The sequence below is a fragment of the Apium graveolens genome, chromosome 8, assembly GCF_009905375.1.
Source record: "Apium graveolens cultivar Ventura chromosome 8, ASM990537v1, whole genome shotgun sequence".
NCBI classification, from domain to species: domain Eukaryota; kingdom Viridiplantae; phylum Streptophyta; class Magnoliopsida; order Apiales; family Apiaceae; genus Apium; species Apium graveolens.
Genome location: NC_133654.1, coordinates 19,892,290 through 19,964,378, shown reverse-complemented (window position 1 = coordinate 19,964,378; position 72,089 = coordinate 19,892,290). Strand labels below are relative to the sequence as shown.

The following is a 72,089-nucleotide window of genomic DNA, read 5'->3' as shown; positions in this document are numbered from 1 at the left end:
TAAAAGTTTTATTTAAAAGCTGATCGTTTTATCGACATCTGTAAATTGAGTTTATTTTTTAAGTTAGGGATCGAGGGGATAATTTTATCTGCGTCAAAGTTATATTTGGTTTTTATTCAAGATCGCCCTGATAGGGGATGAATTGAGAAAATATTTAAAAATAATATTTTACAGCTATTTTTTTACGTGTTAAATGAATTATTATGTGTTTAATATTATTTAAAAATGTGTCTTGCCATGATTTAACATTCGATAGATTTATGTGTGGTCCCGTAAGGACCAGAGTATTTTCAGATACACGCTACAGTGTTTAAAATACATTTATAAGAGATTATACGCAATCTCGATGCGTGTCAAAGTGAGTTTTTATTGAGGTACTTGTTTTATCTCGTCTTGTGTAAATTTGCATACATTATATGTGTTTCTGGGGTTTTCTGTTAATTTAGGAAATGTTTCGGATTTCTCAAAAATCAACGGACCTGGTCCCCTACCGGGACGTCAAAACCCAAAAAAATCGTATTTTTATTTTTATAAAATCGTGGGACTTTCAAATATTTTATATTTTCATATTTTTGGAATATTCATAATTTTGGGCAAATTGTTTCTTTTGAATTTATTTTAGCGTTAAAAAAATAAAACATAATAAATGAAAAAGAATCTACCTACCCCGTTTACCACCCATCACCTATTCCTACTATGCGCCACCCCCATATCCTTTCCTGTTTCCCTCATCTCTCTCTCTCTCTCTCTCTCTCTCTCTCTCTCTCTCCTACATCTATCTATATGCTTTTAACTTTAAAAAATTCATATTTTACAAACCGTTCATCCAAATTTCAATCACTATATATAGAAATGATCAGCGCCTCGATATCTACGCATAGGTATATACATTACAAGATTTTGAGAAGAAAATATTCGGGTCATATATCCGTTTTAATTTATTTTCGGGGCGTATAAACAGAGTTTGGTGATGTTGATTACTCTACATGTCATTTCAGCGTATATATGTCTATTACTATTAATTTCAGATTTTTCTGAAGATATTTTCCGGACATCAAATAACCTCTTGGAGTGATCAGAATTTAATTTAAGGTAAGAATTTCGAGATTCCACTTTTGTAATTGGGTATATTATAGCATGTTAGTGTATATATATTTATTTCATAGTTTTTAGAAGTTGTTGAATAAGTAACTTTTGACCCGAATTTTGGTTCAGGAGCCCGTGTTTTTCATATCTGGCATGTTTATACGAGAAAATATAAATTATTGTGTGATTTAAATTTATTAATTTTATTAGAGTATAGTTAGATGATATTGTTTGAGATTGATTTTGTGGGGTTCTGACTCTGGAGAAAAGTCCGTTTTACAAAGACGTCATTTCAATTTTTTTTGTAAAATATTCATTTTATTTTCAAATTGGTATCTTTTATTATTTTTGAAAATCATTATTTGATTTAATTATTTATAATATATTTTGAGTAATTATTTATGATTTAATTAATTGATTAATTATTTTATCAATTAATTTTATTCATAAATATTTAAATGAAACGTAATTATTTATAACTAAGCCAAATAAGATTCTAAAATTATTTTGAGCTTTTAAAAATATATAGAGGTATTGAATATTCAATTAATATTATTATTAATCGAATTATTCTTATTTTATTCAGAATAAATAGACCGTTTGCCATTTAATATGAAACGGATGCGTCTAGACTCAAAAAATATTCTAATTTTATTAAAAATACTTTAGAGACAGATATTTTTTCGTTTCGAAAGGTCGCTTGTTTTGCAAACAGTCTGAGTCGCGTATTTATCAAAAAGTCATATTTCGACTCGATTTCAGTTTTAAACATAATGAGTCGAATGTTATGACGAATTGAGTCATATATTATATGAATTATGTGATACGTGAATTATGTGTTTATTGCAAGTCAAGACAGTTTTCTTATAAGTTTGCTGCAAGTCAAGGCAGATTTTCTTACGTGTTTAAAGCAAGTCAAGGCTGATTTTTACTATATAATTTGATTGTTGATTGAGATTGGAAACAGGTGGATAATCCGATAAATAGAGGAAATGTTGCCGAATTTTTGGTAGATATCCTATCCATTTATTGGAAATGAATGGGTTTATTATAGAAAAATTGTTAGTTTACATATCATTGAAACATGTCTACGTGCATACGTGGGTCAAGAGTCTTATGTCTGACTGTTTTCTTTATTTGTGGGTTATCATTCGGGTAGAAGATAAAGTTTTGATGCACAGTTCGTCGAGTAATTATCGTGTAGATAATTAAGGTTGTATCTTTTAATTATAGATGTGAATCATTCAAGACGATCAAGTACTTTGGGATCCAGATTAAAGTTGAACAGTAATGCATATCAGGCTTCTAGCAATCGTTGGAGCAGCATATCAGTGAATTGTCGAAATAGAAAGACGGTGATGTTTTAAGACAGAATGTCAGAATAGCCGTGTTATTGCGAGTGTTCCTAACTGCTAAAAATCAAAGGCAAGTTTTCTACACTATTCTAATTTCAAAATAGTTTAATATTTTACATATCAAACTGCTTAGCTATAATTAAGCGAGTATTCATGCACTATTCTAAATTCAGAATAATTAAAAGTTTTACATATCAAAGTGATTGATTCTGTTTATGCAAGTACTCATCTGTTATTCTATGTACAAAATAGTTAAGTGTTTTTACTTATACAATTACTGGATTTATAAATGTTTTAGATTTTGAGAAAGACGATTTAGTTGCGAGTATTCCTGCCCAAGTGAATGGGGGAATAAAAATTTATATGGGTGTCGATTTTTATGACCCCTTTCAATAAAATGTTTTAAGATTGGATGGTTGCGTAAGAGCCTATGGCGGTGATCCAGTGTGAGCTATGTATTATACTTGATTATAATACCTTGCTAGGTCAATGTGTGCCTTGGGTACCCCTTTGTTTAGTTAGCTATGCTTCGGCATACCGGTGTTGCTCTGCGGCTGATCACCGGCGGCAACACACCGTCGTTCGAGGATTCTAATCTAAATTGTTTATATTATTTTTGATAATCATATAATAAATGATTTATCAAGTGTTTCTATTTTGAATAAAATGCAAATTACAATTTTGATTCAATTTATAATTGATGTGAATATTTATTTTGCTATTAATATCAAAAATTGGTATTGATATATATGATTGATGTTGACTTCAATACTACAGTACAGGTATGTTATGAGCATCTAAGTTAGTATTGATATGTAATTTGATGTAACATAAAAATGAGTATTGACATCATGAGTGGAGTTTTGAGTAAAATGGATATATAGTTTATCATTTAGTCCATAATCACTATTTCATATTATTATTTACAATAATTCTGTAAACACTGTTTTTCGAGTTTTATTCTTGTCAAGATTCAAAGTATTGTTGAAGCATTTTCGCTAAAAAATATAAAAAGGGTTATGAACACATTTAAGGAACCAATTCTGGGATTCCTTAACAAATTTTCTGATTCAGCAATTATGATTTTAAATGTTCTACTCTACTACAGTTATGTAAAGCTATGTATATATATATATATTAGTTATGTTATAGTATAGTTTGGGCCTAGTATACTTTGTTATAGCCAAAATTTGGTACAAAAATATCCGGGTCAAATTCGGGTCAACATAATTCAATTTGGGCGAACGTCAAGAAAATGGGTTTTTGCGGACAGCCAAGAACGGACAGCCTATGGCGAACAGCCAAGGACAGACAACCAAGGATGGACGACCAAGGAAATGGATTTTCGTGGAAGGGTTTGTGCAAGCCAAAACCTTTGAACAGGTTGGCACACACCAAAACCCTTGGGCAGGTCAGACCAAGCCCTTACCTTTGGACAAGTTAGGGCGAGCCCTAAATGTTTGATTGACAGATTCCTTAGACGGATTCCTTGATCATGATTACTTTGAGAGATTTATACATTGGATTTTCATGGAGGTGGTTAAGGCGAGCCCTACCCGTTGAATAAGTTAGGGTGCGCCCTATAATTTAGGATGATAAAAGAAAAGATCAAAGGCTAATGACACGAGGTGGCGCCAACTTACAAAAATGTTTGGGCGCGCCCTTAAATTCTACTTGGCACAAAATACAACTCTGTCGTGCTACTTGGACGAACTCTTTGGATACTTCGGGAAGAAGGTGGAATGATTATTACTAACGTATTTGATGCAGGTACTCTATTGAAGAACTCCATCCTGTAATGCAACCACAAGAAGGCGGTGTCCGTGGTCAGATACCTTCAGGGATATGCCCGGACAGAAGGCCTCTTCCTATAGTCAATGAGTGTCCTCATTGGGGATGTGGGGTGAACTCTGGTGTGTGCTTTGGGAGCTCTGTCTCTGTAGTCCACGGGTGTCCACGTTGGGAGACTTCAGAGTATCATGCACTTTGTACCCTAAAGCTTGGGATCACTTGTCCTGCAATATGGTAGGGGCTCCTTATCAGAGGGACAAGGATGTGTCCAACATCTGGGGTGAACCACGACTATAACTGCGTCCATGGATTAGAGCAGCCGGTAGCGGAGGGTTATCCTTGGCCAGGGAGATGCCTTATCCGTGAAGTCTCGAAGCCGCGTACGAGCCTTTGGCCTTTGTGGTTGGGCCTCATCGGCGGACATTCCTAAAGAAAGTAGAAGATGATTTTCAGTGGGTTTTCTATTTGGCCTCGGGACAAGAGATCCAAGCCCGTTAGGTTTCTTGTTCCCCAAGAACTACGTTGGCTTGATTCCCTATAAATAGGGATACGTAGGCAAATTGCAAGGGGTCAGAAGTGAGAGCATAAAGGAGCCACCACTAACCCTAAGCGATCTCATCCACCAATAATCACAAACACCAAACACTGTTTATAAAACCGACAATTACTGTTCACGTTTTTTGATGAAGAACCACCATTACAGATCCTGTTTCTAGCTACTAACCTCAAGTTTGTTGCTCCCGAATTCCTCCATCAACAAGTTAGCGCTAGAAGGAGGGGCTAATCAAGATCTGCATCTAGGAGTGTTAGATATATTTGATAATGTCATGGCTAATATGTTTTATGTTTAGCTTTTAGATCTTATTTGAACAGGATAAATCAGTACTTAACTGTTGATCAGTACTTATACTGGAAGTCAGGACTTAAGGATATCAGTACATATGTTATCAGGAGATAATCATCAGAAGATAGATATCAGAACTTAAGTGCTGAAGGATGATCAGATAAGGACAGTAGCTGATTAAAGGAAAGAAGATCAAGATAAACATAAGAAGAGATATGCATGAAGAAGGAATTCTGTAAAGAATGGAATACTTGGAAGAAAAGATATCTGATTGATATATTTTAGGAAGCAGAATTATATTCCATATCAAGTAGCGATTATCTTGTAACTGTGTAGTATATAAACACAGACATAGGGTTTACACTATAAGTGTTATCATTATTAGAGAAGATTATTCATTGTAACCCTAGCAGCTCTCGTGATATTTGTTCATCACTGAGAGGTAACAGTTCCATACTGTAACAGAGTTTATTGTTTCAATAAAGTTTGTTTTCTGTTACTTAAGTTCTTAAAGTTCGATTTGAGTGTACTATACACTGTATTCACCCCCTCTACAGTGTGTGTGTGACCTAACAATTGGTATCAGAGCCTATCTGTTAACATACATACAGTTAAAGATCCAAACACAATCATGTCGGACACAGAAACTCCAACTAAGCCTACCAAAACTGAGGAACCACCAAAGACACAAATTCAGAGTCGGTATGAGACCATCAGAGTTCCCATACTGAGACCATCTGAAAATTTTGCATATGGAAGGTAAGGATGATCATGTTCCTGGAAGCAACAGATCCAGAATACCTTGATAGAATCAAGGAAGGCCCTCACAAACCAACCAAGCTCGCTGTTGCAGTTGCAGGTGAAGCAGCAAAGACCGTACCAAAAGAGAAGAGTGATTATACTGCTGAAGATATAGCATCAATTGCTAAGGATGCTAAGGTACGACACTTACTGCATAGTGCCATTGATAATGTAATGTCAAACAGGGTAATCAACTGCAAGACTGCTAAGGAGATATAGGATGCTCTGGAAACAAGGTGTCAGGGAACTGACACAATTAAGAAGAACAGGAAGACAATACTCACTCAAGAGTATGAACACTTTGACTCAAAGACTAATGAGTCATTGAATGATTTATATGATAGATTTGTCCAACTTTTGAATGATTTGTCATTGGTTGATAAAGAGTATGATCTTGAAGATTCAAACCTTAAGTTCCTGTTAGCTCTTCTTGAATGCTGGGATTTGAAGGCAACGACAATAAGAGACAACTACAATCTTGATGAAACAACTCTTGACGAAATCTATGGAATGCTCAAGACTCATGAGCTGGAGATGGAACAAAGAAGCAAGAGGAAAGGAGAAAAGTCAAGGACAGTTGCTCTTAAGGCTGAAGAAGAATTCCCAAAAGCAGCTTCCTCAAAGAAAGACAAGGGTAAAGCTCTTTTCATAAAGTCTGATACTGAGTCATCAAGTTCTGAGAGTGATGATGACTCAGATTCTGAAAGCTTGCCTGAGACTGATGCTGATGAGGAGATGATGAAGCTGTGTGCTCTTATGGTGAAAGGAATCACAAAGATTGTATACAGGAAGTTCAGGAAGGGAAAGAAGTTTTCCAGGAAAGGCATAAGTTCTGATAAAAAGAATTTCAGAAGATCTGAAGGTAGAGGAGGAAAGTCTGATAGAGGAGATTACACCAATGTTAAATACTATAACTGTGGTGAGAAAGGCCACATATCTCCTGACTGCAAGAAGGTAAAGGGTGACAAAGGCAAGGCTCTTGTCACAAAGCAGAAAAGCTGGACAGACACCTCAGACTCTGAAAGTGAGGAAAACTATGCATTGATGGCAAATGCTGATAAAGAAAGTGCTGAGAGCAGTTCTGAAGCTGCTGAAACAAAGGTACCTCAGACTACTTATGCTTTTCATACTGATGATATTAATGAGTTGAGAAGATATCTTAAAACCATGTTATTTAGCTATAGAGATCAAACTTTAACATGTGAAAGATTAACTTCTGAAAATCTTGCATTTAAGAAAAGAAATGATTTCTTAGAAAAAGAGTTAGACATGTTCCATCAAACTCAGAAGGATAGAGATGATGCTTTTTATGTTAGGAATGAAGTGCTAAAATTAAATGAATCTCTTAAAACTGAGTTAGAAAAGGAAAGAGAGATTATCAGGACTTGGACTAACTCTGGAAAAACAACTCAAAATTTGCTAAGTAGTGGAAACTGGAAAGAGGGCTTAGGTTATAGAGAAGATAAGAAAGATAAAGGAACTGAAGAAATTAAGTCTGTTGATAAACAAAAGCTAAAGTTAAAACCTGTTAAGTTTGTAACTATAAAGTCTGAAAATGAAAAATCAGAAGTTACAAAGAAATTAACTTCTGATAAACTAAAACAGGAAAAGACAGCTAAAGTGAACATAGGCTTAATGACAAAGAAGCAGCTTAAGCATAAGCTGAAAGATGTCAAGAATACAAACAAGGTAAAATCACCTAGGAAAAATAGGAATAGAAAGGAAGGTGTGAATAAAAGCAATGATTATAAACCTGTTCCTGATGCTCCTAGGAAAACATGTCATAACTGTGGAAGTTCTAACCATCTGGCTTCTTTTTGCAGGAAGAATAAGAATATTAACTCCTTACCTTCAAAATCAGGAGTTAAGAGTCAGTCTGTTAGATACAAACCACAAAATCCTTGTTTTCATTGTGGTAGTTTATGGCATTCCATTTATACTTGTAAGGAATATCATAGTTTGTACTATGATTATTATCAAATAAAACCTTCTTTGAAGAAAGTTTCCATTGTTCCTTCTAGTGTAAATTCTGATTCAAAGTCTGATAGTGTAAGTTCTGATAAGAAAAATGTTAACATAAACTCTGATGCTAAATCCGCTGCAAATGTTAACAAACTTAATAAGGCCAAAGGATCCAAGCAAGTCTGGGTCCTTAAAACTAATAATTAGTGGTCTTTGTGATTGCAGGGCAACAGGAAAAATATTCTAGTTCTGGACAGTGGATGTTCAGGACATATGACTAGAAATAAGGCCTTGCTATCAGACTTTGTGGAGAAAGCTGGCCCAAGTGTTTCTTATAGAGATGGCAACATTGGAAAAACATTGGGATATGACAATATCAATCTTGGAAATATCATAATTAAACAAGTAGCTCTAGTCTCAGGACTTAAACACAACCTACTGAGTATAAGTCAAATCTGTGACAGAGTATCATGTTGATTTCTTTAAAGAACACTGTGAAATTGTGAGTAAATCTAAAGGCAAAGTTGTTCTGAAAGGATACAGGCATGGTAACATTTATGAAGCTAAGCTTTCAACAAGTACTGATGGTTCTGCAATCTGTCTGATGAGTAGAGCATCAATTGAAGAAAGCTGGAATTGGCATAAGAAACTCTCTCATTTAAATTTCAACAATATAAATGAACTGGTCAAGAAAGATCTTGTGAGAGGATTGCCAAACACAGTATTTGCTCCTGATGGTCTTTGTGATTCATGTCAGAAAGCCAAACAAAGAAAATCTTCATTCAAGAGCAAGACTGAATCATCAATTCTTGAGCTTTATCATCTAATACATGTTGATCTATTTGGTCCAGTAAATGTCATGTCTATTGCAAAGAAGAAGTATGCGTTGGTCATAGTGGATGAGTTCACCAGATACACATGGGTGTATTTCTTGCATACAAAAAGTAAAACTGCATCAACCTTGATTGATCATATCAAACATCTGGATAAAATGGTCAAAGATTCTGTGAAAGTTTTAAGGAGTGATAATGGCACTGAGTTCAAGAATTTGATAATGGAAGAGTTCTGCAAAAGCCATGGAATAAAGCAAGAATTTTCTGCTCCTGGAACTCCACAGCAAAATGGAGTTGTTGAAAGGAAGAATAGAACTCTCATTGAAGATGCACGTATAATGCTTGAAGAAGCAAAGCTTCCAACTTATTTCTGGGCTGAAGCTGTGCAGACTGCTTGTTTTACTCAAAATGCAACACTCATTAACAAGCATGGAAAAACACCATATGAGATGGTGAAGAAAAAGAAGCCAAATCTGAAATATTTTCATGTATTTGGATGCAAGTGTTTTGTTCTCAAGACTCATCATGAACAGCTATCAAAGTTTGATCTAAAAGCTGATGAAGGAATCTTTGTTGGATATCCACTTTCCACAAAAGCCTTCAGAGTCTATAATTTGAGAACAAAAGTGGTCATGGAATCTATCAATGTCTCTTTTGATGACAAAAAGATTACTGGTCTTGAAGATTTCGTTGACCATGATCAGCTGAGATTTGAAAATGAAGACTCAAATTCTGATACTGAAAATCCTGAAAGTCTAAGTCCTGATACTGTAAACTCTGATGGAATAAACTCTGATGTTATTGAAACTGTGGTGGCTACGCCAAGGGAAGATGCACCGATGCAGGGGGAGCATACTCAAGATCCTACCACAGCTCAAGAAACATCAGAACATACATCTGGCTCTTCAAATTCTGATTCGTCAAGTTCTGATAAGCCAAGTTCTGATAGTGCTGAAAATTTAAATACTGAAGACTCCAACTCAGAGAGCATAATTTCAGGGGGAGCATTAGAAAATGAAAATGAAGATAGCATGGATCATGGGGGAGCATCCAGTTCTAAAGAAAACCTTCCATCTGCAAGGAAGTGGACAAAATCACATACACCTGATTTGATAATTGGAAATCCTGATGCAGGTGTCAGAACTAGAACAGGTACTTCAAATGAGTGTCTTTACAATTCTTTTCTCTCTCAGACTGAGCCAAAGAAAGTGGAAGAAGCTCTTCAAGATGCTGATTGGGTGCAAGCAATGCAGGAAGAGTTGAATGAATTTGAAAGAAACAAAGTCTGGACCCTAGTGCCAAGACCAAAGAATAGATCTGTTGTTGGTACAAAGTGGGTATTCAGAAACAAAACTGACAGTGATGGCATAATTACAAGGAATAAGGCAAGGCTGGTTGCAAAAGGATATTCTCAACAGGAGGGAATTGATTATGATGAAACATTTGCACCAGTTGCTAGGTTAGAAGCCATAAGGATATTCTTGGCTTATGCTGCTCACAAAAAGTTTACTGTCTTTCAAATGGATGTGAAAAGTGCTTTTCTCAATGGAGAATTGGAGGAGGAGGTATATGTTGAACAACCTCCAGGTTTTGTAGATACCAAACATCCAGATTATGTCTACAGGCTTGATAAAGCACTTTATGGACTTAAGCAAGCTCCTAGAGCATGGTATGAGACTTTAGCTCAGTTTCTTCTGGAAAGTGGATTCAACAGAGGGACAATAGACAAAACACTGTTCTACCTCAACCATGGAAAGGACTTACTTCTGGTCCAGATTTATGTTGATGATATCATTTTTGGATCTACAAATGACAAACTTTGCAAAAAGTTTGCCAAGCTAATGCAGTCAAGATATCAGATGAGTATGATGGGGGAACTTAGCTATTTTTTGGGCCTTCAAGTCAAGCAGAATGAGGAAGGCACTTTTATTTATCAAACCAAGTACACCAGAAACTTGCTGAAGAAATTTGGAATGCAAGATTGTTCAAGTGCATCCACTCCAATGGCCACTGCGACAAAACTGGATAAGGATATCGGTAAATCAGTAGATATTACTGACTACAGAGGTATGATTGGCTCTCTACTCTATCTAACTGCTAGTAGACCTGATATCATGTATGCTACCTGTCTTTGTGCAAGATTTCAAGCAGATCCAAGAGAACCTCACTTAACAGCTGTAAAAAGAATCTTTAAGTATCTTAAAGGAACAGCTGCTCTGGGATTATGGTATCCTAGAGAATCAGATTTTAAACTAATAGGTTACTCAGATGCAGATTTTGCAGGTTGCAAAATTGACAGGAAAAACACAAGTGGAAGCTGCCAATTTCTTGGAGGCAGATTGGTTTCTTGGTACAGCAAGAAACAAAAGTCAATTTCCACATCAACTGCAGAAGCAGAGTATATTGCTGCAGGAAGCTGTTGTGCACAGATTCTTTGGATGAAGAATCAGTTACTGGATTATGGGTTAACATATTTCAAAATCCCTATTTACTGTGATAATCAAAGTGCTATTGCTATGACAGGTAATCCAGTTCAACACTCAATGACAAAGCACAGCAGCATCAGGTACCACTTCATCAGGGAACATGTGGATGAAGGTACAGTGGAATTGCATTTTGTTCCCATAGATCAACAACTAGCAGATATCTTCACAAATACACTGTGTGAAGCTACTTTTACAAGATTGGTAAATGAACTTGGAATGGTTTCAGGTTCTTTCTCTAAATCTGCTTAGTCTTGTTCTGTGTTATCAGACTTTATGATCAGTATTTACAGAATTAATCTTATTGTGTATTTTGTGCTTAATTGATAAATGTCTTTAAGTACTGACTGTTGTCTGATATATGTTTCTAAACTTTGATAAGTGATATGTCTGTTCAAGTACCTATTCAATCCTATGAGGATAACTGTGCTAGATACTGACCTAGTAGTCTTCAATAAACAAATGATTCCATGTAAGAAGTAATTATTTCAGTGGAAACCCTATGACACTAGCAAATTCTGATAATTGAGCTTAGTTAAGTTTACTTTGTATATCTTATTACTAAGTCATAAATTAGAATAATGCTACTCATATGTTAAGTTCTGATACTAGTAAAACTGCTGAATGTACTAAGTGCTGATAAACCTCACTTATCAAAAGAAAAAAGCAAAAAGATCAAAGAATAAAATCAGGTACTCCTTTGAGATCTAGAGTAAAAATGTGGAAGGGACGACCCAAGTGCATTGCTGGTATTAAGTAGACATGCATTAGAAAAGCAAAATATTTTCTTGGTGACTTTTCACACTCTACGATTACTGGAGAAATACTCTGATAATAGCATAAATTCTGATAAACAGTCGTGACTCACTTACACTGAGAAGCCACTGTAAAATAGAATTTCAAAAGATGCATAAAATTAGCACAAAACAGTTGAGGTGGACTCAAGCATGAACTCATTCATCAGTAGGTTTCAGGACAATGACAGCTCTTTAGCAAAATTTTAGTTATGCCTTATTTCTAAGATGTACTGAAGTGAATCAGACTTTACTCTTTGTCTGTTATTTAGCTTAATGCACACACTTATCACTCCATCTGAATGATGAAAATTTCTGTGATGTTCTATGTTATTTTAGATAAACAGTCATTGTGTCATTATTGCACAAATTCTGAGGACAAGTTCTAGTTACACGTTCTGATGATTAAGTTCTGAAGTCTATAACTCAGAACTTGTATGAGGATTTACTAAGATGGGCATTCCTTTTTCGAGTTAAGAAATTATGTTCTGATGACTGTTAAGTTCTGGTATAGGTCTAAGTTCTAATTTCTCAGTCTAATCCGTTACTTGGCTTATCTGTGAATAAAATTTGATAACAGTCTCAGTTCGAACTAGAATATGTTGAAGTGGAAGATTAATAGTCACTATGATTAGGATTAATGGTATTCGTCCTTGAACAGTCCATTGTTTCTTGTTTCTTGTGCGGTTTAAACCATGATTCCTCTTTCCAATGAATGTTATTCTTTTTCAAAGTCTAGGGAGACGAGGTAGAATTAAGTCTACCTGTCAGCATTCAATTTCTTTGCATCTCCTGGCATTCTCTTGCCTATATAAGCAGCCACTTCACATCAGTCTTTCCATCAAATTCTTCTCACACACTTATCTTCATACTTCTTCTTTCAAAAACACAATGGTCAGATACAACATATTTTTGAACTACCAAAACTTCAATATGGAGCTAAGTTGTGCCGAGTGGCAGCAGGAATGGCATGTCACAGCCATTCCTGAGGAGATATGGGACTCTGTCCCACAGGAGGTACTGACACACCTTCTGTTCTTCTATATGGACTACCATCGCCATCTGGAGCGATTGGAGGAGGAAAGGCTGGAAGCTCTCCGCCAGCAAGAGCGAATCATCCGACTCGCCATTCTGTTTGTCGAGAGTAGGAAGAAGAAGATGACTTAATCTCGTCTTCTTCCTGTTTTTCTTCATCATCAGCTTTGTTAGGCTTCTTAGCTAGGACTAAGGCTGTTGATGTTAGGATTAGAATCTTAGGGAAAATCTTGTATAAGTATTGATGTAATTTCCATTTCATAAATGTATTGTCTTGATATATTAATGAAAGTTGTTTTTCCTTCAAGATTTTGTCTCTGAGTTATTTTATCTTGTGTTGATAAATCCTGATTGATATTCTGATGAACATATAAATTTTGTTTTATATTAAGTTCTGATTCATTTTCAGCACTTACTTATCTAATTTATCTTGGTCATTTTCATGTGATGTATTTTCAGAATATCAATGATGCAGTGAAAAATAATTCAATCAGTGCTAAGGTTTAAATTTTGAATTAAAACTGTTTCTCTTGATAAATGGAACGGTTTTTCCTTGAAACTAGGCAACTGGGTAAGTAATGATTCCTGTTTTCTCGAGCCCAGTAATTGTCCGTTATTACTGCATGTCTGACAGGTGTCCAACGGTAACATTTTTGTTCAGAGTATAAGTACAACAGAGAGAAGATTTCTTTAATCTTTTATTTTCTTCATATTTTATCTCTCTCCTTACTTTTACTCTCTTTCTCTTTATTTCTCACGTTGGTTTTTCATACAGACATTATCTCAAACACCTAACAGGCATACTTGAATCTCAATTTTTTTTTCACATGGCACCAAAGGATTTAATCTTTAATGGAGCTAAGTTTGTCCCCAACAACTATGCTGCAGTTCTTGATCACACTGAAGCTCCATCTGAATTGCACTTTGTGCAAGATCTTCTTGCACATAGTGAGGTTGGGTATGCATTAACACAGCCTGAATTCTTTTCAAGCCAACAAGTTCTGAGGTTTTGGAGGACTGGACTTTTTGATGATGGTAGTCAACGTGGAACTCCCAGTATTATCTTCCAAGTGGGTGATTCATCCTTTGTAGTCACTCCTGGTACAGTACGCAGGGCTTTACATCTTCCAGAAGATTGTACTTTCTCAATTCCAGAGGACTCAGCCCTTCGGGAGTTAATGGCTGAATTGGGCTATGAAAAGAGTCTGACGAAACTTGGACAGTTGAAACGGGCTAATATCAGAAGAGAATGAAGTTTCTTCTTTGATTGCATCACCAAAGCTTTTGGGAACAAATGTTCAAATTTTGATGTTATCCCAATTCTGAGTCAGCACATAGGATATGCTATTATTCATCAAACTCATTTTGATTTTGCAACTGGAATAATTGGTTTTATTGGGGATAGGATGACAGAGGATCGAGATGTTGTTTATTTTGCTAGATTCTGTCAACTTATTTACACTTACTGTACTGATGAACCTCATTTAGTCAGCACTCAAACCCCACCTTTTAAGGTTGCAAAACGATACTTTAATGACCTGGTAAATGCTGATACTAAGAAAAAAGTGGTTAGACCATTACAGATTCCTAAGTCTGTAAAACAGATCCTGGTACATGCTGATCCTGATACTTATAGATCTGTTTACTCTGATGTCCAACCAACTCCAAACACCCAAAAACCATCAACCTCAGTACCTACCTCTCATTCTACTCAACCTACCCTCAGAACATATCTCAAATCCTATCTCTCCACTTCACAGACTGCTCAACTTTCATCTTCAGCACCTACTGTGAAGCCTTCATCTTCCAAGCCAAAGAGGACAAAGAATGTTCCTCAAACATCTCAAAAGAGAAGGAGGATTGTATTGAGAGATGAATCTGATTCTGAGGAACAGGTTTCTTCTAGAGAACCTATTGTTTCTGAAGCTGAGAAAGAGGTTTCTCAGAAGGATTCTGAAATTGGGGGTTCTAGGCTTCTCAAGAGGCTTAGACGAATGATAGTTCCTGAAACTCCCAAGGAATCCAAATCAACAAGGAAGTACAAGAAACAGAGGGCACAAAGGCCAGTTTTAGATGATGAAGAGGAAGCAGCTAAGGAAGGGGATCAGGAATCTCTGATCTCACAAGACAAGGAATTTGCTCCAGTCACTTCTTCTCCATCAACTCCATCTCTGGAAGCTGTATCTGACAAGGCTAACTCACCATCTGTGTCTCTTGTTGATCCAGGCATAAGTGTTGATATTGATGTTCAACACTTGGTTGTGTCTGAAGTATTTCTCTTAGAAGCTCCAACAGCAAATAATCCTTCCACAACACCTGTTACTGATGCTGTTCAAACTCCAGAGTTATCAACAACACCTTCTCTGCATCAAGATGCTAATGATCAAACTTTAGGTGAGCATCAGGATATGGCTGTTGATCAGAACTTAGTATCAGATCAGCAATTAGAGGATGCTGAAGCCTCCATTGCTACTCACACTGTTGTCTTATCAGAAGATACTGATTCTTTAAGTTCTGATGCTGCAAATGCTGGAGATACTGGTGATGCTGCTCCAACTGTAGATGCTGATGAAGCAGGTCCTTCAGGACATACTACTCAACAGACTCTTCCTAAGTCTGAACTGGTAAAGGAGTTTGTTATCGGGGATGCACCAGTACCTTGGAGTGAAACTCCTGCAGGTCAGGAGTGGACTAAGGAATGGAACTCAGTTTCATGTGTTCCAACTGCTATACATCTTGCTGAGCACTTGACTAAAGCTGATGAAATGTTAATTTCTGACGATTTAAAAACCCAGCTTGGAGTCACTGCATTGAGTATTAAACATCTACAAGGTCTTCATTCAACTACTCATGCAGAGCTACACAAGATTCAGGAGAACTTTATCAAACAAGAACAAGTTTGGAAAATTGATAAGAAAAAGTTCTTTCAACCTACCATTGACAGGATTGCTTATATTGAGAAAACTCAAGAGAAACAACAAGCTCAGATTGATGACATTCTGACAAATCAAGCTTCTCAGCAATCGCAACTTACTGAAATCCAATCCTCAGTGGAATTACTTATCTCTCTTTTACTACCTGCTGATGCCAAAAAGGGGGAGAAGGTAATTAAGTCCAAATGCAACACTAACAAGACACTGCAAGGAAAGGATGATGGAAATGATGATCAAGGATACTCTGGAATGGGTAGCGGTCATAGTCAAGGTAGAAGGTTTACATCAAGACAAGCTAGTCACAGGACAAGTTCTAATACTGGGAAAAGAATAAGTTCTGCTGCTGGTAAAAGGATAAGTTCTGATGAACTTCTAGATCTTGATGAGGAAATGTCAAGACAGTTATTTCTTCAAGAAAATCCAGGAATGGACTTAGAAAGTTTAAAGGAAGAAGAAGCCAGACTTAAATCAGAGAAAGTCACATCTAAATCTGAAGCTTCTGGTAAAAAGTCACTTCCAAAACTCAAAGGCATTGTGATCAAAGAAAGGACACATACTGAAGCAACGTTGGCTAGATCACAACCACAGATAGATCCAAGATCCAAGGGTAAAGAAAAGGTTGGTGAACCTATCAAGGTTTATGTACCTCCTGAGGAAGAAGAAATTACTGATGAAAAAGATGATCTTGCTCTGACTTCAAGAAAAGTTTTTAAAACAACCTCTGACATGGCTCAAGTTGTTCAGAGTCAAGAAATTGTAAGTTCTGATATTCAGAAGAAGCAAGTACCTCTGACAGAGCTCAAGTTAACTTGATATCAGAAAATAGATCAAAGACACTCCTACCAGGATTCACTAAAGCAAAACAGACTCAATCTTTGAAGACTACTGCAAGTGGTTTTGAAGCAAGAGTAGTTACTGGAAAGGAAGCTACAGATAAAACTGGATTGGGAAGTGCTGATGAAAGAAGAGTACACAACACTACCAATGATCCAACTTCCTTGAGTGAACCAGGTATTGGAGCAACTCCTGAGAGATTGAATCAACTGGAATCTGTACAGATGGTTTACCATACCTACTTGAAAGAATACATTATGTTGTATTTCATGACAGATGGTAGGGTTTATCATATAAGACAAAATGCCATTCTATTGAAGTATTTTGAAGAATTGGAGCATGTACTTTTCTTACTTCAAGTGGATGATAAAATAATAGAGACTGCTGCAAACTACTTCAAAGAACAGATTCAGAGACAGAAAAGGCATTATTCTGTTAAGTCTGACAGCATATATGTTCCAAAGTACAGAGATCACAATGGTGATATTGTTGATATGAAGCCTAATACTGCACAGATCAGAACATATCTTGGTATTAAGGGACTTGAATTCAATCTAGAGTCTGACAAAGCTTATATCATAAGACTAGATCAGGAGTTGAGATAAGCAAAGATCAATGATCTCAGAGCTGCAATCTTTCAAACTGGTGAAGATACTGCAGAGCTTAAAAATGTCAAAAGGAGAATGATTGATGAACTCAGATATGCTGAGAAATGTTTGTTGAAGAACTATCTCAGAACAACTCCTGACATCAGAGAGATTAGAAAATGATGAAGCCAAGTCGAAGATCTACAACTGCTTAAATTCTGATATTTATACAGACTGAAGTTGTTATCAGAAGTTGAAATTGGTAAAAGCTTTAAGGACTGTAAGTTGTAGTTATCTAGTCTAATTCTCATGCATTTGTAGTAATGTTTTTGACATCATCAAATATCTGTTAAACTTGTATATTATGTTAATTTACAAGTTGGGGAGAGATTGTTAGATATATTTGATAATGTCATGGCTAATATGTTTTATGTTTAGCTTTTAGATCTTATTTGAACAGGATAAATCAGTACTTAACTGTTGATCAGTACTTATACTGGAAGTCAGGACTTAAGGATATCAGTACATATGTTATCAGGAGATAATCATCAGAAGATAGATATCAGAACTTAAGTGCTGAAGGATGATCAGATAAGGACAGTAGCTGATTAAAGGAAAGAAGATCAAGATAAACATAAGAAGAGATATGCATGAAGAAGGAATTCTGTAAAGAATGGAATACTTGGAAGAAAAGATATCTGATTGATATATTTTAGGAAGCAGAATTATATTCCATATCAATTAGCGATTATCTTGTAACTGTGTAGTATATAAACACAGACATAGGGTTTACACTATAAGTGTTATCTTTATTAGAGAAGATTATTCATTGTAACCCTAGCAGCTCTCGTGATATTTGTTCATCACTGAGAGGTAACAGTTCCATACTGTAACAGAGTTTATTGTTTCAATAAAGTTTGTTTTCTGTTACTTAAGTTCTTAAAGTTCGATTTGAGTGTACTATACACTGTATTCACCCCCTCTACAGTGTGTGTGTGACCTAACAAGGAGGAAAGATGTCTCACAATCATGATGAAAGTTCTTACGAAGAAGATAGATTTGAAGAAAGGTCTGGACATGACTATGGTCGTCGTGAACCTTATATCTCGACGTAGGTCATTCGTCCAACTCCGGAATTTGGGGGCCAACCACCAGTTCTTATCAACAACCATGATATGTAGAAGCAGTTATACCAAAAGAGCAATACTTTGAATGGTCGTCGCCATACTCATTCATATCATGCACTTGAAAAAGCTCCGATGGTTGAGGGAGGTGCTCTGGTTGGTCGTAGCCAATTTAATGGCAAACGTATATCCACTACACTGGGACAGTTAAATAATTCTGAGGACACAACTTCAATTGTTGAACTCGTCGATGAAGACGAAGATGGACGAGAGGTGCCGCTGCTGGAGAATCAAATAGTTGCACACTCGCATCGATCTAACTTTGGATGAGCGGCACCAAGCGGAAGCTTTTCCAGATAATAGACAACAAGGTTTCGCTGCTACGAAGGCTCGTTTGGGCATCTGGTTGGGAGATGATAATCTGAGAATGTTGCTTTTGGAGTGATAGAAAGAAGGCGAGAAAGGAGATATGATGCCCCATGGCGTAATGCTTGTTCCCCTGAATTCATCGAGGGATCAGGAGCGGCACCACGACCATGAGAAAACACCTCCTTATAGGTCAATATGTGGATATGGTTGGATTATGGAAGTGGCCGACAAAGAAGATTCCATATGGTAAGACCTTAAGGTTGCCGTCCGCGGCTATGGCCACAGTGAATGAGACCCATGGATGAAGCTTTTCGGCTACCAAGGAGGCCAAGGGGTCGAACAAGATCAAAAGATGATACATGTCTTTAAGATGGCATTTCGATTGTTATAGTGAAATTGTTATTCTAAAAGTTATGCGAAGGTGCATATCTATGGTCAGCAACGATGAACCAAAATAGTTGGGGTGGCTTCAAGTAAGATACGGAGGAGTAAGCTTCGTCTTCAGGGAGATCATTCAAGTTGGGAAGAAGATCTGAAGAAAGCATTTCAATTATGCTTTAGACTGTGAAGATGGTCAGGTTACTTTGCGGAGGGATCCAAGAGGATGCATAATTTTCGGGAGCTCATCTTCAGTTCCAAGGTATGTCCTCAACCCTCAAGGTATTACTTAATGGTTTTTGTTGCTTAGGGATTTGCAGGAAAGATATTTCGTACGAAGGAAATTCATGAAAACTCAAAGGACGCAGTGTCCACCTTTCTGTGATAGGCCACGTCTTTATGGTGGTGCCCATCACATTCTTCCATGATTTTTGACATGGTTAAAGTAAGATCCTTCTTAAATTCACAACAGAAGGAAGACACCCGATGCTTGAACTTTGGTAAAAAAGAAACTGTATAGAGGAGCGGCTCCAGGAACACTAAGAGAGCTCCTTTACCTGACAATAGAGTAAAGTCGAGATCCTCATGTTCTTGTGCGAGCCCCTCAGCTTGCTAACATTTAAGGATAAATAAGTGTGAGAGAAGTGCTATAGACCGCGTTCGTTGATCATTTTGGAATTTGAGGCGACTCATTAAAGAGATGCCAATGGTGTGCACTAAATTTTCAAGAACTAGTGGTAGCCGAAACATCGTATAGCAGTATAATTTTACATTTGAGGACTCAGCTTTATTACATGACAGACTCGTTTGAAGGGGTGCTAGGCGCCCTATATTTGATGGAGTGAAATATAATGAGACAAGAAATGTTTATATTTTATGGTAAAGAGTATGTGACGAGGGCTCTGTTTGAAAAATATCAAATGATGGCGCGCCTAATAAGTCAAAAAGTTAAAGAAAGTAATTTGTTGATTGTATATATTAATGAGGTTGAACCTCCAAGAGCAACGTTAAAAGCCCCCTTCTTTAACAAGGGTGTGGCTCCGTGCATATGTGTGAGGCCCTCTTTAGAGTGATAGTGAAGTGCCTAATTCCCTAGACATTCGAAATGGCTTTAGTGATATATTTTTAAATTCCTGGAAATTGTAAAAATGGAACACGAATGTTTGGGGGTGCCACATGGAGGATGAGACATCTCGCATACATAATTAGGTATTTTGAAGTTCTGATCTCGGCATAATAAAAAAGAATGGAAATTTAATGATGAGGCAGCAAGATGAGAAGGGGAGAAGTTGGCTTAGATAAGCCAAATACTCTCCGTTTCGTTAATCGGTGCTTTGGTAAAAATAAAAGAGAAAAGGAATCAAAAGCTTCTAAAAAAATAGTTCAAACATAACAAATACATGGACGCGCCTTCAGCCTTCAGTTACACAAATGAAAGGACTGGTTTGAAAATATATAGGTCGTGGTTATGAAGGTCATCTCGAAAACATTGGTACGTGGGGGTAGAAGGAAGTTAGAGATTTGTCACTGAGTATAGGACGCGAACAAAAGAAAATACTCATAAATGTGCATGGGTCGGATTATAGATAAAGGAGATGAACATTTTGTGGCACACTTTTATTAGAAGAGGAAAACATGAAGCAAAGGGAAGTAAAAGGGTAAAAGGAATATCAAAGCAAGTGAAGAGCAACATAAACAGAACATGCTCTGTGATAATATGTTAAACAAAATACAAAGTAAAAGCAATAAAAGGGGAGGGAAGGTTGTTGATTATGGGATCAAAGTTGACAAGATTATAACCAAAGAGGTAGTGCCTAAAAATAAAATGAGGAATGGGGTTCTTTCTAGCGATTAAAAAGTAAAAGTAGAGGAGAAAGTTTACTTGACATGTACAAGGACAGAGAAGACCCAAGCTGATGGTGCACTTACGAGCTTTATGTTGTTAAAAAGTAATAGGCTGCGCACATGAAAACTAATAACATAAAATAGAAGGGCGCGCCTTCTGTTTTACCAATGAAATGATTGGCTTGATAAATGGGTGCACGAACTTGAAAGCTAGATACTAAAATAAAACTGATTTTGAAAAAAAAGAACAGAAGGAAAGGTGGAATGTTGTAGCAGATGGTGTTATGATTGCTACCCGCCAGTTCTTTTCTGGTTCCAGTTGTGCTCCAACTCATAACTTTGTCAATTGTTGATCATCAAGCTGTTGCTGCTGTTTCTGCTTTTTCTTATCATTTGTTCGCGCCCTTGCTCTCTCCCTAGCCTTGTTCCTTGATTCCTTGGCAAAGGGATAAAATATAGTTTTTATAACTCTTCTAATTATCTTACTTTTACTGTGAGTAGAAGATGACACAGTTTTAGTGGATGCAGTCTCTGGCACGGAGTACTCGTCGATCCCAGACACAACTTTGCAATCTGAAGTTGTAGCGGTAAAATATAGCAGAGCCTGTGTTTGTCTGAGGGAACTCACCAATAAGTTCCCTGATGGATTCTTTTGACTGTTTGAGCAGACAGTCGACAGTTTTACTAGCCTTATCAAACCTCAGCATGTCTTGTAGTCCGAAAAAACTTTCTAGCAACATCGAGGGAAATCCTCATTTTTCTGTCTCTAGGGCCATGAGCAGTGTTGAAATTGTTGTGTCTGTCTTTCTTAGACATTTTCTTTTTTTGCAAGTGGCTGATCATTTCTTCCTCCTATACATATGTACCTTCATATTGGCATTACTTTGATAATATGTACTCCCTCTGTCTCATTCAATTCTATATATTATTTTTTGGTACGTTTTTCAATACTCGTTTAAAGTATAATTACATAATTATTTTTTAAAATATTTTTTTTGTGAATAAAAGTTTTATGTTTAAACTTTTATTCACAAAAAAAAATTTACAAAAAATATTATAAAACTATACGTTAGAGAAGTCTCAAAATGCATGCAAATAGTGCACGTATAGAATCCGTCGGGGACGGAGGTAGTACCATCATATTGCCGCCGGTTCTTTTCCGCCTCGAGGTATATACAATACATGCATGATGAAAAAGTAAATGTGAAAGGAAGAAGTACTAAATGATGATGGTGATTATATTAGAATGTATGCACACAACCACCTCAAAAGAAACTGGTATAAAAAAATATAGTAAATCACCCCATCAGGGGGTCCAACAAAAGGTCTCCCCTTGTCGAAGAATAAGAAGCCAAAACAAGACTCCTGTCAGTTCCTGACCAAAAAGCTATAGGTTTACTAAAATATAAAAGTTATGCTTCAGAATGGCGTACAATTTATCGAAATTGGAGGGAAATTCACAGTAGCTAGCGTCGTACAATTTATCGAAATTGGAGGGAAATTCACATAATGGCGCACAATTTATCGCCCTCATGAGTATCTGAAAAATGAATTACACACAATATGTGATTGTTCAAGGTTGATAAGGCGCGCCATCAACCAATAAAATATAAAAGAAGGTTATAACTTGCACGAATGTATAGTATTATTAGTACGTACAACTGAAAAAGCGCATGTATGACGTGAGAAGCTGGCTCCAAGTGAAATACATAAACTGTTGCAAGCTGCAGAGAAATACTAATAAAATACTCCCTCCATCCCTAAAAACGTTTCTTATTGGTGTTAGACACGTTTGTCAATGCACACTTTTAATTTTTAATATCTTTAATTTTATATTAGTATTAAATATAAAAATTTCATTGTATTAAAGTATTCATAAATACGAATCCATCATAAATACGAATCCAACAAAATCACTCATAACTATATTTGATTTTACAGATTAGACGTAAATTAATAATCAATCACTTACAGTACAAAAAGTCAATACAGGAACATCATTTTGGGACGGAGGGAGCATGTAGGCAGCTATTGACCAAGTGAAACTAGAGGGGGCGCGCCTTCGTTGTGTTATTCTAACGTGAGGAAAAGAAGGAACATATGAGGAAGAAGGGCCCTGTACTTCTCCTAGAGATGATGTTTTATAGTGCACGTAGTGTTATGGCTTGTACAACCAACACGCAAGAACCTTCAGATGTATTTACAGGAAGTGATGATTTTAAAATAAAAATTTCTTAGATATATTTAAGGTCGTGGAGCCTTTCTCTCCGGTGGAGGAGAAGAATCCTAATAAAGTACTTCAAATATTTTGGGTGCAAATGCAAAGGAACACCTGAGTACTTCATTACTTAAGCTGCAGCAAGGGTGAATAGTCTGCACCGGTGTAAAAAAAACAGTATGAGAGCCTTGTTTTGTATGTGAAATACTAAGTGGGCATAATAAGGCGCGCCCTGATAACTTAAAAAAAAATACACAATAGAGAATAGAAAGTTGCAGGGAGTTTTTTGCCTACAAAGAGATTGGCCCCCGTACGACGGTAAAATATTTAATTTATCAAATTAATGTAGTCCTTGCAAGACAAAAATGAAATGGTATTCTAAGAATTTGGTGATTTCGAGGAGGTCTGATAGAAACTAAAGTGAAAAGGAAGGAGCAACAAAAGTGGTGTTTTGATTAGGGAACTGGGTTGGTGGTGGTTGACGGATGTACAGAGAGAGGAAAATAGAGGTTGCATGCACGTGAGTACATGGAATTAAACTTATTATCGGGATCAACAAGTAGAGCTGGCCAAACGAACGGTCTGGCTCGGCACGATCGCAATTAGGCTCACCAAAAAATCGTCTAACTCGGATCGCCACGTGCAATTAGGAAATTCTGAAACCGGAACCGGCCCGGAACCGGCCCGCCAGAATGTATACGAATTAATGAGTTTGCTTTAGTTGGCTCGGCACGCCACGTGCCGAATAATTCCCCTACAACTTCATTTAACTATGAGTTAAATTTTGTAATGAAATACAATTATTAGATCTTCAACTATGATATCAACATTATTATATGCCACGTATTAAAATTTGGAAACCTGCTAATCCATGTGTCAGATTGTGTGTCAATTCGCGAGTTGAACATATAATACGTGGCATATAAATATGTGGAAGAACCGGAAAAAGTAACCGGTTTATTCGCCAATTCGTGAGTTGAATCGCGAATAATTCGGCACAGAACTCTTTCTTCACGACTTATCAATGAACCGTATAACTCGTTTAATTCGCGGGCCGTTAACGATTTACTATTTTAATTATTCGGCCCGACTCGGCACCGACCGTTGTTCTGCACGGGCCGTTCACGAGTTTAATGGTAACTTAACCGGCCCGCAAAAAATTCGGCCGCTCAGCCCGATCGTTTTGATCACCTCTATCCACAAGCAATCAAAGAAAAGAGAATAACAAAGGTGTGTTATATGATAGTGCTTGCTACGTAGGGAAAATAAAAGAAACTAAAGAGTAATTAATGGGGTCATAAAGGTGATAAAATGTGAGGCATTCTTACTTTAATAATATTATTATTATGTGATAATTAATGGGCAAAGAGAGAGCTACTTGTTTATTGTGCGGGTATGGAAGCATAAAGTGGTGGTGTACACGTACAAGGACAAACCTACATTTCTAAAAGAAAAAGAAGAAAGCTATACATGACAAGGTAAGTTGATGCTGAATTGTTGATGGATTGAAACCAGAAAATATATTCAAACAAGTCCAAGTACATGTAAATGGAGTACAAGAGTTGGTGGTCAGCCTAAGGCGCGCCGATCAGTCTCGGTTCGAGTTCGATTTGGGTTCGACTTTGTAGATCACTATCAAATTGTACCTTAATTTGCATAAATTCTGGTGAAAAATTAATAGGATCTGATTTGAGCAAAGTGCTCATAAATACGACGATATTGAAATTTTTGGGGTTGATTAAAGGGCTCAAAGAAGACAATGAATCATACCTTTCTAAATAAAATTGTTAGTGAAAATAATGCAATAATCTTGACCTTTAATATACTTGTATTGAACATACTTGCTAAAAATATATTTCAACGACTTAAATGCAATATTTTGTAAAAAGTATAATTTTTAGTAGTAATATTAGTAATATATTATATATTATATTATATTACTACTTATAAAATATAAAATATTATTTATATATTAACACGAGTTTCGGATCGGGTTCAGATTCCGGTCGGAACAGAAAGGGTTTCGGGTTTTCGGGTCGGGTTCGGAACGGTATGTCTTAAACCCAGACCCGACCCGAAAATGATTCGGTTTTAAAAATCAAACCCGAAACCAAATCCAAACTCGAAATATTTGGGTTCGGTAAAACCCGATCGTAGCGGTATGGATCGGGTATCCATTGGTTCGGTACAAATTGTCATCACTATTATACATTAGGATATATAGGGGCAGATCCAGAATTATAATTATATTTTTACGGGGACACCAAGGAAATTTTGAGGAAGATGTTTTTATGATTTTGTATTTTATGGAGCACTTTTGTAATATCTGAGATATACCGTGTAATTATTTTGCTAATAAATAATTATTATATGTGTTCAGTATCTATTCTGTGAATTATTTGTTAAGTGTTAAATATGTTTGGATGTTTAAAAATAATATTAATTGAGTATTTTAATTTTTATATGTCCAAAATAAAATATAGATAATTGTCATATATCCCTAATTATTTTTATGTTGATTTATGATTTTATAGGAATTATATGGATTTTATAAAATCTTTTTCCGAGTATTTAAAAACTATTTTATACAATCGGAAACCAACCGACGTCACCCGTTTTTACGTTTTTATAACCCGAAACTCTTCCGAGAACTCCTTCCTAACCTAATTGCAATATTCCGAGCATTTTCCATGCTTCGACTTTTTCGATCCGGCGTACGGTTTGTCCTGTGCGGGTCCCGGCGCAACATTTTAGATACATTATTTATTTCGGTAAATCGATAAAACTCGTATTTTCGATAAACAGGATCTTTTTATTAAACTATCACAATTATCACCTCGTAATACGTGTAACCAGGCGCTGAGACCAAGACCGCAGTACAAATTGTACTGATTTGGATAATTATCCCGAAAACCGGTACCGTTTGGATTAGTTTTTACAAATAAACGTACCATTTAATATCCGGAATGATCCAACGGGATACTAATTCTCCATAATTATAAATAGCTTTTACCGTATTTTATTCCGTATCAAAATCATTTGCAGTCAGCTAAATATATTATTTCCAGAGAAAAACCCTAAATTCATAAAACCTTCTGAGAATCAAACTATAGTTTCAAGGTGTTATTGAAATCGGTTGGGAAAGTTGGAGTAACCAAATTGAAGGTCTCGAGGAGTACTTTCAGATTCTGTGAACCATATAGCTGCAAAAATCAAGGTTTATTTTATATATTTTTAATTATTTTCGAATTATTTTTATTAAAATTATGAATTTCTGTTCGGATGATTGTTTGAATGATTTGATGATTGCATATTGTATAGCTTGTTTTCCTGATGATTTTTATATGTCATACGTCTGATTTGGAGTTCAATAACATGTTCAAAATTGAGTTTAATCTTCGAATTTTAAAATTGGGATTTATAACCCGTATGAATGTTTTCAATTGAAATTTGGGGCTTTTTGATTTAGGGGTTATTAGCTGTTGATTTATAGTGGGTTGTGTTCCTTATGAAATTTGCAATCGATTGGTATATAGCTCGTTAACAGAGGATTAGTGAATCGAAGGGAGTTGTGTTTTTAAATTTTCGATGTTTCGCCGGAAACTGACGATGTTCTTGGCCAATTTCCGACCAAGTATGGGGTTATTGAAATGTTTTGATTGCATAAATAGATTCTTGGTGATGAGTAGAAGTGATCTGGAGGAGATGGAGGGGTGACGGTGCCAGAGACGAGTTCTCCAGCGAGCCCGTCGTTTTTCCGGCGACTAAACTGCAAAATTGCAGTTTAGTCCCTGAACTATTAAAAATGGTGAAGTTTAGTCCCCCAGGTTTCCAAAACTTGCAGAAATAGGATTCCTGTTTATAAATCATTTAAAAATCATATTTCCTATTTATTTTAATTATAAAAATTCATTTTTAATTTCTGAAAATTCCAAAAATTATTATTTTAATTCCAAAAATTATTTTTAATTCAAAAATAAATCTGAATTAATTAGTTAATTAATTTTAGTTAATAATTAATTGATTAATTGGTCAATTAATTCAAAATTAATTGATTATTTGATTTAATTAATTATTAATTGATTTTAATTATTTAATTAGATTTAATTATTTAAAAATGATTTAAAAATTCCGAAAAATAGTTTTGAGCTTTAAAATATTATTTTAAATTGTTTTCAAGACTCGATAATGATTATAAAATTGTTTTGAAGACATATTTGGCCAACCGAACCCTGTTTATTACTCCGAAATTGATCCAACGACCCGTTTTAATTCCGAAAAATGATTTAAAAAATTATTTTAAATACCCGAAAGCCTGTTTATGACATGAGGCTTCTTTATAAATGATATATCCTTGATTATTTGACGTGTTATGTGCTATATGTGACCTGTTGGTTAACTAGTCGGTTTATATGTTTGGTATCTACTTGTTTATAGTATAACTTTCAATCCGTTAATCGGATTTGGGTGAAACGAAGGGTAGATAGAAGTACATGTCAAATAGAATCGTATGAGTTGAATATTGATCGATGCTTATAATATGTGAGCAGAAGAGGCAAGGTGTAGGAAAGGGAAACAGATAGTTGAGGAGTAAGACAGTTGTGATTGAAAGTGAGCGCAGTATAGCAAGCTAATACCAGGCAAGGCGTAGTGGATTGATAGTCATGTTCTATATTGCAAGTGCTTTGAAGCACTAAACCCAAAACCCTAATTCCAGTTATTGATCTTAAGCCGTAAACCTTATTCTTTCTAAACCATTGATTGTTGTACACCCAAATACGAACCACAAATATACGATATTACTCCACAAATACATACAAACTAAATACCAAACACTGAACCGAATTACTTATATACTCAAACCATTGTACCTTATGATTTGAAAGACCAATTCCTGGTAACCCTAAAACACTGATTCCTTTGTTATCCAATTCTTTCATTACCTAAGCAACCAAGCTTTGAAAATGCCATAATGATCCTTATAAAGATTGAAACCATTTCATTATTGAATGTTCAATGTTGTTAATGATTCTGTTTATTGCTTATTATTGTTTATCCTTTTATTATGTTAGAATTGGATTTTTTTTATAAAATTGTGGACCAGATTCGTGGTCAGACCATATAATGGTCAAGTTAGGCCAATGTGTGCCTTAGATCCAGTAGTTAGAGCAGTGATGTGTGCTTTGCTCGGGGTTAGTGCGTGACTGATCAGCAGCCTAACCTTAGTTTTTAAATGAAAATATAATATCCAATTCTAAATCATAATTCATTGTTCACTCAATATCATAAACCTTTTTCACTTGATGATCATTATTCTCAGTTTTGTCATTGTGACTTGCTGAGCTAGTTAGCTCATTTGTGCGATGTTGTTTATATTCTTTTCCAGTGAAGAAGGAACCTGTTGGTACCGAGGATCCCCAGTCCAGCGCGAGAGCTAGGGGTTCAGGTTGATCGAGTTAAGCTAGTAGGCACCTTTTGGAGTAATTTAAGTTTGTAAAAGTTTGTAATAAAGTTTAGTACTCAGTTCTGAGTTTAGATAGTTGGGATTTGAACGGTTTGTAATATAAGTGTGTGTTTGGCTTGTGTGCATACTTTAACCTGTTGCGGTCCGTGGTAGTTGGTAAGTAGGGTCACTGCATATTATTATTATCTTTATTATTGTTATAAGCAGGTTATAAATAAGGTGTGTGTGTGTGGACCCCAAACTTCTGACCCAGGGTTTGGAGGGGCGCCACAACTTTCATATATTTTTAAAAATTTTAATGATAAAAAAATGTAAAATTTAATTTTAGGAGGGACACGTGTCCCCGCTGCCCCTGCTAATCCCCTGAGGATATATGTACGCATGTATGCGCATAATAAAAGAAGATGATGTGGGCCAGTTTGTGTACAATGAGGAGGCTTTACTACAAAAGTCATGTGTAGATGCCAATGCCATAATGAAAAACATTACATGGAAAAAAAAATTGAAGGCGCGCCTTGGAATAAAGTAAGCAATATGTATTATTATTCGCTTGTCTTGCTACAAAAATAAATGGTCTCGGATGTTGACTTATAAAGAGGTTAAGGGCACGTCCTCGATTAGTGATGTCGGAAGTTAGGCTGATCCAGTTGATAATAAAAAAAAAGCCAAGATAATTAATGCTCATAATTATACAAGGATATTATGGGCAAGTTAAAAGAAAGCAAGGGAACCAGCAAAGGAAAATGATGCAGTACATTACAAGAATATTTAGGAAAAAAATGCTGAGATGCACAAGAGCATGGCGTGTCCTTGACAAAAGATTTAATGTAAAGGGGTTTGATAAAGGTTTTTTTATAAAATTAAGGACAAAAAATATAGAACTGTAGGGCCAGTGTGAGAATTAAAAGAACATATACATAATGAATATGAAAGTGAAGAAAATAGATCTGCAATACGGACTTGTGGGTGATTACTTTTTAGACGAGTATAAAGGATTTCAAAAAGTGCAATGCCTACTAAAGAAGTGTCCTAATTCTTTTAAAAAATAAGGATTTCTCAAGGGCGCGCCTCCTGATACACAAAAGAACTGGAAAAGTTTTCTCGAAAAAGTTGGTAGATTAAAATGGAAAGATTCTAGAATTAACAGGAAAATATGCTGGCTTAAGTGGACATGCCTTGTGTGAAAAAATAAATCAATATGGATGAGTATAATGGTTTTGGTTGACTACATGCATACAGAATAGCTTTCTGGCGTCTTTGAGGAGAAAGAAGCAACAAAAACTAAATATGGGTTCTATTGTTGGAGCTATGGGGAAAGAAAACTAAAGTGGTAATCAAAATAAGTTTATTCAGCATGGATCAAGGATTGATCAAGGATATAAATAGAGGCTCCTTTTGTAGAGGATGCGCCTTCCAAGAATGATCACCCCTGTCGAGGTAGAGGCTCTTCTTGTAGAGGACGCGCACTTCAAGTATAAATACCTTGTCGAAGTAGATGATCCTCTTATAGAGGACCCACACTCGGGGGTAGGACGCCTGTGATTGATTACGTGACGTCACATAGTGCCACGAGTATAAGGTAGAAGGATTTTCCCCAACATCAGGGAAATGGCTACATTCGAGAAAAATCTCAAAAATCCCTTTGAGAAGATGTCTCATTTTGAGATGGCTACTTGATTTGCCTATGTTTGAGATGTTTCTACGTGAAATACCACTTTGTTAAATGAATACATATGGTCTAGGAGATAGTGCATGTCCACCTCCTCTTAGCTCGGACTTCACTTGTTTTATCAAAAATTTTATGATTTTCTTGAAAAGACCCTTGTCGAGGTAGATGCTCCTCTTACAGAGGACGTGCCCTCCAAGGATGAACACCTTATCGAGATAAATGCTTCTCTTGCAGAGAAATCTCCCTCCAAAGGTTCATACCTTATCGAGGTAGAGACACCTCTTACAAAGTAATCTCCCTCCAAGGATGAAGACTTTGTCAAGGTAGAAGCACCTCTTGAAAACGAAACTCCCTCCAAGGATCAAGCCCTTGTTAAGGAATATGCTCCTATAGAGGACGCACCTTCTAAGGATGATACCTTTGTTGAGAAAGACTTCAAAAGTCATAGAGGAGAATGCGGAGGACGCGCCCTCATGGTTAAGGATGACACAATTTTTGCATAGGTTTAAAGATAATTGGGACATATATCCACGGTCAACATATTAATCAATTAAAATTATTTGGTTGCGCCCTGAAAGCTAAACAAAATAGGCGTATTTCATTAAGAGAACAATGCGTACAAATTTTTTGAAGCCAAGAAAGTTAAAAATTCCAATGACATATGAAATTTGGGGGGTAGTTGTTATAGCCAAAATTTGGTACAAAAATATTCGGGTCAAATTCGGGTCAACATAATTCAATTTGGGCGAACCTCAAGAAAATGGGTTTTCGCGGACAACTAAGGACGGATATCCAAGGACGGACAGCCAAGGGCGGATAACCAAGGACGGACAGCCAAGGGCGGACAGCCAAGGACGGACAACCAAGGAAGGACGGCCAAGGAAATGGATTTTCGTGGACGGGTTGGCGCAAGCCAAAACCTTTGAACAGGTTGGCACGCACCAAAACCCTTGGACAGGTCAGGCCAAACCCTTACCTTTGGACAAGTTAGGAAGAAGCCCTAAATGTTTGATTGACAGATTCCATTGATGGATTCCTCGAACATGATTACTTTGACAGATACACACATTGGATTTTCATGGAGGTGATTAAGGCGGCCCTACCCATTGAATAAGTTAGGGCGCACCCTATAATTTAGGATGATAAAAGAAAAGATCAAAGGCTGATGACACGAGGTGGCGCCAATATACAAAAATGTTTGGGCGCGCCCTTAGATTCTACTTGGCACAAAATACAACTTTTTTCGCGCTACTTGGATGAACTCTTTGGATACTTCGGGAATACGATGGATGATTATTACTAACGTATTTGCTGCAGGTACTCTATTGAAGAACTTCTTCCTGTAATGCAACCACAGGAAGGCGGTGTCTGTGATCAGAGACCTCCAGGGGTATGCCTAGACAGAAGGCCTCTACCTGTAGTCAATGAGTGTCCTCATTAGGGATGTGGGGTGAACTCTGGTGTGTGCTTTGGTAGCTCTGTCCTCTGTAGTCAACGGGTGTCCTCGTTGGGAGATTTCAGAGTATCCTGCACTTTGCACCCAAAAACTTGGGATCACTTGTCCTGCAATCTGGTAGGGGCTCCTTATCCGGGGGACAAGGATGTGTCCAACATTTGGGGTGAACCACGACTATACCTGCGTCCACGAATTAGAGCAGCTGGTAGCGGAGGTTTATCCTTGGCCAGGGAGATGCCTTATCTGTAAAGTCTCAAAGCCGAGGATGAGCCTTGGGCCTTTGTGGTTGGGCCTCATCAGCGGACATTCCTAAAGCAAGTAAAAGACGGTTTTCAGTGGGTTTCCTACTGGGCCTCAGGATAAGAGATCTAAGCCCGTTAGGTTTCTGGTTCCCCAAGAACTACATTGGCTTGATTCCCTATAAATAGGGATACGTAGGCAAATTACAAGGGGTCAGAAGCGAGAGCGTAAAGGAGCCACCACTAACCCTTAGCGATCTCGGCCAACAATAATCACAAACCCCAAACACTGTTTATAAAATCCGACGATTACTGTTCACATTTTCCGACGATGAACCACCGTCACAGATCTTATTTCCGGCTACTAACCTCAAGTTTTGTTGCTCCCAAATTCCTCTTTCAACATACTTCTTATCGAAGTTATACTAGTGGGTTTAGTTTTGAGTTGGAATTTGTTGAAAAGAGTTTTTAAAGAAAGTGAAAAAAATATTTATGGAAATTGGATATCTGGTTTCTAGAATTGTGACCTGAAAAGATCTTGGTGTAATTTTGGGGTCACAGATGTTATATTCCAACTACTCGCATTTATTTATTAGTTTAACAGGTATTTTGGATTCAGATTTTATTGTGACGACCAAATCCTATGACCCCAGATTTGGGGATGTTACATGTTGTTATCAGAGCTGAGGTTATAGTAAATAAGATTCGAGAGTGTGTAAGAGTGTGTATAGTTATGTAAGGATGCCAGAGCTCTTATCGAGTTCGTGTTGAACTATAGGCGTGCTAGTTTGAGTTGGTTGTACAGAGCTTATTAGAATTCCTAGCAGATGCAAACTTCTATTGTGGAATTTACCAAGGCTGCTACGATCGACGACGGCAAAGATTGTCGATATCCTTAGAACATGAAGAAGTGTCTAGAATCAGATGACGAGTCAACAGAAGAGTTCAAATAAAAGATAAGTATTAAGACCTTTGCAATACCTTCTCTTTCTATAACTTCTTTCGACATCTCTCAAAAAGAGGTATCTATTAGAGGATATATTCCCTAACACCCGTTTTCAATTACGTAATGTGCTAGAGGCTGTCTCGAAGCCTATTTTCAGGTTTTGATAGCTCTGTCAAGTTGCGATATTGAAATTTCCATTTTTTTATGTGGTGGATAGTTTTATTGGCGATATGACACCACTTGGCCGTTTTGTGCTGTAATTTTAATTTCTAGATTTCATTTTTCTCCGAAAATATCAGCTTTGAAACCTTTTCAGTTTTGATCCAAGGATTGCATTAACCCATCATTTATTAGAAACCTTTGATTATTCACGTGATTTTTAATTCTTTTCATATTCTTTTACTCTGACTGAGATGAACAACCTTATTTATAAGGGACGCCAGGATTGCATATTTGTGTGATAGAAGTTAGATGGGACGTCATCACTGGTGTGTTGTGCATTACCAAAAGGCTAATTACCTTCACTTGTAAGTGTCTAAACTAAGGAAAACAACATATTCATTTGATCATATTGATCTCTCAGTTATTCTTTCATTTTCTCACAAATTCAGAATTTGGTAACCACAATGGTGGGACACCCGTTATGATATGAAATTATTTTCTCTTTGAAATTCCATGATTTTATCATCTGAAATATTTAAAGGTATGCCAAATAAGTTGAGATGAATTTAAGTTGTCAAGGCAAAGTAAGATTCCATGACGGATTACCACAAGCGATAGTGAATTGCAATGCGATTATAATATCAGTAAAGTATAGCGAAGTCAGGCGTTCTCTTTCCCTCTCTCTTTCTTTCTTTTTCTCTCTTTTTCTTTCTCTATCTATCTATCTCTCTTTCTTTCTCTCTCTCTATCAGTGATGATTATTTTATTGAGAAATTGGTCGAATGGTATGTGGAAGGAACGATGGTACGGAGTGAGGCTCCCGTGATAACTGTGTGGTATAATGAATTTCAGTATTATTTGAAATTTTGAGAAAAGTTACATTTGCAAGATTCGAAAGTTGGCCAAAAGATCCCTAGTGCTCTTTTCTGTTGATTCCGAGGACGGAATCCTTATAAGGGGGGTAGATTGTGATATCCCATATTATTCAGAATTATTATTATCATTATTATTTAAATATGTTTACGTGATTTTCTAATTTGGAAGGAGTAAAATGGTGGATATTTTATTAAATGGATTAATATGCTAATTGGTAGCTGGTGTCGATCCCTTTCTTGTTGTGAAAATATTTAAATACTTTTATTATTTCTAAAAGTTTGATTTAAAAGCCGGTCGTTTTATTGACATCGGTAAAATGAGTTCATTTTTCAAGTTAGGGATCGAGTCGATAATTTTATCTGTATCAAAGTTATATTTGGTTTTTATTCAAGATCGCCCTGATAGCGGATGAGTTGAGAAAATATTTTAAAATAATATTTTACAACTATTTTGTTACGTGTTAAATGTAACAAGAAAGGGATCTTGCAAGGTTAAATAGTTGAAAATATGTATTATTATACACATAATAATACATTTAACACGTAACAAAATAGTTGTAAAAATATTATTTTAAAATATTTTCTCAACTCATCCGCTATCAGGGCGATCTTGAATAAAAACCAAATATAACTTTGATACAGATAAAATTATCGACTCGATCCCTAACTTGAAAAATGAACTCATTTTACCGATGTCAATAAAACGACCGGCTTTTAAATCAAACTTTTAGAAATAATAAAAGTATTTAAATATTTTCACAACAAGAAAGGGATCGACACCAGCTACCAATTAGCATATTAATCCATTTAATAAAATATCCACCATTTTACTCCTTCCAAATTAGAAAATCCCGTAAACATATTTAAATAATAATGATAATAATAATTCTGAATAATATGGGATATCACAATCTACCCCCCTTATAAGAATTCCGTCCTCGGAATCAACATAAAAGAGCACTAGGGATCTTTTGGCCAACTTTCGAATCTTGCAAATGTAACTTTTCTCAAAATTTCAAATAATACTGAAATTCATTATACCACACAGTTATCACGGGAGCCTCACTCCGTACCATCGTTCCTTCCACATACCATTCGACCAATTTCTCAATAAAATAATCATCACTGATAGAGAGAGAGAAAGAAAGAGAGATAGATAGATAGAGAAAGAAAAAGAGAGAAAAAGAAAGAAAGAGAGAGGGAAAGAGAACGCCTGACTTCGCTATACTTTACTGATATTATAATCGCATTGCAATTCACTACCGCTTGTGGTAATCCGTCACGGAATCTTACTTTGCCTTGACAACTTAAATTCATCTCAACTTATTTGGCATACCTTTAAATATTTCAGATGATAAAATCATGGAATTTCAAAGAGAAAATAATTTCATATCATAACGGGTGTCCCACCATTGTGGTTACCAAAATCTGAATTTGTGAGAAAATGAAAGAATAACTGAGAGATCAATATGATCAAATGAATATGTTGTTTTCCTTAGTTTAGACACTTACAAGTGAAGGTAATTAGCCTTTTGGTAATGCACAACACACCAGTGATGACGTCCCATCTAACTTCTATCACACAAATAGAAGTTTTAAGAAAATATGTATTAATATTAATATGTATCAAACGTGATGATCAAACGAAAATATGTATTAATATGTACTATTTTATATTGCAAGGTTTTGAGAAAAAAATTCTGGTCATATTTTCGTTTTAATTTATTTTTGGGGCGTATAAAAGGAGTTTGGTGATATTGATTACTCTACATGGCATTTCAACGTGTGTATGTCTATGGCTATTAATTTCAGATTTTTCTGAAAATATTTTTCATACATTAAATAACCTCTTGGGGTGATCAAAATTTAATTTAAGGTAATAATTTTGAGATTCCACTTTTGTAATTTGGTATATTATACCATGTTAGTGTATATATATTTATTTCATAGTTTTTAGAAGTTGTTGGAGAAGTCACTTTTGACCCGAATTTTGGTTCAAGTGCCCGTGTTTTTCGTTTCCGCCATGTTTATACAAGCAAATATAAATTATTATGTGATTTAAATTTATTAATTTTATTAGAGTATAGTTGGATGGTATTGTTTGAGATTGATTTTGAGGGTTCTGACTCCGGGGAAAAGTCTGTTTTACAAAGACGTTATTTCAATTTTTTAAAAAAATATATATTTTAATTTTAAATTGTTATCGTTTATTATTTTTTAAAATCATTATTTAATTTAATTATTTATAATTTATTTGAGTAATTATTTATGATGGAATTACTTGATTAATTCATTTAGTCAATTAATTTTATTCATAAATAGTTAAATGAAACATATTATTTATAATTAAGCCAAATAATATTTTAAAATTATTTGAGCTTTTCAAATTATATAGAGGTATTGAATATTCAATTACTATTATTATTAGTTGAATTATTCTTATTTTATTCATAATAAATAGACCGTATGTCCGTTTAATACGAAATGAACGCATCTAGACTCTGAAAAATATTTCGCTTCTATAAAAAATACTTTCGAGACATAGATTCTTTAGTTCTGAAAGGTCGCTTTTTTTGCAAATGGTCTTAGTCGCGTATTTATTAAAAAGTCATATATCGACTCGATTTCAGTTTTAAAGATACTGAGCCGAATGTTGTGACGAATTGAGTCATGTATTATATGAATTATGTGATACGTGAATTATGTGTTTACTGCAAGTTAAGGCAGATTTTCTTATATGTTTACTGCAAGTCAAGGCAGATTTTCTTACGTGTTTACAGCAAGTCAAGGCTGATTTTTACTATATATTTGATTGTTGATTGAGATTGGAAAGAGGTGGATAGTCCGATAAATAAAGAAATGCTGCTAATTTTTTGGTACATTTCCTATCCATTTATTGGATATGAATGAGTTTGTTATAAAAAATTGTCAGTTTACATATCATTGAAACATGTCTAAGTGCGTAAGTGGGTCAAGAGTCTTGTGTCTGACTATTTTCTTTATATGTGGGTTATCGTTCGGGTAGACGAGAGAGTTTTGACGCGCAATTCTTTGAGTAATTATCGTGTAGATAATTAAGGTTGTATCTTTTAATTATAGATGCAAATCATTCAAGACGATCAAGAGGATACTTTGGGATCCAGAGTAAAGTTGAACCGTAATGCATATCAGGCTTCTAGCAATTGCTAGAGGAGTATATCAGTGAATTGTCGAAATAGAAAGACGGTGATGTCTTGCGACAAAATATTAGAATAGTTGTGTTATTGCGAGTGCGCCTAACTGCTAAAACCCAAAGGCAAGTTTACTACACTATTCTAATTTCAGAATAATATAATATTTTACATATCACACTCCTTAGCTATAATTAAGCGAATTCATGCACTATTCTAAATTCAGAATTGTTAAATGCTTTACATATTAAAGTGATCTATTCTATTTATGCAAGTACTCATCTGCTATTCTATGTACAAAATAGTTAAGTGTTTTTACTTATCCAATTACTGGATTTATAAATGTTTTAGATTTTGAGAAAGATGATTTAGTTGCGAGTATTCCTGCCCAAGTGAATGGGGGAATAAAAATTTAAATGGGTGTCAATTTTTATGACCCCTTTTAATAAAATGTTTTAAGATTGGAGGGTTGCATAAGAGCCCGTGGCGGCGGTCCAGTGTGAGCTATGTATTATACTTGATTATAATACCTTGTTAGGCCAATGTGTGCCTTGGGTACCCCTTTGTTTAGTTAGCTATGTTTCGGCATACCGGTGTTGCTCCGCGGCTGATCACCGGTAGCAACACACCTTCGTTCAAGGATTCCAATCTAAATTGTTATATTGTTTTTGATAATTTTATAATAAATGATTTATCAAGTGTTTCTATTTTGAATAAAATGTGAGATACAATTTTGACTCAATTTATAATTGATGTGGATATTTATTTTGCTGTTAATATCAAAAATTGGTATTGATATATATGATTGATGTTGACTTCAATACTTCAGTACTGGTATGTTGTAAGCATCCAAGTTATTATTGATATCTAATTTGATGTAACATCAAAATGAGTATTGACATCATGAGTGGAGTTTTGAGTAAAATGGATATAGAGTTATGATTCATTCCATAATCACTGTTTCATATTATTGTTTACAATAATTCTGTAAATACTGTTTTACGAATTTTATTCTTGTCAAGATTCAAAGTATTACTGAAGCATTTTCGCTAAAAAATATAAAAAGGTTTTTGAATACATTTAAGGAACCAATTCTGGGATTCCTTAACAAATTTTCTAATTCAGCAATTATGATTTTAAATGTTCTACTCTATTGCAGTCTTTGCAGATATCGCTTTTTATATCAAAAGACCATATACATGTTATAATGAACTTGCTGAGTATTTCTTTCGCTCATACTTACCTGTTTTAAATTTAACCTTCCAGTGAGGATTAACTGGAGCTGTTTAGCCGCGTAACTCGAGAAAGCAACGAAGGTGGCTATTATAAAGATGACTAGTTTGGGGTTTGCGGAACTAGAGTAAGTTCTATTATGTAAAGCTATATATATATATATATGACTTATGTTATCGTATAGTTTGGGCCTAGTATACTTCTTTTCAAAGTTATACTAGTGGGTTTAGTTTTGAGTTGGAATTTGTTGAAAAGAGTTTTTAAAGAAAGTGAAAAAAATCATTTATGGAAATTGGATATCTTGTTTCTAGAACTGCAACCTGAAAAGATCTTGGTGTAGTTTTGGGGTCACAGTTGTTATATTCCAACTGCTTGCATTTATTTATTGGTTTAACATGTATTTTGGATTGAGGTCTCATTGTGACTACCAAATCCCCTGGCCCCAGATTTGGGGATGTTACAAACGTGATAAGAACTCAATGATTAAGAAACATTCAGATCCACATTTGCTTTTGGGTCAAATACTATAATTGTCTTTATGGTATCAGAGCCTCACATCTACAAATCTGGAATGAATTATTAAGCACAACACCTTTCAAGATCCCATAACAGATATTGTTTTCTTAAAGAGTTCCATTTAAATATCAAACTAAGATCTTCTTTTTTTTAATAAAGGAAATACAACAACAACAAATCCACCTGTCAATGGTCCCTATCTCCTAGATAGCTGGAGTAATAGCCAAACTAAAATGGCCCAGACATGTAGTCTGTTATCTTATTTTGTCCGCTAGTATTCTATATTTGTCTGTCTTGTTTTGAACATCTACTTATGTATTGCACACTCATGGCATTCAATTAGATCAACATGATAAGAACTCAATGATTAAGAAACATTCTGATCTACATATGCTTTTGTGTCAAATATTATAATTGTCTTTATGGTATTAGAGCCTCAAATCTGCAAATCTGGAATGAACTATTAAACACAATACCTTTCAAGATCCCATAACTGGTCTTGTTTACTTAAAGAGTTCCATTTAAATATCGAAATCAGATCTTTTTTTTTCAAACATGGAGCTGGACGTATAACGTACCAAGATATACTAAACCCAATATTTTTACACCCATCTGATACTCCAACCTCTATTCAAGCCGATAAGCTACATGGATCTGCTGATTATAGAGCTTGGAAATGCTGAATAGAAATCAACCTGTCTTTAAAGAGGAAACTGGGATTTGTCACTAGATCTACAACACAACCAACAGATGATGCTACTCAAGCCGATCTCTACAAGACCTGTAACAATATGGTAATAGTCTGGACAACTCATAACTTGTCTCCTTCAATTAAAAGTCTATTATGTTTATGACTAGTGCTAGAAATATTTGATCTAACCTTGAGGAACGCTTCTCTGTTGCTAATGGATCGAGAAAATACAAAATGAATTGAGATCTGTATGGGCTCAAACAAAATTCTTTGTCTATAAATGACTATTACACCTCTATGAAAGTATTGTGGGAGGAATTAGATGCCATGAATATCTTACCCATCTTAACCCCCACCACTGATTAAACCAAAACCCTACTGAAAACCATTCACCAACAAAAAGTGGAAAAAAGTTATTCCAATTCTTAAATGGATTAAATGAAATCTACAACCCTCAAAGAAGCCACCAGTTAATGCAGAACCCTCTCCCCTCGGTTGAGAGTGCTTCCCCACTTTGCAATAAGAGGAAGCACATAGAGAATTGTTAAGCCTAAACAGTGACACTTCTGAAACATCTGCTATGTTTAGCAGGACAAATCTTGATAAAACCATAATATGCACTGCCTGTGGGATGAAGGGCCATAGAGGAAACAAGTGATGGACTGTTGTGGGCTACGTGGGCTACCTCAAATGACACCCAAAAAATCCACAAAATAACCTATCCACCTCTAGACTCAAATAGTACAATAATACCAGATGGAATGCAAACCAAAGAAACAACCAAAAACTGGCTACAAATGTGTAGACATCAAACATTGAATGTACTGGTTGCAGAATTGAAGAAGAAGAAGGGTAGTGAGACTACCGCTTCTGATTCAGGTATGTTCATGATAGAAGTGAATATGTCATTAAATCAAATTTCTACTTGGGTATTAGATACCGCCTGTGGTTCTCAAATCTGCAATTGTTGCAGGGACCAAGGAGAAGTTGGACTCTTGAGGAAGAGGAGGTGATTCTACTGATGGGAAATGGAGCAAGAGTTGCTGCTGAAGATGTAGAATCATTTCATTTACATATGCCTACGGGCAAGACTATTGTTTTAAATAATTGTTATTTTGTTCCCTCGATTGTGAGGAATATTATTCCCATGTTAGACTTGGCTGGATTTTTATTTATTATTGAGAATAATGAATGTTCTATTCTTAGACATAATATTCTTTATGGACGTGGTACTTTAAATAATGGTCTGTATAAATGTGACATAATTTACTTCAGATTGAACAAACTAATAAAAGCTAAGGGATGATGAAAATCTCACTTTATAGTGGCACTGCAGTCTCCATTTAGTGGAAATAGAGAGACGGCTGCAAATTTGCTAGGAATGGTACACACAGATGTATGTGGACCAATGTCTACACAAGCCAGGGGTGGATTTTCATACTTCATTACTTTCATAGATGATAGATCTGGATTCGGATATGTGTTTGATGAAACACAAGTCTGAGGCCTTTGAAAAGTTCAAAGAGTATAAGTATGAAGTGGAGAAACAAACCAAACAGAGTATTATAATTCTTCGATTAGATCGAGGTGGTGAATACTTTAATGGAGTGTTTCTAGATTATCTCAAAGTAAATGGTATAGTCTCCCAGTGGACGCCTCCAGATTGGTTTCTGAAAGGAGAAATCGAACTTTGTTAGACATAGTTCGGTCCATGATGAGCTATGCAAATCTTCCAGTATTCCTATGGGGGTTATGCATTGGAAACCTCAGCATATTTACTGAATAAGGTGCCTTCCAAATCTGTTCCTCAAACTCCATATGAGATATGGAAAGAAAGGAAACCGAGTCTTAAACACGTTAAGATTTGGGGATGTCCAGCTTATGTCAAGTAAGTTGACCCAGATAAGCTGGAATATTGATCCGTAAAATGTAGTTTTGTGGGATATCCTAAAGAGACTTTAGGGTATTACTTTTGCACCGATCATCGGGTGTTTGTCTCCAGACATGCTACCTTCTTGGAAAAGGAGTTTATCCTTGAAGCAGTGGGAGCAAAATTGAACTTGATGAAGTTCAAGAAGCACAAACTACTACGGATCAAGTGGAAACACCTATTCTGACTGAACAACCTTTTGTGGAACAGCCCATTCATAGAACAGGGAGAGTGTCTCGCCAACCTGAGAGGTAATATGGCCTTGTCATTAAGAATGACAATGAGTTGTCGATCATTGATGATGACGACCTGTGACCTATAATGAGGCTATGAGTAGTGTTGACTCAGAGAAATGGCATAGTGCCATGAAATCCGGAATGGAATCTATGTATCCGGTATACGAAATAATGATTAGAGAAGATGGCCAGGTGGAGACCTTTAAGGCCAGGCTTTAGGAAAAGGATTCAGACAAAGGCAATGGATTGACTTTGATGAAACCTTTTACCTGTAGCCCTGTAAAAATCAGTTTGGATTTTGCTTGCGATTGCCGCTTACTACGACTATGAGATCTGGAAATTAGCCAGATGGTTTTCTTTCCAAGAGAAATGAAAACCTAGTGTGTAAGCTGTTGCGAACCATATGTGGTTTAAAGCAGGCCTCTCGAAAGATGGAACATTCGTTTTGATGAGACAATCAAAGAGTTTGATTTTATCAAAAACGTAGATGAATCATGCGTCTACAAAAGGGTTAGTGGGAGCGCGGTAACATTTCTTGTATTGTATTGAATTAGAGTTGACACACATAACAACATAGCAGACCCACTCATAAAGCTACTTTATGAAAGTCACTTTGATCGTCATAATGACAGGATGGGTATTAGATACCAGAGTGATTGGCTTTAGTACAAGTGGGAGATTGAAAGGAATATGTCCTAAGTCCAATCATGTATGAGGATTTAGGAATAACTTTTATGTAATCTGTTTTGATTTCATTGATATTAATAAAAGACTTATTTTGTTTTTATTACGGGCTTTATCTATTTAAGTGTTTAAATAAGATATACCATAGTTTAGAGTAAAGCTTTTTATGAATTATGATGAGATTATAATAGTGAGACCTAAAAAGATGATAACTCTAAACTTAAATAGTTCCTGGTCATAGGATTACTAACTGGTAATTAATAATCCGCAAAGATCGGTACATACTATGCTTGCTTCATTATGAAGGATGTCTGTTCTCATAGACATTTGTGTAGTGACACTATAGCTAGTATGTAGGTGCTTATTATATAATAAGTTCACTGAACATGACTCGCCCAGCTGAACAACTGATGGAGTTCACTCATGTGTCAGCAGTTGTTCACATAGTGATAGTTGTACAAGTATCCTTAGACTTGAGGTCATCATAGTCATCTTGTGTACACTGAACTATGCTTTGGTTTAGTTCTTAGTCTCCAGGGACAATTATTAGGGCTCTTCTGGGTATAGGAATTTGTACACGAAGATAGTGTATGATCAATAAAGGATCTACCCCTTCCAGTGAAGGAAGCGAATGTTCAAGGCTGATCCACTTATGCTAGTTCAGGAATCTCTGTCCAGAGTGAATGAAATTAGAAAGGAGTTTCTAATTTGCATAGAACTAAGCATAGTAAATGGTAAGCAAGTGATTGAATTAGATAGGCTTGACACGAGATCCATGCCTTGTATTTAATCGGGACATTGTAGGGTAGAAGGAGTTTATTGTACGGTAACTATTCACTGACAGGTTCTTGGTATTCTAAGCAGTGAATTCATATTATCCGGATAGTCGCGATATGTTGAGAAGCATCACTCATGATGTAGAATAAATGTGATTAATTAATTAATCATATTTAATAAATTAGAGAATTTATATAAATAATGATAAAATAGTTTTATTATTATTTATTTCTACTACCGGCTTAATATTGAACCTACAGGGTCACACCATAAAAAGAGAATGATTTAATGGTGGAGGAATTAATTAATAATGGCTAATAATTATTTATTTATGAAATAAATAATTAATTGACAAATTTAATAATTGATTAAATGAGATTTAATTGATTATAAATTAATTAAGAAAAGTTCTTAATATTATTAATTAAGGATTTAATTTTTGGAAATTAAATCAAGAGAGAGAATTATTTCTAAAGTGTTTAGAAAAAGGATTAATAATTAAAAGGTGTTTTAATTATTAATGAGAATAATAAATGGGATAATAATAATATTATTTATGGGAAAATTTCAGCTGAAAATTTTGCCTATAAATACACTATTATAGACCCTATTTTATTCCAACCCACATCAAACCCGAAAACCCAAAAAGTTTGGAAAACCCAATTCTCTCCACCTCCTTCCTCCTCCTTAACATCGTTTTCTTGGTGGATACCGGTGGAGTGCTTCACACTTGAGGAGCAACTGCTATGGATCTCTGATCGTTGTCTCCGAATTATTTTAAAAGGTTAGATTTGATCCCTCGAATTTTTATTCATGATTTATATGCTTTTATTTGGATTTTATATGTGTAAAAGTGTTTTGGCATGCCCCGCTGCGTTAAAAATCCAACAAAACCTTCCAAATGGAGAACAGGAAAAAATCACTCACTCTGAGGAAGTATAGATGGATAATGGAATGAAATTAAAAGGGGTTTTATGTGTCCCTCACTTCAAACACAACCTCCTTTCAGTTCAAAGATTGGTGAAAGACAACAAAATGCAAGTTATCTTCCAAACGTCTCACTGCATTATTTTGGATCCTGACAGTAAGAAGGTCCAAGGCATTGGAAGAGCCAGAAATGGGTTGTATTATCTGATAAACCAGTTTGCCCAGGTTGTACCTACAGAATGGCTTCACAATGGAAACGTGAATTCTGGTAATGTACCCACAACAAACTCTGTAGTCAATAACTATAATAAAAGCTTAGTGGCTGAAAGAAATAGCTTGGAACTGTGGCATAACAGGCTTGGCCATGCTCCAGTAAAAAAGATCAGACAGATTAGAGCTATTACTGCATCTGATGCTCAGCAAAACAAGGTGTGTGTTACATTTCCTTTATCTAAGTTCACTAAACTGCCAATTAGTTTAAGTGATTCTCATGCTACTGCCAAGCTTGATCTTATACATATAGATATATGGGCCCCCTATAAAGTATGTACTAAGGGTAGAGATGCACAAAAAGCCCGGGCCCGAAAATTTGGCCCGGCCTGATCCGGTCAAGCCCCGCCTGGTCCCGACCCGAGCTTAGGGCCTCGACGGGCCCTATATTTTTAGGCAAAGCCCGGCCCAGCCGGGTTAAAAGCCCGGGCTTCGGCCCTGCCCGGCCCGATTAAAAGCCCGAAACAGCCCGGTTAAAATCTGATTATTCTAATATAATTTTTATATATTTATGAATTCATATTTACTATAAATATAAATAATACTTTAAACACATATATATTTACATATTTGTGATTAATAATATTATTTATATACTTCATTGCATAAATAATGAAAGAAGAGATAGTAAGTACACTATATATATTTGGATAACAATGATAAAACATATTATTCTATGAACATGTTTATTTTTTGCCAAATTCAAATGTTTTCAATGAAGTAATGTTTTCATAAAATATTTCATGTAAACTAATACATTTTTACGATGATCTAGTTGCTATCATATGTAGTATCGGAATCTCTAATAAAACTCGATCTGATTTAAATTAGAAAAAAGTCCGGCCCGGCCCGATCCGGCCCGAAAAAAGCTCGGTTAGGCCCGTCTCGAGGGCCCAAATGAGCTCTGATATTTTCAGAAAGCCCGGCCCGGTCAAATTCAAAGCCCGAAAATCCCGGTCCGGTCAAAGCCCGGGCTTTTTAAGGCCCGGTCAAAGCTCGGCCCAGTGGGCCTTTTGTGCATCTCTAGACTAAGGGTAAATATAGGTATTTCCTAACAATAGTAGATGACTATAGTAGGAATACTTGGATATATCCGCTAGAGCATTAATCTGACACTCTTGCTACCCTGAAGACATTCCTAAAGTATGTGCACACACATTTCCACACCACTATTAAAACAGTTAGATCAGATAATGCCCTTGAGTTTGACACGAGTTTGTGTAAGATATTCTTTGCCAAAAATGGAATAAAACACAAGACATGTTGTGTTCAAAGACCACAACAAAATGCCCGTGTAAAAAGGAAACACAGGCATATCCTAGAATTGGCCAGAGCTCTCAGGTTTCAAGCTGGCATACCTTTATCTTTTTGGGGAGATTGTGTGCTCACTGTTGTTCACCTCATAAAAAGACTGCTAACAACTGCATTGACAAACAAAACACCCTATGAGACTTTATACAAAGACCTAGCTGAATATGATAACTTGAGAGTATTTGGTTGCCTAAATTTTTCTTACAATCCAGCCTTTCCTTCAGATAAATTCTCCCCTAGAGGAGTTCCCTGTATATTCTTGGGATACCCTGTGAGTCAAAAGGGTTATAGGTTGTACAATCTACTAAACAAACAAACCTTTGTGTTTAGAGATGTAACCTTCAAAGAACAAATCTTCCCATTAAACAATAACTCCATAGAAAAATACATTTTACCTTTGCCTCAAGTAACAAACACATAGCCACCTGATATCTACTCTACAACAAAATAAGGTAACAAACTACGTGTCTGGGCCATTATAGTTTGGCTATTACTCCAGCTGTCTAGGAGATAGAGACCATTAACAGGTGAATTTGTTGCTGTATTTCCTTTATTACCAGCTTCCAAGCATATCAACTCAAATATTCCTTTATCTTCTTCCAAATAATGATGGGCAAAAAACATGGCTCCAAATTCAAGTACGATGTAACATCCAGGACATAGCGTATAATTATTTTTATCAATAAAAGATTATTATGTGGTTATTATGTGAATTTTTAGTGAATTACCTGATAATTGATAATAATAATTGGATGTTTATATATAATAAAATGTGAGTATGTTAATTTTAATATGTCCAGAATAAAATATAGATAATTGAGGTATTTTTATGATAATTTTTGGAGTGTTATATGATTTATAATGATTTATGAATTTATTGATTATTTGCTGAATAATTACGAAACTATTTTATAAAGCCGGGAATCGTCCAACTTCCACCGTTTTTACATTTTTACAACCCAAAACTCTTCTGAAAACTCCTTCCTAACCTAATCTGGTAATTCCAGACATTTTTCGCGTTTTGACTTTTTCAATCCAGATTACGGTTTGACCCGTGCGCGGCCTGGCGCAAAATTTTCGATACAATAATCATTTCGATAAATCAGCAAAACCGGTATTCTCGAAAGAGGGGATATTATTACATTAGAAGTAACTAATTTATCGATCCAATATGATCCAAAACGAACCAATATTCCATAAATATAAATAGCATTTTTCTTATTTCGTTTTATTCGTATAATCATGGTCAATCAGTAAAAATATAGAATTTACAGAGAAAAACTCTAAAAACGTTGCGTTCTTCATAATCAAACCTACAAACGAAGGCGTTATCGAACTCCGATTCAAGCGTGCCATATATCAAATCGAAGCTCTCGAAAAACTCTTTCTGAATCAATCATATGTTTTTATTCAGAAATCAAGGTATTTTTCTTATTTAATTAATTTATTTCGAATTATTTATAGATTAAATTATGAAAATTTATTCTTGATGTTGTTGATATGATTTGATGTTAGAATCATGTAGATCTTTTCTTCCTGGTCATTTTGGTATATTATATGCCTAATTTGGAGTTCAATAACATGTTTAAATTGATGTTTGATTCTCGGATTTAAAAATTAGGATTTATGGAGTTTGAATGTTCTTAATTGAAATTTGGGCATTTTTGATTTAAGGGTTATTACTTGAAAGTGATTCCACCATCTTGTAGATCAGTTGAAAAATGATTTAATTAATGTATAGCTAGTTAACAGACGGTTACAGGAAGGTGATGATCAAAGTTTATCAGGTCGCCGGCGTCGAAAATTTTAAACGGAGACCCGTTTTAATTCCGAAAAATGTTCAAAAATTCATATTAAATAGACCGTTCATCCATTTAATACGAAACGAACGTTTCTAGACTCAGAAAAATATTCTGCTTCCAATAAAAATACTTTTGAGACATAAAATCTTACGTTTTGAAAGGTCGCTTCATTTTGAAAACGTTTCTGAGTCGCGTAATTATCGTAAAATGGTATTTCAACTCGATTTCAGTTATCATCATACCGGGTCGAATGTTTTGACGAAGTGAGTTATATGTGATATGAAATATGTGATACGTACCTTATGTTCTTATGTGTTATGTGAATTATGAGTTCACGTGTCTACTAAGCTTTATATGATTAAAGATGATCCTTATCTGTTATTATCGGGCGGGTAGATGATAAGGATAAACTGTATAGACTAGACAATTATATATTGTCAGTTAATTGAATGGTATCTTTTATGATAGATACCCATATTGTGAGGCATTCAAAGACATACAGAGATTGTAAAAGTAAAGCTTGATTACGTATAATAATGAAACGAGTGGACTCAGAATACAGATAAACCTGAAATGGTGAATGATAAGAAAGGTCAAGTTGTATGTCAATGGAAATGCAAACACATCAAGACTGAGTGATATGAAGATAGTTAAAGATCAGAGGTTTATCAATTGAGGCAAGTATTCATAAACTTTCTTCTAAAATACTGCAAATATATCTTCAAACCTATTCTAAGTTCAGAATAGTTAAATGTTTTTATATTTCGCTGCAATTACTCTTATTTATGTAAGTACCTCTTGGATCTTACTCCTTGATTATCGATTGATCTCTTGAGCAAATACCCATTATTTCGGGTTATTTGCGAACCCGGAATCGAGATATTTTGAAATTAAAGTGACATCAAAATACTCCACGGACTGGATGGTTACGATGAGGGCCAGGAATGAGCTGGACCCTAAGGGCCAGAGATGGCTGGTCCCTTGATTATTGGTGGGTCTATGCAGTTGGGTATAGGTCCGCACTATATCCTGACTGATCAACAGATGCATATGCTGGTTTCTAGTGTCCAATCTAATTTATTGTTGATCGCCATTAACGGCATTCCTTCTTGGAAAGTTTATGATTGCAAAAATAAACGAAGATTTGATTCAAGAAATGGATCAGTAAAACGTACACTGTTCTTTTACAGAAAAATGTGATTTATGATTAAAGGCCAATGAGGGCCGATAGTTTTATTCACTCCACTGTTTTTAATAAATAAAGATGTTTTGAAATCATAAAAAAAATTGTTTCCAGAAGTTTCTTTGATCTAATACCTGGAAACAATTATGATACTTGCTGGACATTTTTGGCTCACTCTTGCTTTGTGAAATTATATTTCTTTCCGTATCAAATGAGGGCAAAAGTGAATAGCTTTCAATAGACAGCAAAAGTGAAGAGATTCCGGCTGAAGGGAATTTGGAGGTGTCAGAGTGATCAATACGAGGAAATTAGTAAAGATGTAATGAAATTATATTTAGATATTGTAATTTTAAAAGGTTAGATTCTTATTTCATACCATAACCATGTAAGCGATCCGGATTAATGACGGGTTATCTATATATTTGTTTTAATATACAGGTTTATATTATTTAAAATTGTTTAGTGACACCCAATCCTGACCCCGGATTTAGGGATGTTACATACAATACCGAAGTTACCATCAGTAACAGGGTCCTACATGAAGCAAAAAATGGATTGTGCATAACCCATGTAGTCGGTGCAGGCGGTTATGGCTCTGTTTACAGAGGAACATTTCATGAAATAATATGGTCGCCTTCTCTTACTGAATGGTGGGATAGATGATGAAAGTCCAACAACAGTGGCAATCAAAGTATTCAACCTTCAGCGTAGACAAGAAGTTTTGAAACCGAGTATAGAACTTTGAGAAACATTCACAACACAAATCTTGTAAAGATAATAAATACATGCACTAGTGTGGATCACAAGGGCCACGATTTTCGAGCAACTGTTTATGAGTACATGGATCATGGGAGTTTACCTGTGTGGCTGCATCCAACAAATAAAGCATACCTATGACGGGCACATGAAACCTAGACTACTGAGCCTTCATGCAAGAATACATATAGCAACTGATGTAGCATATATGTGCACTCAGTTATCTTAATCATCAATGCGAGAATTGCATAATTCATTGTGATCTAAAACCAAGCAACATCTTTCTAGACAAAAACATGGTTGCTCGTATTGCAGATTTTGGGTTGACAACTTCTATTTCTGAATTTTTGAGTTTTAACAAAAACAGCAGTTCAACTGGAATACAAGGAACTGCAGGATATATAGCTCCAGGTATAGTTCTTATCAAACTTGGCACTAATCTGGATATTGATGCTAAAATATCAAGAGTGACTTAAATTGAACGAAAATTTTGAAGGTACAAAGTGACGTTCCTACAGGAACTGGGACCGCTTTAATTAGCATAATTTAGGGTAGTAAAATTTAGTTCGAGAGACCTGGAAGGTTGCTTAAATATAATTTTTTTAGTTTTCTCACAATCATATTAATATTGGAAATTTTCATCTATTATTCCTCTACTGCTCAAGCAATACTATAGGTTGCTTAAGCACATCATTATATATATAGTCAATTGGTAATGTAGTCAATTGGTGTATGTTACCATGTGTGCATGGCACCATGAATATTAATAAAGTGGCAACTAGGGGTGTATACGAGTCAAACTGTTCCTGCGCTACTCGAGCTCGGCTCGTTAAAAATTCGAATTCGGCCTGAAAATAATCGAGCCGAGCTCGAGCTTCAAATTATTCGGCTCGTAAGATTCGCGAGACTTATCGAGCCTCTATTATTTTTAATTTATTTATTATAAATATATTTTTATGTAAATATTTAATATTTTTTATATATTATCTATTTATTATCGAGTCGAACTCGAGGCGAACTCGAGTCGAACCAATCATATTTTGAATTTTTGTTAATATTTAGTTAATTAATTCGAGCTTTCGAGTCAAACTCGAGCCTACCAAACCTTTTACGAGCCAAATTTCGAACTTAAAATTAAAGATTTGGACGAGCTCAAACTCGAGTTCGAACCCGAACTATTTTAATTGTGCTCGAGCCGATCTTGACAGTATTCGACTCGGCTAGGCTCGATTACACCCCTAGTGGCAACTACCGCTGCAAATATCCGATAGCAAACAAGAAAGTAACTAGCATTGAAGTTGCTCTTTGCTCTTTCGTTGCCTTCGTACAATTCTTTTAACTCATCTCAAACCTCTTTTCCTATTTTATAAACCATTATTTTTGTAAAAATTGATTTCAATAAAGTAGCATTACTTATTGATAAAGCCCTTGGAGCGTTGCTTAATTCATCTTCGTGAACCCTGATTGGATTTGAAGTAAAAATCAAGCTTCTGAAACTTGAATGGGATTTTTCTAAACGTACGAAGAGACGCCCTTCTAAAGGCCTTCCTTTAGGGAATTAGGGCAAAGATTGTACTAATGAAGGGATGCGCCTAAAGCTTCTATTTTTTCTTGATAAATTTGTACTCTGTATTACAATTAAAAGGTTAAAAAGCTTTTAATATTTTAATTTTCTTGGTTATTAGAGTATGGTCTAGGAAGCAAGATGACAACCAAGGGAGACATATACGGCTTTGGGATTCTAATACTGGAGATGCTGATAAGTAAAAAGCCCACGCAACATATGTTTCGGTGAGGTCTTAACCTTCACAGCTATGTTTGGATGTCCTTGCCCGACAATGTAATTGATATTACTGACCCACTCATGAAGGCAATGACATCCGATAATGAAGGGAATGACAAACAAGTAAAGGAATGCCTGACCAGAATGTTCAATATAGGTTTAGCATGCTCCAAGACATCGCCAAAGGATCGACCAGACACGCGTGAAGTATTACCTCAGCTTGAAGACTATGATTTGAAGTGTAGCCAATAGTAAAAGATGCATAAGCAAAAATTTCAAGATTTACAACTAAAAATTGAAGTTATTACTAAACCAAAGAGTTATATATAAAAGAAATAACTACATTTAAACATTTAAAATCAAAGGTAAATGCTCAAGTATTGTAAACAACCACAAATTTAAAGCTATTATTTACGAATTCATGGAGCATGGGAGCCTAGATAGGTGGCTGCATCCAACACATATGACATTTCATGATAAAATGCTTCAGATACTGAACCTTGGTGACAAAATAAACACAGCGATTGATGTGGCTACTGCACTTGATTATCTTCATAATCAGTTTGTTTTGAACAAACCCTTGGTACTTTGTAATCTAAAACCAAGCAATATATGGCTAGGACAAACCCTTCATACACGCATGACCGCTCATGTATCCAATTTTGCACTTGCAAAATATTCACCTGAAATCGGCAGAACAAAGCACAGTATAACTGCGTTAGCAGGACGTTCAGGAACCTGTGGATATATGCCTCCAGGTACAAAACCATATAATATACTATGTACATGAAATCTCTATGTGTAATACTTTCCTCACTATAACATGTTAGATTTGGACCGAGCCTCCCCCAAGTTAAGATAGAATGTTCTAATGCTATTTGCTAATTATGATATTTTTGTACTTAGCCTCTTCACTGCCACAAAAATGACAACAATGTCCTCTGATTCTTTTTCTAATTATGATAATTTTGATTTATTCAAATACTTGCTGAAAGATTCTAACTCTCTGTTGCTATGATATTTTCTGGAAAAGAGTATTATGAGGGAAGCATAGTATCAACTAAGTGGGATGTCTACAGCTACGGAATAATAATACTGGAGATGCTGACTGGAAAGAGGGCTACTGATGTTATGTTTGATGAAGGTTTTAAGCTTCAGAATTTTGTTTCCAATGCTTTGCCTGGCAGCACAAGGAATATTGTTGACCCAGTTATTTTACATGAACTTGAAAGAGGTAATGCAGCAAACACAGAGGACTGGCTGAGTATGCTTTTTGACATTGGTGTGAAATGTGCTATGGAGGTGCCACGGTTTCGTCCGTGTATTGGTGATACCTTAAGCAAGCTAAAAAGAGTTAGGAGCATCTACATGGATCCAAATTTAATCACACTGTCATACAAGGATCTCCATGAAGCAACTGATGGATTCTTCTCTAGCAACTTAGTTGGTGAAGGTGGTTTTGGTTCTGTTTATAAAGGAACAAGTAATGATATATATTTTCGTTCTCTCCTAAGGAATAGTGGAATAGAAGATGCGATTGGAAAACCTTTTGCAATCAAAGTATTTAAACGTCAACGTAGAGGTGCATCAAAGAGTTTCAACACCGAGTATCAAATCTTAAGAGACATTCACCACCCAAATGTTATAAAGATGATAACCGCATGCACAAGTGAAGATGAGGAGGGTCACAATTTTCGAGCTATTCTTTATGAATTCATGGATCATGGGAGTTTAGAGATGTGGTTGCATCCAAAAGACAAAAATCCCTGTGATGGGCCCATCAAACCTCAACTATTGAGCCTTCTTGCCAGAATAAATATAGCAATTGATGTAGCTTGTGCACTCAATTATCTCCATCATCAAGGCGTATGTTGCATTATTCATTGTGATCTAAAACCAGGCAACATTTTGCTAGACAAAAACATGGTTGCACATATTGCAGATTTTGGATTGGCAATTTCTCTTCCTGAATTCCTAAACTACAACCTACGCAGCAGCTCAACTGGAATTCGAGGAACCACCGGATATGTAGCTCCAGGTAAATTTAAAATAAAAGGCTCCAGTTACCTTAGACACTATATTTGGGCAAGATATATTTTCAGAATATTATCGAGTTCGAGACTTGGCTATGCATCCTGGACACTTCCATCTGAGTCCAGGTAACATAGCAACCAACAAAATTTCCCTCCCCAGACTCTTTTGACTCTTTAGGCAGTGATACAGTCCTACTATTGAGGGTAAAACTCATTTAAAATTACATTCAGCTTTTGCCTACTCCGTTTATCTGATCTTTGCTTTAATCTTTATTAAAAAAATTTTAAAGGGCAAGCTGGATCCTTGAAGGGCCTAACCTGATACTAACACGCACATGCATCTATTAAGGCTCAAACCCTGAACCTTATACGAGAGGGGGTATCAACTGGATTACAATGCTAGGGATTGACTTTGGCCCTTGCTCAAAACTTTGTTTGTTAAACTGTGTGACCTCCGCTTATAATTAGTGATTTTTTTTTATTTTTCATAACATGCTCGGGCTAACATGTCGTCCTTCTTAATTAATGAACGATTTATTGGTAGATTGACTCTCTAAAAGCTTTGACATGAACCTGGCCTGATAAGGGGCAATGTAAATTTAAGGTGTCAGAGGAAGGTCCCAGCCAACACGATCTTATACTCTTTACACTCCCCATATTCATACGATAACCGAGACCACTCCCTAAGCCGGCTCTCTAATACCATGTTAAATAATCCGTTACTCTAAACCTTAAGGTGTGAAATGAAGACCCCAACACAATTTCATACTCTTTAACAACATGCTAAACCTACCTAGGCAAATTTTTTTAAACAGTAAACTGTAGACATGACAATTGAACTCGAGACCTCCATGTATACCTGTGCTTAGGCACCATCTTAGATGACTGTCCCTCCTGAACCCTAAGGTGTTAAGAGAACACCTTACTTGCATTGTAAGATTGACATTCATCACCGATGTAAGGGAAATTACAGAAAGTGCTTGACAGATACATTTATGAGTTTAAGGAATGTCCACTTAAATAGCTCCTTATCTTTGGAAATATATTTTGATTAGTTTTCCATGAGATAGGTTGTCGATTAGTGTGGAAAAAATCAAGTAGGTATTCCTGGCTGATTGATATTATTGTTGCTTTCCTAACTAAAATTACTGAGAGGAAATCCTCTTTGTCTGGTACAAACTTCGTACTAGGGTTATTGTTCCAATTTAAATTTAGGCAAAAAAAAACTGTCAATGGAGCTTTTCATACGTACGTGGTGCAAGCATTCTACAGATGCTAATATACTGAAAATATTTTAGACTTGACTAAAATACTGGTGAAATTAATTTTAATGGTTGTGTGCATAGTATCTGTTAAATTAGTCGAAGTAACCATTGGGGTAAGACTCATTGCATGACAGAGGTAGAAATAAATTGTACCCTATCTTGTAGTATATGGCAAATATTTAAATTTTTATTTTTTCTTGGTTAATAGAGTATGGTCTAGGATCCCAGATGACAACAAAGGGCGATACGTACAGCTTTGGGATTCTGTTACTGGAGATGCTCATAGGGAAGAAACCTACTCATCGTAGTTTTTGTGGAGGAATTAACATTCACTACTTTGTTTCAATGGCTTTGCTTGACGATGTAACTGACATTGCTGACCCTCTCATGGAGGTGATGACATCTGTAACTGAAGGTGATGGCAAACAAGTAAAGGAATGCCTGACTAGAATGTTCAATATTGGTTTAAAATGCTCCAGGCCATCACCAATGGATCGGCCAGACATGCATGCCGTATTACATGAGTTGGAATCCATTAGGAACAACTTTCAGGTTATTTAAACGTGCGACCTCGCCTTTAAAAACAATGAAGTTACAAACTTTAGTCCCTGAATGTTTAACTGCACTGAGCTTAATAATCTTAGTATAAGACTGAATGTCTTTTTAAGGACCTTAAGACGTTTGTTCTTACTTTATGTTAGCATATATATATAAAGAAAAATATGTCAATCTTGAAAAATAATAAAAGTAGTGTAGCTAACAATGTAAAACTGATGCATCAACAAGCTATTGAAGTTTCCACATCTATCTGTTAGTTGTTAATGAAGAGATAAGTATATTTTCGAAAATGGCATGTGTATGATCTTAGAGGCTAGAGGGACTTCAAAATATAAATGCACTCCTTATAAAATGGCATGTGTAAAGCATAAAAACATTTTACCTGCAATGCCTGCATTGTAAGCTTCTGAGCTACTCCTTGGCAAAATGACTAACAATATACAAATCTGCAAATAGAGAATATATGAATACAGGATTTCACAACAATTTGAACTCCTTTGAGCAATTTTAACAAACAGTAGAGTGCTAGTTACCAATGCTGAGTATACAAATCTATCTTTTATAAATCATTAAACTAGGCCCGAGCAAAAAACCGAAAAAATCATATGCCAAAGTATGCAGCAGCGTGTATGCAATAACAAGATGTTATGCATCCAAAGGTACTCACATTTCAATTTCACCAAGTTGCAACATGCATTTCCCCTGATAGTCCATATAGCTCCTGGGAGGACTACTCCCAGGCTTTCAACTCCATACAGCTCCTGGGAGGACTACGCCTAAGCTCCTAACTCCATACAGCTCCTGGGATGCCTACTCCCAGGCTCATAACTCCACGCAGCTCCTGGAAGGAGTAGTCCCGCACACTACCACTCCTGACCAGCTCAGTCCCGCAAGCGGAACCTTGATAAACCCCGACACATGAGACGTTGGCCCAAGCACGTGAAGGGAACAACTGTCACACATCAATCGTGGGAATAATCAGGGCACGTGTCAGAGGATCCTCGGAACATTCCTCGACCAGTCTCGCGCTGACACGTGTAAAGCATCCACTCCAGCCAGGTGCCCCCCGCTCCCAGAACCAATGGCTACGATTCAAAGGTACCAACCCCAAAACCCTACCCTTGAGCTATAAATAACCCAAGAAGGTGAGGTTTTGGGGTTAATCATTCTTTCACACTCATATACACACACAGCCACCCGGCATTCATATTCATCTTCATCTTCCCAAAAAGCTAGTTCTTACTCTCACGCCGGAGGCGCCGCGGGACTCCAACCCCCCTTCCGGTGTTGTTTTGTAGGAACCCAACCACAGCTACACCTCTACAGCGGCGAAGGATCCAGGACGGCGTCGAAGGAGCAGCCCCGCCACCAGGAGTTATCATCCCCCACCATCGTTGGAACAGGGATATTGTTTCTTGGAATGCCATCATGTCTGGTTATTTGCAGTTGTCCTATTCTGATATTCCAGGATTTTGGTGTAGGATGATTCGGGAAGGGGTGATACCTGATAACTTTATGTTTGCAAGTTTACTTACTCCATTGGCTGCCCTGAACAATCTCAGTCTAGGATTGCAAGTTCATGCGCGGCTTGCTAAGTCTGGTCATGGAAATGAGATGTGTGTAGGGAATTCTTTGGTTGATGTGTACTTGAAAAACCAAAAACTGGACGATGGTTGGAAAGCTTTTAAAGAAATGCCTTGTAGAGATGTGCACACTTGGACTCAAGTGGCAGCTGGATGCTTAAATTGTGGTGAACCGAGAAAAGCATTAGAAATTGTACAATTGGTAGAGAGACGTTCTCTCATCATATATACAGCAGAAAATCCATTGTTATATAATTTAATGCTACGATGTTAAAAAAAACTGTTCACTGTAATTCTATTAGCATAACTTGTACTATTCAATTATCATTTCTACACAGCCAAAGATTATAAAATGGCACTATTGACATAACAAAAATTGACCAAAAACAGTGGTGCATAAAAGACGAGATAAATAGGGTTAAATGGAAATATTTAGTTGTGGATAATGATAGAATAACACAAATCATGTAGTTCACCATATTCTTAGGTCTTTAATCCTTTGTCATAATACAAAATATATATATATATATATATATAAACGCTATTTAATTTAAAACCAACCATGGGTATTTTAGCTTTATTACATGTCAAAATATAATAACTTTAATGAAACAAAAATTCATGTATATATGAATACAATGCATGATGCATCAGTTCTAAATTTGTAGCTCTCTTTGGAATTTAGAAAATTACGCATCATTATATACATATATACACATGTATAAATTTAGTAAACATTTTTGCACAATCTAAAGAAGGAATAAAAATTTGTACCAAGTCTTTGAAAAATTTCATTCCTTTCTAAACGCAATGCATCCGTCATCAGCCTTATTTCAAAAGGAAAAAAAAAAGGAAAACTCTTATAAAATTATTGACATGCATGCTAGAACGCTACTTCCTTAATATGTATAATGTATTAAACTGCCCTCGATACATGTCTGACATGTATGCGCATTGCGCTGTAAACTTAAGTGTGGCCTTCACACAGCCGTAGCTCATTATTACCCTGCACACGAAGAGGACAAATAAGGAACTGCGAATAAAAGGAAAAGAAGGTAAAAGGAATATATCTTTGTAGAGAGCAAAATAATAACAATAACATACTTCTCATCGAATGTAGTATTCTAGTACTGTTACTTATTTCACACACAAAAGCAGAAGACTGCAACATCACCGCAAACATTTCAAAATGATTTTTTTTATGGCATATGACATCTTATTTGAGAAGATACACTACATAGTATATACCTTATTTAAAGAACTAAACCAAGAAAACTCTTACAAAAACAAATTTGTGGATGTGAGTTTGTTTTCCATGTGTGCAGACATCAGCCATATGCGCGTAAAAATTATACAATCAAAATCATATAGAAAAATGAGCGAAGCGGGTAATAATGAGCTACGGCTGTGTGAAGGCCACACTTAAGTTTACAGCACAATGCGCATACATGTCACACATGTATCGAGGGCAGTTTAATACATTATACATATGAAGGCAGTAGCGTTCTAGCATGCATGTCAATAATTTATATTAGAATCTAGCTAGCCATACAAGAATTATATGCTTACAAGCTTTGAATAAAAATTTGCACACGCCTTTGAAATCATTTTTTTATTTTAATTTAATAAATTTAACTTACAAGGCCAATATCTCCCCGCCCATGTACCATATATAGTATAAGGCGAAAAACTAACTCACCAAAATGTCAAAATCAATTACAGATATTCAAGTTCTAAGTATAATCAATTACATGTGTTATTTGCCTAGGCGAGACAAAGCTAACAATAATTTTATAATTACATGTGTTAAATTGACAACCAAGCAAATATACAATGTTGCGCTTATAATAGTATGGTGTAGAATTTGACGAAGTGCCAAACTGACAACCAACCAAATATACTACTTTTGCTTATTATAGTAAAATAATATAGTATAGATAGAAACTAGTGAATTGGTATCTACATAATATTTGACATTAATATGATGACAATATGATATTAATAATAAAAATTACAAGAGCTATAGAAAATGAATAGATACAATATTAAGTTTTAAAGAATAGCCTACATTTTAACTTAAAAGTTTGGGTCACATACTACAAAACAAATTTAGACTAAAAAAATGTAATTGAAAATTTAATGTAAAATACTATAGTTTTTTTTTAATTTACAAATACATTTTTTAGTGATGTTTTATCCATTTTAGTAATAATGACATAAAACACAGTTTTATGTTTTAGTTACATATAATAAATACATATTTATCAATTTTAATAACATTTTGACAAAAAATGTTAAGACCACAAGTAATCTATTGCCTCAATATCGCCTAAACAAGGACATAGGACGAAGCAATTGCATTATTAAAATCGCTTATCAAAAAGCAGTAGACATTGCCTCATCTGTGATTTTGGTAACCCCGGTCCTTACATTGATTTTTTGTTGGCATGTTGTATTTATCTTTTAATTGAAAGCAAAAGTTGTTTCATACCTTGTCATATTTTGAAAAAGTGAATTTGTCGAACACTCCAAAAAAACGTTATTTCCTAAAGGTTTTGTTGTTTCTTTTTTTTTTCGACGTCACATCTAGATAATTGAAGTTCAGACACATACAAATACATACTTACATTCATATACACACACATATATATATATATTTGATACTGTTTCCACAAAGGAAAGAGATACTTATGACACTCACACACTTAAAAATACCCCGTACTGAGATAATTGTCATACAAAAGAATTTCCAAAATATTGAGGTCCGGATATATTATAAATGACAAAATTAATAGGCTAACCTATCAATCCCTTCCAACAAAGCAGGATCCAGATCATTATCAACAATGTCTCCGTCAGCATTGAAGCTCTCATGTTGAGTGCCCAGTAGTTGTAATCTATCAGCAGCGGAACCTCTACCTCTAGTGTATGCAGAATTAGAAGCATTCAAGTCCTAAAAATTTTAATATACATCTTCTTAGGTAACAAACAACACGTTCTTAGGTAACAAACAACACGACATACTGTGGGAAATTACGGCAAGAAATAACGAATAATATAATAATGGAAATCATGTGCCTTGCGGCAAGAAAAAATGAATAATATAATAATGGAAATCATGTGCATGACCTGCTCACTGTTCTCGGTGATTTTCTCTAAAGCAGAGGCCTCAGTTGAAGCAAAAACATTGATAGAAGAAGTTTTTTTCTTCTCTTTCCCTTTGTTACGATTCTTTTTCTTCTTCTTTGAGGTTTGACCCCCTCTGGTATCTGCAAATATAATCTGCAAATATAATGTACTTAATTAATATTGATGTTTGCATCATTAAAAAATCGCCTTGCCTACTTCAAACTACACTATAAGTATGAAACAACGGAAAACTAACATCTAAGGGGTTGTTTACTTTAATAGTTTTCCAGAAAACTTTTCTTAGAAAATAGAAAATTTTGTATATGTGTTCAACTTGCCTATTTTCTAAAATGAAAACTAGAAAAATGGAAAACAAGGTTTTCTGATTTATAACTAGGATTCAGAAAACCCTGGAAAACAACTTTTTATTATTTTCTAATCTAATAAAATAGAAAACGTCCACATTGTAACCTAATATCCACGTTCTAACTCTAATATACACATATTCACTACCTTTTTATTCACTACCTTTTTATATAAAATATGCATAATATATTATTATATTGTTTTTTATGGAAATACATGAATATTATTAATAGTAATACAATTGATATTATTAATATTGATACATTTGTTTTAAAATAAAGACAAAGCAAACTCGCATAAAAATTAAAAAAATTATATTAATGAAGTAATCACAAATAAATTGTTAACATAATAATACATAAAAGCTGATATATAATATAAATATTGAAAATTATATAAATATAATTAAATAATTTAAAAACAAGTTATCATAATATAATTTGTGTTGACAATAACATTATTTATAATTGTTCATTGATTACATAAAAGAATTATATATTTCAAATTGAGAAGTGTTGATATATATTTTCTACTTTTTTGTTTAAGTTAATTTGGAACATGTTTTCTCATTTTTCAATAGTTTTCTTAGAAATAGAATAGTGAGAAAATTTTAGAAAATTGGAAAAAAAGAAAACTGGAAAAATTTTCTGTAAGTAAACAACCCCTATAAGTTCCTCAAGTATAATTAGAAAGATACCATTAGATAACCACACCAAAGAAACCATAAAAAGGATAAAATTTCATCACTTTTTACTAGAAAAGAAGAAATATGCTTGTACAAATTGTTTATCATTTGAGGATGAGCAGATCATTTTGACAAGGTGGACACTTTTCCTTCAAGTTAGGACATGTACCCTAAAACTTAAATACACCCCAATACACCTCTTATAGAGAGTAGCACTAAGACAATAAGGGTTTTTATTTAAAGACTATAGAAGAAGAGACGTAGTTGATATATCAAAACTGCCCCAAACTCATTATATAGTATGTAATTAGAAGAGACATGACTAGTATATCAAAACTGAGATAATTAGTTAGGCTAGTGGGGGTGTATTCCTTTTTGAAATAATATGATGTCATGTCTCACTGTGTAAAACAATTTTATAGGCATATATGGGTTTCCCTTTAAAATTGTTTTGATACACCTAACATCCTTCAGTTTCTACACATTCTTACATGCCATTATTTTCGTGTTGTTATATGGCAAGAAGAACAAGCTGAAAAAATAACATTTATAGAGGCCTTCGAGTATTTACAAAAGAAAAAGGACCACGGGTATAGCTAATTAGAATGTATGAACAGTTCTTATAATACATATATTTAAGCAAGAATGGAGCACACATATAAAAAACTAGTGAGCAAAAAGATACTGATACCTCCATCGCCGTTTATAAAAGAAAGGAGGTCATCAATTGAACGAGCTTCAGGCTCCGGAGCCTCCAGTTCTGCTGACTCCACATTCTATCAAGGAAGAACATCAACCAATAACAAGTTAAGTATGATACAAAGAAAAATATTAGAAGACAGATTCAAGTTCTTATAGTGCCAATTATGGTAATCATATTGAAGAAGACTTGAATTTTACCTTTATATTCGGTACCTCGTCGAGCTTTTTCGTCTGTTTCACAAACAGTTAATTTGAAAGCTTGGTACGTATGTTGACATTCTTGTGAGGTTCCAGCTCTTCTCCCTGCATCAATTGAAAAAATTAACATAAAAAAATTGAAGGTAAGGAACATGTCACTGGCAGTAAACATGGTAGCTGCAAGAAAAATAACCTTCGCACACTGCTTGAAAGATCTAGATAAATTGTGCTCTATTTCCGAGACACTCTTCTCGGTGTTTTGAGCAAGAGTGTCGCGGATCATTTCACATAGCCCACTAACTTGTAGACAGTTTGCAGCACGAAGCAACGACCAAAGAGAGTGTTCATCCCTTTGAAGAAGTTCATCAATAAACAACTCGCGCTCCTGCTCAAAGAAAAACAAATATAAATTCAAAATTTATGATAACCTTTATAAAATAGAAAAAAAATCCATAAAAAATTCTACAATTAATAACTCTAAATCAAAAATAAGTGCCAGGAAGCACAAACTAACAACAAGAATTAAGCAAACACAAATCGAACCTCGCAATCCCGACCCAACGCTACAGCAAATCGAAAATAATCAAATACCATTTCCAGTCCCTCTTTCTTAACGTCTGGAGGTAGACAAATGGTGTGCGACAATTAAACCCAAATCCTCTGTCCAATCCATCGCATATATACTGGGACAGCCAGGCATGCTCCCCTTCTAATTGTGTAATCTCACCCGCAGTAGTTCGAAAATAATACCATATCCGCTGGTCATTCAAAGTATACTATATTGCCCATAAAATATTCATTGTTAAATGCAGCTTCGGAAATAATACATTATACAAGTAGCTCAGGAATGCTAGACACATTCATCACAATCCAAATAGCGTGGCACTATAATTTAATAAAGCATGTGATAAAAAACGACACAAATAGCTAAGTATACATGAAAAAACCAGAATAACACGACACAAAATAACACAACACGAACAACTTTAATATACATGAAGAAGGTAAAATAACACGGTAAGAAACAATAAGAATAACTCGAATACAAAAATAACTGATCATCACTTACAGAGTATGTACACAGTTGAGAGATGAAAAGCCCTCTTTCCTTCCATTTGGTTAAAATTAATAATTATTAATGATGATCTCGTTATTATTAATTATGGAATTATAATTAAATTTCATAAACTTATGATTATTAGCTTCCAATTCAATCTCCCAAAACCCCAACCAGAGCGAGAGCCCAACAAAATGGGTTGAGAAATATGGATCCGACCCGTTGTCCCAAACACGAGTCAGCCCATTATTTTAGTCGTAAGAACTAGCACACTTGATTTTATACAAAATTTCTCTTTTCTTTTTATAAAGATACTCCCTCTATTTCATATTAGTTCTCACATTTTCTTTTATAGAAATCAAACCAATTTTTGATCAAAGATTAAACATTACTTTCATATTATTTTAAAAAAATAAAAATTATATATTAAAGTAGATTAAATATACTTTCCGTTGATGTATTTTTTTTATTTTGTTCAATTATAAATTATTAATAAACTTCGGTCAAACTTAAGTCAATTTGACCGTCACAAATCCAAATGTGGTAACTAAAATGGGATGGAGGGAGTACCATTTTTCATAAAACTTTTTATAAAACGGTTTCTATACGTGTTCATGGGCACATGGTAAGCGCGGAATCTAATGAGTTTATCTTATTTTAATTGGTGCAATTTTTTTATACGCTGGGGTCCACTATTATTAATAAATATGAATCAATCAAAATGAAGTAAATTCATGAGATTTCGCGCTTAACATGTGCCTATGAGCACACACAAGAAATTCGTTTATAAAAATACCATTTCCAAAGTGCAAAGAAAAAATCGCAAAAAAAATATATTTTTAAAAATATATATACAAAAATAATTTTCTGATAATGTTTTCCATAAAACAAGTTGATAAAAGTATATATGTTGATATATATATAATATTATTTTAAATTTTCATCACATTTCACTACACAATACATAAAGATATGTGTTCATTAAAATATAAAGTTTTTATAATAAAAATATTGATTAAAAATTTAGTTTTCAATATATAATTATGTTTAGAGTACTGAAATATATTATAATTCTAGATTAAATCAAAAATATTATATTTAATCTGAAATTTTAATAAAAAAAAATAATTAAATCATATACAACAAATAATTGAATTGATAGATATAGATAAAATCGAAAAAAATTATTTGATGAAGAAAAATGTAACAAGAGACACAATAATAATTCAAAACTAGAAGAGAACAAAAAATGATATATTTGCTAATTAGTTACATGAACGTACATGAACGTTTGCCGATTCCTTTTCAATATTTGACTTAGAAGATCTTTTTTACTTTGACATATTTGATAACCTGCGCAAAAAATAAAATGCAACATGAAAATAATATATGTCATGGAATATATAAGAGAGGTTTTTTCACCTTAGTAGTGGGTGAAAATATATTTACCACATATAAAAGCATAACGCTACATGTCTCAAAAATGATCTAAAAATGTTCTCAATTGACATATTTTTATTGATCAAATAACAAATAAAATTGTGACAACTTAATATTCGGTAACAATTTGAGGATCAAACTCTAGTAATTCTCCAAGAAAAATGTTTATCCAAACAAAATTAACAAGGATTTACTTTTGTACTCAAAATCAAAAAATAGTTCTTAAACCTTGAAGTAGAATAACAAGTATTCTATGACAAAAATTTGTAAAGTAAAATCTATAAACTATACAAAATATGTAAAAACATTACCTAAAGAGTGATGCACCAAAAACAAGAACTTCAACAAAAACACGGGATATCGGTTGAAATGAGAGAGATGACAATAAAAATGAAATTTAATGTATGAATTTTTTTTCCTCCAATTATGACATCGAAAAGATATAATGCATATATCAAAAAATAATAAACAAAATTACATATACTTTAATAGATTATGTGGGTATCTATTTAGTCTTTTTTTAATAAAAAGATGTCAAGAAGAAGCAATATATTCAAATAATAATAATAATAATAATAATAAAAATAATAATAATAATAAAGTAATTTTAAAGATACTTTTAAATATTTGGTGAGTATCTACATATTATAATTTATTTAAAGAGTACGAGAATGTCCTGTCTTGATTTGATTTTTGAAAAATACAATATATATACTGAAATATAATAGATGATAACGATAATAAATGATTCTCAATACTTCTCCTAAGAATTCGATGAGTATCTGTTCATATTATTTGTGAATAAAATGTTCAATAGATACTTAAAAAGTAATAAGATTACATTTTATTAAAATTCAAAAAGAATCAATTATAGTTATGCTGATTTTGAAAAAGAATATATGATTCTATTTGGGGTTGTTTCTAATAATAATTATATTAGGTCACACAACACTATAGAATGGGGTTCAATATAGTGTTTATACAATCAAATCGATTTAGAACAGAAGTATGTAACAGTAATCAAGTTTATTCAATATAATAAGCTCTCTTATAAAGTAGGTTAAACTAATCTCTTAGTGATGAACAATATCACTAAGAGCTGCTAGGTTACAATTAATAATGTTCTTGTGAATGATAACACTTATAGTGTAAACCCTAAGCTGTGTTTATATAGTACACAATTACAAGATATCTTCTAATTGATATAGAATATAATTATGTCTCCTAAAATATATCAATCAGATATTATCTTCTACAAGTCTTCTAGCTGTCCAACTCTTCATGCATATCTTCTTTTGTTTTAGTCATGATCCTCTCCTGTAAATCAGCTACATTCCTTATCTGAAATACCTGCACTTAAGTCCTGATATAAATCCTGATGACCTTAAGTTCTGATATAAGTTCCGACTTCAGTAAGTTTTGATTTCCAGTAAGTCCTGATATTAAGTTTTGAAACTAAACAAATCAGATTAGACATGACATCACAAATATATCTAACAATCTCCCCCAACTTGTAAATTATGAAAAATATACAAGTTAATGGATTTGATGATGTAAAAAACATTTAAGTACAAATGCAATGAGAGTTTATTTAGACACCTAACTACAACTTACAGTCCTTGCAACTTTACCAATATTACTAAATCAATCTGAATCCAAAGTGATTCCTGACAAAGTTTGATATCAGTTTCTCTTCTGCATTCCTCAGGACTTGAGCTAATGTAGCCTTGACTTGCTTCATTTCTTCATCTTGACTTCCAATCTGGTAGATTGCAGTCCTAAGTGCTGAGATGTGATTTCTTTCTAATCCATCACCAAGTCTGATTACCCTTGGATGAGATGAGTCTTCATTATAGCACAGACATTTTTCTTTCAGAATAACTTCAAGTTTAGCAGAATTCTTCTTCATTGAAATTTCACTTCCATCATCTTCAACTATCTTTGGAATAAATTCTGCAACCCTTGATCCAGAGATTCTGGCTATATCCCTTATGGTCTTCATTATGAAATTTGACCATCTTCTGGTAATCTCAGACTTTATCTCCAAAAGATAATGAAAGAATTGAAGTTCTTTGAAAGATTTGTTCAGCACATTTGATTCTGACATTCTGTATGTTCTTCCATCTTCAAGAAACAGAATCAGCTTTTCATTGACATTATCTTATCATGAGCATACAGTACCACTTGAACAGATATAACCTTGTCAAGGTGTTTCTGTGTAACTTCCTCAAGTGGTTTGTCAGTTAATAAGAATAGATCTCTGGTAATTACTTCAACTCCTGTTTTGATCTTGGCTTCTTCAGAACCTAATCCAGCTCTGTCTCTTGCTTCTCTGGCATTCAATCCAACAGTCATGAAATCAGATAGCAGTTGACTTTTCTTAGGATCTGATGGTTTAACATTTTTCCATAGGAGTTTCTTCTTATCAGTAACTGTCATCTTGTTCAAATCAACTTGAGCTCTGTCAGAGATTGATGGCTTGATGACTTGATTAGGATTTGTTGTTTCATTATCTTCTTGAGCAGATAGCTTCTCAGAATTTGATAAACTCTGAGCTTCCGGAGTTTGAGTAGTTTGAGCATTATCTGTAGTTAACTCTGTTTCTTTCAGTTTTTCCTTCTCTTCAAAAATTCAACTTCCTCTTCTATCAGAGTATCATCATCATGCATTGTAGCTTGATAGGCAGGATCTATTAGAACTGAAGGAATTTTCTTCTTCTGAATCTTTTTTTGGTTCATCAACCTTTTCTTTCCCTTTTGCTTTGGGATCAATCTCAACTTGTGATCTTGTTTTGGGCTTTGAAACCTCAGAAGTTGACCTTTCCTTGATCACAATGCCTTTCACTTTAGGCCTTGGAGGTTTCTTTGCATTAGAAGCTTTAGATTTAAGATTTGTCTTCTCATATGCAAATCTAGCTTCTTCCTCCTTTAAAGTCTCTAAATCCATTCCATGATTATGCTTGAGAAATAATCTTCTAGCAATCTCTTCATCAACTGTCTGAATCTTGGGATCTTTATAGTAGACAGTAGTCTCCCTTCCCTTAAGTTTCAGAGTTTGTAAAGACTTCTGAGAGTCTTAACTTCCAGACTAAATGAGAACATCAAAACTTGATATCAGATTTTGATTATCATAACTTGCTATCAGAGTTTGAGCATTTACAGCTTCAGAACTTGAATTCTTCTGTGTAGAAGATTTGTTAGAATCAGAAATTAGTTTCTGTGAAGAAACTTTGCTGCTTTCCCTTGACCTTGACCTCTGCCCTTGCTAGGGTTTCCCTGGTCATCTTCTTTATCATCCTTCTTCTTTAGTGTTTGAATAATAGAGCATTTGGACTTAACTACCTTCTCCCCCTTTTTGGCATCATCTGGCAGGAGTAGTGAAAGAAGAAGTTCCACTGAAGATTGGATCTCATTCAATTGAGTCTGTTGAGCAACTTGATTTTGTAGGACCTCGGCCAGTTGGGCCTGCTGCTCTTCTTGAACTTTCTCAATAACTTTAACTTTCTCTTGAATAGGTCTGATAAACCTCTTCTTGTCTAGCTTGATCTTCATATCCAGCTTATCAGCTGTTTCTTGAAGTTTATTAACATTTTCATGAGTTGTGGAGTGTAGACCTTGAAGAGATTTAGTACTGAGAGTAGTGACTTTAAGTTGTGTCTTAAAATCAGAATTTGTCAACAACTCATCAGCTTTTGAAATATGATCTAACAGAAATTTTGAGCTGGGAATGAAGTCAGTTTCATTCCACTTCTTTGTCCATTCAACTCCTCTGTGAGTTTCTTCCCATGGAACATGAGCATTTTCTTCAACAAACTTTTTAAGCAGTGTCTCTTTTCCAAGAATTTGAGCTGGAGTGTTTACTGGAGCTGACTCTCCAAAACTTACTAGAAGCTCATCATCTTCTGACAACACAAGAGTGTGTGTGGCTGTAGGAGATTCTGGTACAACTTCATCTATTTCCACATCCAGAATTTGAGTAGTTGGTAATTCAGCATTTAATGGAGAAACAGGTGGAGTTGTAACTTGTCCTTGTGGTGCTTCCAGAAATAAGACAGATAGAATGTTCAGCCTATGAATGTCAATTTCAGGACTTAATCCTGAATCTTCAACTGTAGTTGTTTCTCTGTGTGGAGAGATAAGAGGTGTGATCACTGTGTCTGGAACAGTGTCTTCAGGTTGAGGTGGAGGTGGCAAAGCTTCAATCACTATTGGTTCTGATGAGATTAGAGATTCCTGATCCCCTTCCTCAGCTTCTTCATATTGAGCTTGTGTTATTCTCACACCTGCTCTTTTCGTCTTTGATCTTGATTTCTTAGATATAGGAGAGACATTGTATGTATCAGAGTTTGAAGACCTTTTTCTTTTCTGAAGACTAGAACCCTCAGCTTCATTCTGTTTCTGAAGAGTTGACTCTTCAGCTTCTACCTCCTTCTGAAAAATTACCTTTTTTGTTTATTCTGTCACAGGTTTCTGATGCAGGAACCTGGACCTATTCATCCTCATCTGATTCAACTCTCAGAATCAGCCTTCTCTTTCTCCTTGGTGGAGATTGAGGAACAGATTTGGTCCTTTTGGTTTTGGGCCTTGAGGATGTGTCAGATTTTACAACTGGCACTTTTTGAGAAGTACTAGAAGTTGGTTGAGAGGATTGTGCTGGTTGGAAATAGGTTCTGATGGTAGGCTGTGATTGAGTGTTGGAAGGAGTTGGTTGAGTATTGGTAGGTTGTGTTGGTGGAGGTTGAGAGGTTGCAACTTCAGGAAATTTGGGTGTGTATGTGTTGGGGTCAGAGTTTACTAAGAACTGTTTTACTGATGTAGGAATTTGAAGGGGTCTTAATATCTCTTTCTTATTATCGGTAGATAACAAGTCTGTGAAGGCCCTTTTAGCAAGTTTAAAAGGTTGAATTGACTCACTAAAGTTTTGGGGCTTATCAGAACAACAAAAACTGTAAATGAGTTGAAAAAATCTAGCAAAATATACAGTATTTGGGTCCTCCTTCATCCTATCCCCAATAAAACCCAAAATTACAGTAGCATAATCAAAGTGAGTTTGATTAAGAAGGGCATACCCAATTTGCTGACTCATTATTGGAATGGCATCAAAATTTGAGCATTTGTTGGCAAAAGCTCTGGTGATGCAGTCAAAGAAAAAGCTCCACTCCCTTCTTATGTAGGGTCTCTTCAGTTGTCCCATCTTGGACAAACTTTTCTCATAGCCAAGATTGGTCATCATACTCTGTAGTAGTGGATCTTCAATCTGAGCATTGAAATTGCAATTTTCTGGCAGATGTAGAGCTTGTCGAACAGTAGACAAAGTAACTAGATACTCATCTTCCCCTGTTATGAAAATAATACTTAGGGACCTAGCTTCACCATCATCATCATAAACTCCACTCCTCCAAAACTCCAGTATCTGTGTTCGTGAGAGTAATTGTGGTTGGGTCAAAGCATACCCAATCTCACTGCGAGTAAGAAAGTCTTGGATGGAGTGAAGATCTGATGGAGCTTCGTCCTTGCTGAGAATAGCCATATAATTATTGGGGACGAACTTGGCTCCATTAAAGATAATGTCCTTTGGTGCCATTTCTGTAATAAATTAAGTGAAAAGTTGTGTGTACGAAAGATGTTTGATAAAATGCCTGTAAGAGAGTCCGTCAGAAAATAGAGAGAGAGAGAGAGAGAGAGAGAGTAAAATAAATAAGAGATAAAGTAAGAGTAGGTAAAAGATTGTAAAATCTTTTAACTCTAATATATATACTCTTTCTCTTTCCATTCAACGACTCTTTTTGGAAGTAAAACAGACATTTGGCACATGTCACGCAGTAAATAGTCAAAACAGTGGTTAGTGGGCAAGGGAAATGTGCAATAATTATTGCTCACATGTTGTTTTCAAAATAAACACGCAACCCATAAACCAAATGATTATTACTGTTTTTATCTCACTTAATTATTTTCTGATAAAAATGACCGTTACAGTAAAAACAAAAAATAAGTCAAGTAAATAAATAATGCCACGTAAGCATCAGAGTTTCCATCAGGATTTGCATCAGAACTTGACTATTATCAGAATTTAATGGTCATCAGAAAATGGCTTCTGTACTCAAAAAGTGAATGTCTATTTTTGTGTTTCTTCACACAAGTACTGAATGTTTTCTTCAGAGTTTAATCATCAGAACATAATCAGAACTTGTCCTCAGAATTTATGCAAATAATACTTAACTGTTTATCTGAAACAACTTAATCACCACAGTAATTTTCATCATTCATATGGAGTGAGAGTGTGTGTATGTGCAAATGATCAGATAAAGATTAAAGTTTGATAAACTTCAGTATATCTTAGAAATAAGGCATAACTAAGAAAAGTGCTTAAAATCTGTCTTGAATTGTGAAGTCTACTATAGAATAAAGTTATGCAAGAATCCACCTCAACTATTGTGCTCATTTTATGCATCTTTTGAAATTCTTTAGACAGTGGCTTCTCAGTGTAAATGAGTTACAACTGCCATCAGAATTTATGCTGTTATTAGAGTATTTCTCCAGTAATCAGAGAATGTGAAAAGTCACCAAGAAAAATCAATTTGCTTTTCTAATGCATATAACTAAATACCAGCAATACACTTGGATCTTCCCTCTCACATGAATTACTCTAGATCTCAAAGGAGTACATGATTTCAATTTTTCTTTTCTTTTGTTTTCTTCAGATAAGTGAGGCTTATCAAGCATGTAGTTCATCCTTAAGATTTACTGACATCAGAATTTGACAGATAAGAAGCAATAATCTAGTTTGTGACTTAGTAATAAGATACACAAAGTAAATTTGACTAAGATTAAAATCAGAATGTGCTTGTGTTATTGATTTCCACAAAAACAACTAATTCAAACATGGGATACATAGTTTGTTAAAGATTACTAAGTCAGGATCTAACAAAATAATCCTCATTGGATTGAATAGTCACAGAACATTCAAAACACTTACAGAGTTTATAGAATCACATCAGATAACAATCAGTATTTAATATGTTACAATTTAAGCACAGATTACATGGAGATAAGACAATTTGTAAACACTGATCATAATGTCTGATGCATGAGAACAAAAACTAAACAATTTTGAGAAAGAACCTGAAACCATTCCAAGTTCATTTACCAGTCTTGTAAAAGTAGCTTCACATAGTGGTTTTGTGAAGATATCTGCTAGTTTTTGATCTGTTGGGACAAAATGCAATTCACTGTACCTTTCATCATATGTTCCCTTATGAAATGGTACCTAATGCTGATGTGCTTTGTCATTGAGTGTTGAACTGGATTACCTGTCATAGCAACAGCACTTTGATTATCACAGTAAATGGGTATTTTAGAAAATTCTAACCCATAGTCCAGTAACTGATTCTTTATCCAAAGAATCTGTGCACAACATCTTCCTGCAATAATATATTCTGCTTCTGCAGTTGAAGTGGAAATTGATTTATGTTTCTTGCTAAACCAAGAAACCAATCTGCCTCCAAGAAATTGGCAGCTTCCACTAGTGCTTTTCCTGTCAATTTTGCATCCTGCTTAATCTGCATCTGAGTAACCTATTAGATTAAAATCTGATTCCCTAGGATACCACAATCATAGATCAGCTGTACCCTTGAGGTACTTGAAAATTCTTTTCACAGCTATTAGATAAGGTTCTCTTGGATCAACCTGAAATCTTGCACAAAGACAGGTAGCATACATGAT

The 72,089-nt window shown here is 35.0% G+C and overlaps 2 protein-coding genes across 5 annotated transcripts; one reads left to right on the top strand and one right to left on the bottom strand.

Moving 5' to 3' along the window:
* Positions 1–51,599: 51,599 nt before the first annotated feature.
* Positions 51,600–63,172, bottom strand: LOC141679012 (uncharacterized). 4 transcript variants are annotated; one of them, XR_012557993.1, is made up of 10 exons: positions 62,941–63,172; positions 62,415–62,647; positions 62,065–62,256; positions 61,872–61,976; positions 61,663–61,747; positions 59,921–60,073; positions 59,593–59,744; positions 55,876–56,940; positions 55,591–55,654; positions 51,600–52,035 (listed from the first exon to the last, which is right to left on the bottom strand). XR_012557993.1 is itself a non-coding variant. In XM_074485490.1 (9 exons), exons 5-8 carry the CDS (start codon positions 61,666–61,668, stop codon positions 55,639–55,641), a joined length of 327 nt encoding a protein of 108 aa, XP_074341591.1. In that variant the 5' UTR covers positions 61,669–61,747; positions 61,872–61,976; positions 62,065–62,256; positions 62,415–62,647; positions 62,941–63,172; the 3' UTR covers positions 51,600–52,035; positions 55,591–55,638. The 4 variants fall into 4 exon arrangements, 3 of the variants coding, with proteins under 3 accessions (XP_074341591.1, XP_074341589.1, XP_074341590.1); XM_074485490.1 differs by lacking the exon at positions 55,876–56,940; XM_074485488.1 differs by lacking the exons at positions 51,600–52,035; positions 55,591–55,654 and having other exon boundaries at positions 55,661–56,940.
* Positions 52,544–55,592, top strand: LOC141679011 (putative LRR receptor-like serine/threonine-protein kinase At3g47570). Its single transcript, XM_074485487.1, has 2 exons — positions 52,544–53,390; positions 54,859–55,592. Exons 1-2 carry the CDS (start codon positions 52,619–52,621, stop codon positions 55,209–55,211), a joined length of 1,125 nt encoding a protein of 374 aa, XP_074341588.1. The 5' UTR covers positions 52,544–52,618; the 3' UTR covers positions 55,212–55,592.
* Positions 63,173–72,089: the final 8,917 nt, after the last annotated feature.

What these genes read in the sequence shown, in the direction of transcription:
- LOC141679011 (XM_074485487.1), top strand. Translation starts at nt 52,619, where the DNA reads ATGCTTTTTGACATTGGTGTGAAATGTGCTATGGAGGTGCCACGGTTT. An exon ending in CACCGGATATGTAGCTCCAG is followed by an intron (nt 53,391 to 54,858) that starts GTAAATTTAAAA and finishes CTTGGTTAATAG; the next exon opens with AGTATGGTCTAGGATCCCAG.
- LOC141679012 (XM_074485488.1), bottom strand. An exon ending in TCACCGAGAACAGTGAGCAG is followed by an intron (nt 59,745 to 59,920) that starts GTCATGCACATG and finishes TAAAATTTTTAG; the next exon opens with GACTTGAATGCTTCTAATTC. An exon ending in TTGTTGGAAGGGATTGATAG is followed by an intron (nt 56,941 to 59,592) that starts GTTAGCCTATTA and finishes TTAAGCATCCAG; the next exon opens with CTGCCACTTGAGTCCAAGTG.